Source organism: Oncorhynchus tshawytscha, linkage group LG08 (assembly GCF_018296145.1).
Source record: "Oncorhynchus tshawytscha isolate Ot180627B linkage group LG08, Otsh_v2.0, whole genome shotgun sequence".
NCBI lineage: Eukaryota > Metazoa > Chordata > Actinopteri > Salmoniformes > Salmonidae > Oncorhynchus > Oncorhynchus tshawytscha.
In genome coordinates, this window is record NC_056436.1 from 192,043 (window position 1) to 264,131 (window position 72,089).

Below are 72,089 nucleotides of genomic sequence, written 5' to 3' on the forward strand. Positions count from 1 at the left end.
CAACAGGAAAATGGCGGAAGTGGATGTTCTGTTTGAATCAGATTTCGTGTGGAGTGGACAAGAGAGTGAGAGGAATTGGATTACAGTGGAGAATGCAGAAGGGAATAAGAGAACTAAATTGGTGGTGGAAACTAGTAAATCCAAACTTAGTTCTTAGTCTTTATTTGGTTGGAATAAGGGTTTTGAATCGATGTTGTTACCAGAGAGATCTGTTTTGAATTCTCTATTAAAATTGTGGTTGTGTTGGGTGAGGTGGCGTCAGTAAGAATAATGAGAAGTGGGCTTCTCAGGTACGAGGAGTGCAGCTGAGCGGTTTTTGGGACTCAGGGACTTCTCTGCAGAGGCATTACAATGAATCCTCTCGATGAATGCTCCGTCCTCACAGGCACCTGTGTGGCGATGTGATTTGAATATGACTGAAGGAGTGGGATGGTTGTTTGATTGATTTTTGTATCATCTCGGATCCCCCCTTCCCGCAATGGAGTATATTATGTTATGTACCCGGTACAGTAGGTGGCGGCGATTCACCAATAGGTGTGGACTGCCATTAAACTTTAAAGAAGAAGAAGAAGAAGAACGACGAAGACGGAAGCCAATATAATCCGCAGTTCATCCACCTCGCCGCACTCACACACAGAGAAAGCAAGGACATGGGGCTAGTTCAGCTAGTGCCATATTAAAGTAGCTAGCAGCACAGTACGTTCGTTTTCCATTAGTTTGACCGACTAAAAGCCGTTATCAGAGCCAGGAGCATGGCGTTAATCTTGTTGACGAGGTCTCGCACTCCTCTGATGAAAACATCTCGCTCGTTAAAGAGCGATTTCCGCAACGGTGAGAAGGATTCTTCATGTCGACTGTCGATACGTGTTGAAGTCTTTTGTTGTAATTTATGTTTCGATTTGTATTAGCTTGTTTTAACATTGTAGCTAGACTGTCAATGCTGTTTAGCTGTGAATGTCATTGTTGGTTAATGAGGCTAACCGTAGTTAAACTAGATTAGCTGGTTCAGACAGTTAAATAACTAACGTTAGTCAAACCCTTGGCTTTGTAGAATGATACATGTTCATAGCGAAACGTGTTTTATGACCGTGTAGAGGTTAACTAGTTGTTTCACTGAGATAATGGTAAGCTAACTATACGGGCTAATTCTGTTAATAAGTTACTATAGTTAGCAACTAGCAGTAGCTCCGCCGGTAACGGTGTATACCGGTTCCAGAAACGTGTGTTGTGGCATGGTCCGGTCCCGGCCTTTGTTGCTCTATTACACCGGGCATGACAGCGCTGTGGACAGAGGCGCGGCAGCAACTTCTAGACTGATTCCAGCTCATCTATTAACTACAACGTTAACTAAGCGGTTCAACGTGGGCATTGAACGTGTTTCTGTTGCAGAGGTTGTGATTACATTGTCAGGTCATCTAAGGCCAAGACTAATGGCAGGGGTCTGGGGGGGGACGGTCCGTGAGGCCTAGAAGACGTAGCTACAACTAACGTTAGTTGTCACATCTCCCTATCATCAGGCTCCCGGGTTGGTGTTTATGCGACGGTCATTATTCGAATAAAGCTCTCTAGTCTGGCATCCACTAACTATACAAAGCATCAGGTTTCAGATCCTCGACAGCTTTCAGTCAATTTCCATTCCAATGTATTTTGTTATGCTGTTATATCTATAAACACGTCCTGTATGTATTTTTGGCGGTGTATCGTGGTCGGAAATGTGATCGCTTCAGGCACCACACCTTGCGAATGTAGTAATGGGAGGAGACGTCATTCGAGGGCAGGTTCGTTCATAGGGATGGTGCCGTTTCCCTGGCCTGCTATGGTGCCGTTTCGCTGTATATATCTCAGCACTGCCGAGACAGACCTGTTTTACATGGCAAGTTAAACCTGGTATAAACCACCAGAGCAAAACGCCTTTAGTCGGTCTGGATGTTGTGAAGAATGGAGACATGTTGTGAGGGAGTAGCAGGGACATGCCAGCAGTCTCAATTCTCTCAATTTCATCAACAATCAGTCCATTGATGCAGAGGACATTAGATCTGTTCATGACACATTTACTCACTGATTGGGTTGTTTATTGCATGAATTTGAACATTTTTATATAGGTGTAGGTGTTTATAGAGGTGTTTATAGAGGTCTAGGTGTTTATAGAGGTCGAGGTGTTTATAGAGGTCGAGGTGTTTATAGAGGTCGAGGTGTTTATAGAGGTCGAGGTGTTTATAGAGGTCGAGGTGTTTATAGAGGTCGAGGTGTTTATAGAGGTCGAGGTGTTTATAGAGGTCGAGGTGTTTATAGAGGTCGAGGTGTTTATAGAGGTCGAGGTGTTTATAGAGGTCGAGGTGTTTATAGAGGTCGAGGTGTTTATAGAGGTCGAGGTGTTTATAGAGGTCGAGGTGTTTATAGAGGTCGAGGTGTTTATAGAGGTCGAGGTGTTTATAGAGGTCGAGGTGTTTATAGAGGTGTTTATAGAGGTTTAGGTGTATATGTATATGTTTATAGAGGTGTTTATAGAGGTGTTTATAGAGGTGTTTATAGAGGTGTTTATAGAGGTGTTTATAGAGGTGTTTATAGAGGTGTTTATAGAGGTGTTTATAGAGGTTTAGGTGTTTATAGAGGTTTAGGTGTTTATAGAGGTTTAGGTGTTTATAGAGGTTTAGGTGTTTATGTATGTGTTTATAGAGGTTTAGGTGTTTATGTATGTGTTTATAGAGGTTTAGGTGTTTATAGAGGTTTAGGTGTTTATAGAGGTTTAGGTGTTTATAGAGGTTTAGGTGTTTATAGAGGTTTAGGTGTTTATAGAGGTTTAGGTGTTTATAGAGGTTTAGGTGTTTATAGAGGTTTAGGTGTTTATAGAGGTTTAGGTGTTTATAGAGGTTTAGGTGTTTATAGAGGTTTAGGTGTTTATAGAGGTTTAGGTGTTTATAGAGGTTTAGGTGTTTATAGAGGTTTAGGTGTTTATGTTTATAGTAGTGTTTATAGAGGTGTTTATAGAGGTTTAGGTGTTTATGTTTATAGTAGTGTTTATGTAGGTGTTTGTAGGTGTTTATGTATATGTTTATAGTAGTGTTTATGTAGGTGTTTGTAGAGGTGTTTATATTGTTGTTTATATAGGTGTAGGTGTTTATGTAGGTGTAGGTGTTTATGCAGGTGTAGGTGTTTATAGGTGTTTATGCAGGTGTAGGTGTTTATGCAGGTGTAGGTGTTTATATAGGTGTAGGTGTTTATAGGTGTTTATATAGGTTTAGGTGTTTATGTATATGTTTATGTATATGTTTATAGAGGTATTTATATTGTTGTTTTATGTAGGTGTAGAAGTTTATGTAGGTGTAGGTGTTTATATAGGTTTAGGTGTTTATATAGGTTTAGGTGTTTATGTATATGTTTATAGGTGTTTATGTAGGTGTATGTGTTTATGTATGTGTTTATGTAGGTGTAGGTGTTTATGTAGGTGTAGGTGTTTATGTAGGTGTAGGTATTAATTTAGGTGTAGGAGTTTATATTAGGTGTAGAAGTTTGTGTAGAAGTTTAAATAGGTGAAGGTGTTTAAATAGGTGAAGGTGTTTATGTAGGTGTTTATGTAGGTGACAGTGTTTATATAGATGTAGGTGTTTATATAGGTGACGGTGTTTATAGGTGTTTATGTAGGGGTTTATGTAGGTGACGGTGTTTATAGGTGTTTATATAGGTGTTTATGTAGGTGTAGTATCTATAAAAGTCAGTCCGACAGAGCTACAGTAATCTTTTAGCCTGCTGAATCCTTCACACCTGTGGCCCAATGATGGTACCGGACCTGAATTGATTGGCTGCTTTTTGTAATCTTTCAGTGCTAGAATCAGTTCTTTAAAATAATTTTTCAGAAGTTCTGAGCTAGCTCTCCTGATGTCGTTTGACCCCACGTGGACTACGACAGTTCCCGGCAACGGTCATAGAACGGTCGGAAGCAGCTTTGTAATGTCCTGTACTTGTGCTCCAGGATAGCACAGGGTTCTTACAATAGAGCTGCTGATGAAGACAACTTGTGCAATGGTTGAGGAGGTCTGGCTGTTCTTTTGCCTTGGGTGGTTTCGCAAACCCCTCGAGGACCGAAGGGCAGTGGGGCCCGATGGACCCAAGCTGGCTGTAGTATCCATCCTGGATGATGAATGGGTGGCATACTGTAAACTGACTCTCTGTCCTGTCATGTACTATTCTGTTGCAGCCTGCCTTATAGGTCAATATATCTGTTTCTCTCTGTGTTTTCAGGGAAGCTTCAAGATGGCTCCTGTTTCAGCTGTACATCTCTCAGACTCTCCAGTCAAAGGTAGTTTCTAACTGATACAAAGTAACAGTTAAATTAATCACCATGCTGGGGTTTTTCTGTTCATATTGTCAATGAGTGTGGTGTGGTTATTGTTTTTTGGGGGATTTTATTAGGATCCCCATTAGCTGTTGCAAAAGCAGCAGCTACTCAGCCTGGGGTCCATATAAAAGATGAAACATGAGAATACAGAACATTTAATAGACAAGAACAGCTCAAGGTCAGAACTAAATCAATAAAAAATACATGTTTTACAGAAGGCACACAGCCTACACATACATACACACAAACCATTTAGGTCAAACAGGGGAGAGGCGTTGTGCCGTGTCTGGGTTTTTAAAAAACAGGCTTGTTGTTCATTTTGAGCAATATGAGATGGAACAGAGTTCCATGCTATAATGGCTCTGTATAATGTGTATCAATAATTGGAAGGAGCAATTTCATAAATTCATCAAATGCAGTGTCTGGATGCTCCTCATTAATCACATCAGACCAACAAAGATTTTTAACATCCTCCACTTAAAAGTCAATCTTTTATAGGATCTGTTATACACTATTTTAGGCCCAGCTTTTGGAACTTTGTCTTTCTTGGATATAGCCACTATTGTGATCACTGCATCCAATGGGTACGGATAGAGCATTCGAACAAAGTTCTACATTGTTAGTAACAATTTGATCAATACATGTTGATGATCTTGTTCCTGTAGTGTTTGTAAACACCCTGGTAGGTTGATTAATAACCTGAATCACATTACAGGCACTCGTTACAGTGAGAAGCTTCCTCTTGAGTGGACAGCTTGATGAAAACCAGTCAATATTCAGGTCCCTGAGAAAGTAGACCTCTCTGTTTACATCACATACACTATCAAGCATTTCACACATATTATTTAGATACTGACTGTTAGCACTTGCTGACCTATAGCAACACCCCAAAAGAAAAGTCTTTAGATGAGGCTGGTGAACCTGCAACCACAACACTTCAGTAACCCTTGACAAATGATCTCTAAGCATTACAGGGGTATGGCTCTGAATATACACAATAACACCTCCCCTATAAACATTACAGGGGTATGGCTCTGAATATACACAATAACACCTCCCCTATAAACATTACAGGGATATGGCTCTGAATATATACAACAACACCTCCCCTATAAACATTACAGGGATATGGTTCTGAATATATACAACACCTCCCCTATAAACATTACAGGGATATGGTTCTGAATTTATACAGCAACACCTCCCCTATAAACATTACAGGGATATGGTTCTGAATTTATACAACAACACCTCCCCTATAAACATTACAGGGATATGACTCTGAATATATACAACAACACCTCCCCTATAAACATTACAGGGATATGGCTCTGAATATATACAATAACACCTCCCTATAAGCATTACAGGGATATGGTTCTGAATATTTACAACAACACCTCCCCTATAAACATTACATGGATATGACTGAATATATACAACACCTCCCCTATAAACATTACAGGGGTATGGCTCTGAATATATATATATACAACAACACCTCCCTATAAACATTACAGGGATATGGCTCTGAATATATACAACAACACCTCCCCTATAAACATTACAGGGATATGGCTCTGAATATATACAACAACACCTCCCCTATAAACATTACAGGGATATGGCTCTGAATATATACAACAACACCTCCCCTATAAACATTACAGGGATATGGCTCTGAATATATACAACAACACCTCCCCTATAAACATTACAGGGATATGGCTCTGAATATATACAACAACACCTCCCCTATAAACATTACAGGGATATGGCTCTGAATATACACAATAACACCTCCCCTATAAACATTACAGGGATATGGCTCTGAATATACACAACAACACCTCCCCTATAAACCTTACGGGGATATGGCTCTGAATATACACAACACCTCCCCTATAAACATTACGGGGATATGGCTCTGAATATATATATATACAACAACACCTCCCCTATAAACATTACGGGGATATGGCTCTGAATATATATATACAACACCTCCCCTATAAACATTACGGGGATATGGCTCTGAATATATATACAACAACACCTCCCCTATAAACATTACAGGGATATGGCTCTGAATATACACAATAACACCTCCCCTATAAACATTACAGGGATATGGCTCTGAATATACACAACAACACCTCCCCTATAAACCTTACGGGGATATGGCTCTGAATATACACAACAACACCTCCCCTATAAACATTACGGGGATATGGCTCTGAATATATATATACAACAACACCTCCCTATAAACATTACGGGGATATGGCTCTGAATATATATATACAACAACACCTCCCCTATAAACATTACGGGGATATGGCTCTGAATATATATACAACAACACCTCCCTATAAACATTACGGGATATGGCTCTGAATATATATATACAACAACACCTCCCTTATAAACACCACGGGGATATGGCTCTGAATATATACAACAACACCTCCCCTATAAACATTACAGGGGTATGGTTCTGAATATATACAACAACACCTCCCCTATAAGCATTACAGGGATATGGTTCTGAATATTTACAACAACACCTCCCCTATAAACATTACATGGATATGACTGAATATATACAACACCGACCCTATAAACATTACAGGGATATGGCTCTGAATATATACAACAACACCTCCCCTATAAACATTACAGGGATATGGCTCTGAATATATACAACAACACCTCCCCTATAAACATTACAGGGATATGGCTCTGAATATATACAACAACACCTCCCCTATAAACATTACAGGGATATGGCTCTGAATATACACAATAACACCTCCCCTATAAACATTACAGGGATATGGCTCTGAATATATATACAACAACACCTCCCCTATAAACATTACGGGGATATGGCTCTGAATATATATATATACAACAACACCTCCCCTATAAACATTACGGGGATATGGCTCTGAATATATATACAACAACACCTCCCCTATAAACATTACGGGATATGGCTCTGCATATATATACAACAACACCTCCCTATAAACATCACGGGATATGGCTCTGAATATATACAACACCTCCCCTATAAACATTACAGGGATATGGCTCTGAATATATACAACACCTCCCCTATAAACATCACGGGGATATGGCTCTGAATATATACAACACCTCCCCTATAAACATCACGGGATATGGCTCTGAATATATACAACAACACCTCCCCTATAAACATCACGGGATATGGCTCTGAATATATACAACAACAACACCTCCCCTATAAACATTACGGGGATATGGCTCTGAATATATACAACACCTCCCCCATAAGCATTACGGGGATATGGCTCTGAATATATATATATATATATATACAACACCTCCCCTGTAAACATTACGGGGATATGGCTCTGAATATATACAGTAACACCTCCCCCGTAAGCATTACGGGGATATGGCTCTGAATATATACAGTAACACCTCCCCCGTAAGCATTACGGGGATATGGCTCTGAATATATACAGTAACACCTCCCCCGTAAGCATTACGGGGATATGGCTCTGAATATATACAGTAACACCTCCCCCGTAAGCATTACGGGGATATGGCTCTGAATATATACAGTAACACCTCCCCCGTAAGCATTACGGGGATATGGCTCTGAATATATACAGTAACACCTCCCCCGTAAGCATTACGGGGATATGGCTCTGAATATATACAGTAACACCTCCCCCGTAAGCATTACGGGGATATGGCTCTGAATATATACAGTAACACCTCCCCCGTAAGCATTATGGGGATATGGCTCTGAATATATACAGTAACACCTCCCCCGTAAGCATTACGGGGATATGGCTCTGAAAATATACAACACCTCCCCTGTAAGCATTACGGGGATATGGCTCTGAATATATACAGCAACACCTCCCCGATAAACATTACGGGGATATGGCTCTGAAAATATACAACACCTCCCCCATAAGCATTACGGGATATGGCTCTGAAAATATACAACACCTCCCCTGTAAGCATTACGGGGATATGGCTCTGAATATATACAGCAACACCTCCCCCGTAAACATTACGGGGATATGGCTCTGAAAATATACAACACCTCCCCCATAAGCATTACGGGGATATGGCTCTGAATATATACAGCAACACCTCCCCCATAAACATTTCTGTCTCCTATATCCTTGTTTCTACTGCTGTATCATCAGAATGAATTATCTAAGAGTTTCACAAATGTCTAATATATGAATGTTATCTGATGTCAGCAAGTTATTGATTTCATGAACTTTATTTCTAAGGCTACATATATTAATATGGGCTATTTTTAGCCCTTTCCTGGGTAGCTGATCAGAGATAGACATAATACTGAAAAGAGCAAACAAAGCAAGATAAAAAAAAAATACACATTCAGCTGTTTGTGTGTGTGCGCGTTGGGGGGGTTGAAGCCATGAACCCATAGGCTTGGCTCTCTCATCCCTTCCAGTCTTCTGGGAGGGAAGGTGGACAATGAGCCTGTCATAGCAGATGTAAGCAATGTCCCCACTCGCTCTGGCAGCTTCCATTGCTGGCAGAAGTTCTTTCCTGGGCTCCCGAGTTGCGCAGCAGTCTGAGGCACTGCATCTCAGTGCTAGATGTGTCACTACAGACCCTGGTTCGATTCCAGGCTGTATCCCAACCTGCCGTAATTGGGAGTCCCATAGGGTGACTCACAATTGGCCCAGCGTCATTAGGGTTTGACTGGTGTTTTTGTTGTTGTTCATGTTATTGAGTGTGCTGTTCATATTTCATTTTTTTAGGGGGTAGATCGCCTTTAATATTGCAGATTGTGGCTTCCATCAATGTAATTGTCTGCGTATATATGTATTATTTAAAAATATATATATTTTCCCCTAACCCTACCACCCCTTCCCTAATTAGAGTAAACTATTGGACAACAACACTTATGCTTCTACTCCCAGCTTATACATACTATATACATTTTAAGGGCACAGTATTTTTTTTTTTACAATAGTTCTGTTGTTCATGTTGTTATTGAGTGTTTCTGTGTTTTCAGTAGACTGGATGGTGATAGGCTGGTGGTCCGAGGTGGGAGCTTGGCTCCGCCCTCCTTCCTAGGCCCCTCGCTTCATGCGGCATCAGACAGCTACAGGGTTCCAGGCCACTCCACAGACCACACCCCTTCTATGAGGCTGTACTCTGCTGTAGTGGAAGGCTCCTCCACCACCTCCTCTCTGTACCACCTGGGAGGTGGGTACCCACAGTGGACGGCATCCTGGCGAGGGAGGGGGAACGTGGTCGGGGTACGGTGGATCCACACCTCCAGATGTCTCCGTGACGACTCTAAAGTAGAGAAGTCTCTCCGCTCTCTGAAGGATAAGAACAAGAAGCTAGAGGAGGGCGGGCCGGTGTACAGTCCTACAGTAGACCATACCATAGTCAGGAGAACTATAGGACAACGTGTTCTAGACGAGGTTAAACACTACTACCACGGCTTCCGACTGCTGTGGATCGACACTACCATCGCTGGACGCATGCTGTGGCAGGTCCTCAATGGGCACCCCCTGTCCCGACGGGAGAGGAGACAGGTGAGGAGATCAGGGATCCTATGTAATCTTTCATTTATTTTATTAACCCTTTTCTGCTACATATACAGCGCCTTCGGAAAATATTCAGACCCTTTTGACTTTTTCCACATTTTGTTAGGTTACAGACTTAATCTAAAATGGATTAAATTGCATTTTTCCCTCCTCAATTTACCCCCAGGTTTTTAGAAATGTTTGCTAATTTATTAAAAATAAAAAACATATCACATTTACTTAAGTATTCAGACCCTTTACCCAGTACTTTGTTGAAGCACCTTTGGCAGCATTTACAGCCTCTCGTCTTGGGTATGATGCTACAAATTTGGCATTTGGGGACTTTCTCCCATTCTTCTCTGCAGATCCTCTGAAGTTATGTCAGGTTGGATGGGGAGTATCGCTGCTCAGCTATTTTCAGGTCTCTCCAAAGATGTTCGATCGGGTTCAAGTCCGTGGACATTCAGAGACTTGTCCCGAAGCCACTCCTGCGTTATCTTGGCTGTGTGCCTAGGGTCATTATCCTGTTGGAAGGTGAACCTTCGCCCCCAGTCTGAGGTCCTGAGAGCTCTAGAGTAGGTTTTCATCAAGGATCTCTCTGTACTTTACTCTGTTCATCTTTGCATTGATCCTGACTAGTCCTGACTAGTCTCCCTGTCCCTGCCACTGAAAAACATCCCCACAGCATGATGCTGCCACTACCATGCTACACCATAGGGATTGTACCAGGTTTCTCTGGTCTGGTTTCATCAGACCAAAAAATCTTGTTTCTCAGACCGGAGAATCATGTTTCTCAAGGTCGGAGTCTTTAGGTGCCTTTTGTCAAACTCCAAGTGGGCTGTTGTGCCTTTTACTGAGGAGTGGCTTCTGTCTGGCCCCTTTATCATAAAGGCCTGATTGGTGGAGTGCTGCAGAGATGGTTGTCCTTCTGGAAGGTTCTCCCATCTCCACAGAGGAACTGTAGCTCTGTCAGAGTGACAATTGGGTTCTTGGTCACCTCTCTGAAGAAGACCCTTCACCCCCAATTTCTCAGTTTGGTCGGGTGGCCAGCTCTAGGAAGAGTCTTGGTGGTTCTAAACTTCTTCCATTTAAGAATGATGGAGGCCACGGTGTTCTTGGGGACATTCAATGCAGCAGAAATGTTTTGGTATCCTTCCCCAGATCTGTGCCTCAACACAATCCTGTCTCTGAGCTCTACGGACATTTCCTTCGACCTCATGGCTTGGTTTTTGCTCTGGCATGCGCTGTCAACTGTGTGACCTTATGTAGCCAGGTCTGTGCCTTTCCAAATCATGTCTAATCAATTGTATTTGCAACAGGTGGACTCCAAGTTGTAGAAACAACTCAAGGATGATCAAAGGAAACAGGGTGCACCTGAGCTCAATTTGAGGCTTTTTAAAAAAACTTTTTTTTTTTTAGATCATAGGGTCTGAATACTTATGTAAATAAGGTATTTTTATTTTTTGTACATTTCGCAAAAATGTCAACCTGTTTTCGCCTTGTCGTTATGGGGTATTGTGTGTTGATTGCTGAGGATAATTTTTTATTTAATCCATTTTATATTAAGGCTGTAATGTAACAAAGTGAAAAATGTCAAGAGGTCTGAATACTTTCCATAGGCACTGTACATACATTGTACTTTTATATACAACAATCACAACAATAATACATTACCAAACAAGCTCTTTAATCCCACTCCTCAGCCCATCCCACCTATCACCATGGACCTCAGCTCTTTAATCCCACCCCTCAGCCCATCCCACCTATCACCATGGACCTCAGCTCTTTAATCCCACCCCTCAGCCCATCCCACCTATCACCATGGACCTCAGCTCTTTAATCCCACCCCTCAGCCCATCCCACCTATCACCATGGACCTCAGCTCTTTAATCCCATCCCACCTATCACCATGGACCTCAGCTCTTTAATCCCATCCCACCTATCACCATGGACCTCAGCTCTTTAATCCCATCCCACCTATCACCATGGACCTCAGCTCTTTAATCCCATCCCACCTATCACCATGGACCTCAGCTCTTTAATCCCATCCCACCTATCACCATGGACCTCAGCTCTTTAATCCCATCCCACCTATCACCATGGACCTCAGCTCTTTAATCCCACCCCCAGCCTCTCAGCCCATCCCACCAATCACCATAGACCTCAGCTCTTTAATCCCACCCCTCAGCCTCTCAGCCCATCCCACCTATCACCATAGACCTCAGCTCTTTAATCCCAGCCTCTCAGCCCATCCCACCTATCACCATAGACCTCAGCTCTTTAATCCCACCCCCTCAGCCTCTCAGCCCATCCCACCTACTATCCTACTATTTTACACCTGGGGTTGCTGTACATAAACCCATTGTATAAGAGATTCACCAAAATTAACCTCTTACTTTTTTTCAATTTCCGCCTGAAGACATACCAAAATCTAACTGCCTGTATCTCAGGCTCAGAACCAAGGATATGCATATTATTGATTTCATTTGAAAGAAAACACTGAAGTTTGTGTGAATTGAATGTATGAGAATATAACACAATAGATCTGGTTTAGATAATACAATGAAAAAACCATCCGTTTTTTTTATTGTTGTATCATCTTTAAAATTAACAAGACAAAACAAACATTCCGATAGGATGATGGGGATAATTTCAGTGAAAACCACAAGAGGGCAACAGTACTTGTGCAAAGTTTCAGAATGATAACTTCCAAAATGAGTGCGCTACATGACATTTATCATGAAGTCACCCAGGTGTCCCACACAAGTAGCCCAAATGTACCCTAGTGCCCAAATTGGTGAAGTTATACATTTAGAATGGAATAACTATATACAAAATACCAAAATGGTATTCTAACACACACCCCCAAAAAATGGAGAAAAAAACATGAAGAAAAAAACGTATACATTTACAAAAACACTTTCAATATTTGGAAGACCCTCAGTCCTCTACACAATATTGTGCTGCTGATGCCAGGTGCCATAGCAGTCTCTTCTCTGCTGTAAAGCAGAGGGTCACCAAGCATGTGGTGCAGGTGATGGGGGACTTCATTTTGCAAAGAACACAGCAACTCCTCCATGCTGTGCTCTTTTGGCCCTGAGGCACATCCATGCCTGCAGAAATACATTTGGGCAGATGAACACCACTTGTGGCAGGAGCTGGATGAACGAGCTTCAGTGGGGGATGGACACCTTGGCACTGAGGGCTCCCATTCGGAGTCAGTGTAACTGTGAAAGAAAATGTTCCGTTAGAATAGGTTCACATATGAGCCCTGTATCAACGGGTATAATAAACCAATATATATAAGAGAGTACAGGGAACATAAGGTTGAATATATTATTATAGACCTGCTAGATCTACTGTCTCATTTATATTATGACAGACCAGCTAGATCTACTGTCTATTTTATATTATGACATTTCAGCTAGATCTACTGTCTTTATTATATTACAACAGACCAGCTGTATCTACGGTCTCCGTTTCACTTTGGCCATCGTTGTGGGCCTGCCCTCCCCTCAACAGCCTCAAATAGGCTATCTGTATATCTAGACTTCGATTTAGCTTTCCCTGACTTAGTCGCCATACTGATTGATATATATAACAGCTGAAGATGTGCTTTACCAAAACAACGCTGTGCGTAACATGCGTTGCTCCTTCCGGTATGAAACTTCAATGGCGAATGACCCTCTTTACGCCGGAGTTTACTACATGGGTTGGTCTTCCAACACATAAACATTACATATTGCCGTTTACCTCAGCTCATTGGCTATCTACCCAGCTAGATTTCAAGACGATCAGTGGTCATTGGGTTAAAATACAGTCAATCAACGAAACAGAGGTCATATCATTGGTGCACAATGATGTCATTACTTGTTGTCTTCAAATCGGTTTCTTTCAGTCAATACGTCCCGCGAAATGACCCATCAGGTTTGGTTGTGTTACAAACAAACAAACCAGTTGATTGTAATGAAACCAAACATGACTGGAAAAGTCACGTTTCGTGTGTGTATTTACATCGAATGTGTCGTCAAATGGAATGAGACGTAATTCACGATACAAGCGGTTCACAAAATGTTTAGTGTTAGGCTATAAAAATGGATTTTAAAATACCATTCATTGTGTAACAATGAGCATTGGGATTGCAACCAGAGGAAGATCGTCAAAGGTAAACAATTTATTTTATTACAGTTTGTGATTTTGTTACGCCTGTGCTGGTTGAAATAGTTGTTTTTTATGGGGCTCTATCCTCAGATAATTGCATTGTATTCTTTTGCAGTAAATCCTTATTTAAATCTGACAACGCAGTTGGATTACCAAGATTCTAGGCTTTTGAAACATGTGAGACACTTGTATTTTCATGAATGTTTAATATGACTATTTATGTAGCGATCACCGTATGTTGTGGAATTTCATCCCGCTACCGGGTTCTGTGCGCAGAGAGGTTAAAGTAACTAACCAACCTCAACCTTAGTTCAGGGCTGTCAAACTGAATTCCTTGTAGGCCCGGTGTCTGCAAGTATTTTCTCCTCCCTTGTCATGGATTAATTAATGAAGGTCATTGATTAGTTAATATCCATCACCTGGTTGTCAGTCCTAATTGAATAGTTACAATCCCTTACCTGGTTTTCTAGGTCCTAATTGGACACTAATTGAAAGGACATAACAAAACCAGCAAAACATTGACGTATACACGGACACAGTGACGGAGTTCTTCAGGAAATGTATATGGGATGTTGTTCCCACTGTGACTATTAAAACCTACCCAAACCAGAATTCGCGCAAAACTAAAATAGTGAACCACCACATTTAACCTCGACTAGGTGACTGGGAGTATGGTTGAATACAAACTGTGTAGTTTATTCCCTCTAAGGCAAACAGACAAAACGTCAGTACAGAGACAAAGTGGAGTCGCAATTCAATGCTTCAGACACAAGACGTATGTGGCATGGTCTACAGACAATCGGACTACAAAGGGAAAACCAGCCACATCGCTGACCCCGACTTCTTGCTTCCGGACAAGCTAAACACCGTTGCCCACTTTGAGGATAACACCGTGCCACCGACGCGGCCCACTCCCAAGAACTGTGGGCTCTCGTTTTCCGTGGCCGGCGTGAGTAAGACATTTAAGCGTGTTAAGGCTGCCGGCCCAGACTGCATCCCTAGCCACGCCATCAGAGCATGCAGAGACCAGCTGGCTGGAGTGTTTACGGACCTATTCAATCTCTCCCTATCCCAGTCTGTTGTCCCCACAGGTCCTCCCCCGCCCTACCTTTGGCAAATCAGAACACGACTCCATTTTACCCCTCCCTTCCTATAGGCAGAATCAGGAAGCACCCATTTGAATGTCTTTTCAACATTAACCTGACCAATCAGAATCCATGCTTCAAGATTATTTTGATCACACGGACTGGGATATGTTCCGGGTAGCCTGGGAGAATAACATTGACGTATTCACGGACACGGTGACTGAGTATATCAGGAAGTGTATAGGGGATGTTGTTCCCACTGTGACTATTAAAACCTACCCAAACCAGAAACTGAAATCTGCGTTTTAACCATGGCAAGGTGACTGGGAATATGGTTGAATACAAACAGAGTAGGTATTCCCTCCGTAAGACATTCAAACAGGCAAAATGTCAGTACAGAGACAAAGTGGAGTCGCAATTCAACGGCTCAGACACCAGACATATGTCTATACAGGGTCTACAGACAATCATCGATTACAAAGGAAAAATCAGCCACGTTGCAGACACCGTCTTGCTCCCAGACAAGCTAAACACCTAAACCAGCTTTGAGGATAACATAGTGCCACCGACACGGCCAGCCCCCAAGGACTGTGGGCTCTTGTTCTCCGTGGCCCACGTGAGTAAAACATTTGAGCGTGTTAACCCTCGCAAGGCTGCCGGCACAGATGGCATCTCTAGCCGTGTCTTCAGAGCAGTAGGCTGGTGTGTTTACGGACATATTCAATCTCTACCTATCCCAGTCTGTTGTCCCCACTTGCTTCAAGATGTCCACCAATGTTCCTGTATCCAAAAAAGAAAATGTAATGGAACTAAATGACTGTTGCCCAGTAGCACTTACTTCTGTCATCATGAAGTGCTTTGAGAGGCTAGTTAAGGATCATATCACCTCCATCTTACCTGTCATCCTAGACCCCCTTTCAATTTACTTACCGCACAAATAGATCCACAGACGATGCAATTGGAATCACACTGCACTGCCCTATCCCATCTGGACAAGACGAATACCTACGTTTAGAATGCTGTTCATTGACTACAGCTCAGCCTTCAACACCATACTACCCTCCAAGCTCATCATTAAGCACAGAGCACTGGGTCTCAACCCCACCCTGTGCAACTGGGTCCTGGACTTCCTGACGGGCCGCCCCCAGGTGGTGAAGGTAGGAAACAACACCTCTTCGCTGATCCTCAACACTGGGGCCCCACAAGGGTGCGTGTTCAGCCCCCTCCTGTACTCCCTGTTCACCCATGACTGCGTGGCCATGTACACCTCCAACTGCATCATCAAATTGGCAGATGACACAACAGTAGTAGGCCTGATTACCAACAACGACGAGACTGCCTACAGGGAGGAGGTGAGGGCCCTGATGTAGTGGTACCAGGAAAAATAACCTCCTTAATGTCAACAAAACGAAGGAGCTGATCGTTAACTTCCAGAGACAGCAGAGGCGCATGCCCCTGTCCACATCGACGGGACCACAGTGGACAAGGTGGAAGCTTCAGGTTCCTCTGCGTACACATCACTGACAATCTGAATTTGTCCACCCACACAGACAGTGTGGTGAAGGCGCAACAGCATCTCTTCAACCTCAAGAGGCTGAAGAAATTCGGCTTGACCCTGAAGCCCCTCGCACACCTTTACAGAAGCACATTTGAGAGCATCCTGTCAGGCTGTTTCACCACCTGGTACGGCAACTGCACCGCCCGCAACCGCAGGGCTCTCCAGAGGGTGGTACGGTCTGCCCAATGCATCACCGGAAGCACACTGCCTGCCCTCCAGGACACCTACAGCACCTGATGTCACAGGAGGGCCAAAAAGTGTAAGGACATCAACCACCCGAGCCATGCCCTGTTCACCCTGCTATCATCCAGAAGGCGAGTTCAGTACAGATGCATCAAAGCTGGGACCGAGAAGCTGTTTTTCAGTCTCTATCAAGGCCATCAGACTGTTAAATAGCCATCACTAGCCGGCTACCACCCGGTTACTCAACCATGCACCTTAGAGGCTGCTGCCCTTTATACATAGACATGGAATCACTGGTCACTTTAATAATGGAACACTAGTCACTTTAATAATGTTTACATACTGCTTTACTCATCTCATATGTATATACTGTATTCTACTGTATTTTAGTCAATGCCACTCCAACATTGCTCATCCTAATATTTATATATTTCTTCATTCCATTCTTTTACTTTTAGATGTGTGTATTGTTGTGAATTGTTAGATACTACTGCACTGTTGGAGCAAGGAACACAAGCATTTAGTTCGATACTACTGCACTGTTGGAGCAAGGAACACAAGCATTTAGTTAGATACTACTGCACTGTTGGAGCTAGGAACACAAGCATTTTGCTACACTCACAATAACATCTGCTATATACAGTGGGGCAAAAAAGTATTTAGTCAGCCACCAATTGTGCAAGTTCTCCCACTTAAAAATATGAGAGGCCTGTAATTTTCATCAAAGGTACAAGTTCAAAGTTCAAACAGGTGCCATTAATACAGGTAACGAGTGGAGGACAGAGGAGCCTCTTAAAGAAGGTGGTACAGGTCTGTGAGAGCCAGAAATCTTGCTTGTTTGTAGGTGAACAAATACTTATTTTCCACCATAATTTGCAAATCAATTAATTAAAAATCCTACAATGTGATTTTCTGGATTTTTTTTCTCATTTTTTTCTCATTTTGTCTGTCATAGTTGAAGTGTACCTATGATGAAAATTACAGGCCTCATCTTTTTAAGTGGGAGAACTTGCACAATTGGTGGCTGACTAAATACTTTTTTGCCCCACTGTATGTGTATGTGACAATAACATTTAATTTGATGCAGTCAATCTCTGAAGCTTGTACCAGGAGAGATTGACATGCATGTCATTGACATTTGTGAACATTGAAGTGCAATACTTACACGTTGCTCTGGACCAGTTGACTTATGTCCTCCTTTGTGGCGATTAATATTGTCCTGATGTACTGGACTGTAAGTCTGGCTGTTCTGTTGACTGATATTGTGAGTGAACTCTGGTTCTGTTCAAATCAAGTTTATTTATATAGCCATACGTACATCAGTTGATATCTCAAAGTGCTGTACAGAAACCCAGCCTAAAACCCCAAACAGCAAGCAATGCAGGTGTAGAAGCACGGTGGCTAGGAAAAACTCCATAGAAAGGCCAAAACCTAGGAAGAAACCTAAAGAGGAACCAGGCTATGAGGGGTGGCTAGTCCCCTTCTGGCTGTGCCGGGTGGAGATTATAACAGAACATGGCCAAGATGTTCAAATGTTCATAAATGACCATCATGGTCAAATAATAATAATAATCACAGGCAGAACAGTTGAAACTGGAGCAGCAGCTCCTAGGCATGGTCCTAGGGCTCAGGTCCTTCAAGAGAGAATTAGAGCGAGCATACTTAAACACAGGACACCGGATAGGACAGGAGAAGTACTCCAGATATAACAAACTGACCCTAGCCCCCCGACACATAAACTACTGCAGCATAAATACTGGAGGCTGAGACGGGAGGGGTCAGGAGACACTGGCCCCATCCGATGACACCCCCGGACAGGGCCAAACAGGAAGGATATAACCCCACCCACTTTGCCAAAGCACAGCCCCCACACCACTAGAGGGATATCTTCAACCACCAACTTACCATCCTGAGACAAGGCTGAGTATAGCCCACAAAGATCTCTGCCACGTACAACCCAAGGGGGGGCGCCAACCCCCCCTTGACTGATATTGTCCTGATGTAGCCTAATGGCCTGTACTCTGGGCTGATATACTGGACTGTACTGTGGCTGTTCTGTTGACTGATATTGTCCTGATGTAGCCTAATGGCCTGTACTCTGGGCTGATATACTGGACTGTACGTACTGTGGCTGTTCTCTTGTCTGATATTGTGGCTGTTCTCTTGACTGATATTGTGGCTGTTCTCTTGACTGATATTGTGGCTGTTCTCTTGACTGATATTGTGGCTGTTCTCTTGACTGATATTGTGGCTGTTCTCTTGACTGATATTGTGGCTGTTCTCTTGACTGATGGACTGGACTGTTTGTTGTACTAATGTGTTACCCAGTGGGCTAGAGATGGCTGGCTCTGACAGCAGATGGGATGGTGTGTTCTACTAAACTAACATATGGAATTGTCTTCAGATGCTCCTATTGTGGATCATTAAGATATTTGATTTAGAATTGTAGGACCCCTTTAAAAAATATATAAACAAATGATTTGATCAAATATTGAATTAGGCCTTTTACTTTTATAGTCCATACAAAAGCATTGAATAAATGTTCATAAATGGCTAAAAAAGTAGTAAAAACATCTATAATGAGGAATAAGGTTTTGTCTGTCCAATATCTAGGATATATAAGAAAGCTCAGGAAGTATGTTTGTTTTTTGGACACATTTAACCCCCTATGTTGTGGTCACAAAACGACCTTCATACTTCCATTAATTTCTATGTGTTACCTTCAGACGGGTCCCTCTGCAAAATGTTCGTGAAGGAGTTTCAGATTTCCACCTAGTAGGTCAAACTGTTCGGACTCGACAGAGGTTTTGTGAGATTACCTATTTTTGGGGTGTCTCCTGGTATTACAAACAGCGCTGGATAGTGATTCATATTTTTCCAGAAAATCTATCAATTTTCAGTACTGTGAATAATTAATATTTATTGCTGGAGTCCCAATTGGAAGTGTCCGTTTTAAACCACGATATGTTCACTTTTCCAGGTCTCCCAAAATATGATTATCACTGCACCACATTGCCGGCTGTGGCACAATGTAAAGATTTCACAGCAAGTGAAACTGATATTTAGTAATGATAGAGGTCCTTTGATCACCAATTACATTGAGAAACAGGCCGTTCATAAATTCTGAGCGTTATCATGTTCCTCTATTTCTGCAGTTGGCCAAGGCTATTTCAACACAGAGCATGCTCAGTACGCGCACAGTGCACCCTGAGTAGGCTGTAGTGTTGTCCAATCACACAGACTTTGTAACGGCAGTCAAACAAAAGTCAGCTTGCTAGATAACCTCCAACCAATTACTGAATATCTCCTATTTGGCAAAATTTAGTTGATTACTATTCAGATCAGCTCATGAATAACGGGGAGATTAAGAGGAAATAGTTTAAATATCAAGGTATCTTATCCATATCTACTGTTTGTTGATCACTCATTCTCTACCGAAAGTCTCCTATGGGCAGCAATACGAGACAGCGCAGAGAAGACAGGGAGATGTTTCAGTGGGATTGAGATAATAGGAGAATAGCCTCTATATACAGGGCTGGGGAGAAGCATTTTTACCCCTTTCTAATTTTCTCTACTTTAGCCATTTTTTTTATACTGAATTATCAGATATTAAACCAAAACCCAATATTAGATAACGGGAACCTGAGTGAACAAATAACACAATTACTTACTTGATTTATTTAATTAACAAAGTTATGCAACACCCAATGCGTGAAAAATGTATTGCCCCCCTTAAACTCATAACTGGTTGTGCCTCCTTTAGCCGCAATGACTCCAACCAAATGCTTCCTGTAGTTATTGATCAGTCTCTCACGTCGCTGTGGAGGAATTGTGACCCACTCTTCCATGCAGAACTGCTTTAAGTCAGCAACATGTGGGTTTCCAACATGAACTGCTCATTTCAAGTCCTGTCACAACATCTCTATTGTGATTAGATCTGGATTTTGACTAGGCCATTCCAAAACTTCACATTTGTTTATTTTTAGCCATTTTCATGTAGACTTGATTATGTGTTTTGGATCATTGTCTTGCTGCATGACCCGGCTGTGCTTCAGCTCAGATGGCCTGACTCTCCTGCAGAATTCATGGTTCCTTCTATTAAGGCAAGTCGTCCAGGTCCTGAGGCAGCAAAGCCTCCTCAAACCATCCCACTACCACCACCATGCTTGACCGTTGGTATGAGGTTCTTACTCTGGAAGGCAGTGTTTGGTTTTCACCAGGCATAATGGGACCCATGTCATCCAAAAAGTGGTAATTTTGACTAATCTGTCCATAGAACATTCTTCCAAGAGTCTTGATGATAATCCAGGTGCTATTTGGCAAACTGGAGTCATATTTTTTTGCAGATGGATCCTGGTTACTGGTGTTCATCCCTAGCGCTGTAACTCTGCCACTTTCCTCTGCTGATGTGGCAGGCTGCTATTGGTGCACACATCTCTAGCTTAAACTGACAGATTTTTATGGGGATTTTTGTTATGGAGTATTGTGATGTTTTAACATTTTCCAGACCGCAGGAAGAGTAACGGGGTTCCATAACAAATACATACATAAACTGTTTTTAACTAAATAATGTCTATTTTCCTCCTCAGTTCCTAAGAACTTGTGCCGATGTCTTTCGACTCCTTCCCTTCCTGGTGTTCATCATTGTGCCATTCATGGAGTTCCTGCTTCCTGTGGCACTGAAGCTCTTCCCCAACATGCTGCCCTCAACCTTTGAGACGCAGTCCAAGAAGGTAGGACCTCCTCCTTAACCCTTATCTTAAAGGAACGTTCCGGATTTTAACAATTTATCTCAATCGTTGTTCAGGTCACGTTAAAGAACATGTAGGAAACGGCTTCCAAATGAGGTCCATGTTATTCTCCCTCAGCGACGGATTTGGGGGTGATCACGTGTTTTTAAAAAGCTACAACAAACTTTAGGTAGGAGTGAGGTCGATTTCCTGCTCTCAGCTTGTCCCACCTCATGGGGAATTTGAGAAAGTGGGCCTTCCTAGTTAAACAGCCATGAGACTGTAGTTCGGTGTCAGAGAATCATTGTGTGTAGAATGGCTGCTTCAAGCGATGACCCCCGCAGAGTTGGACGATTACAACTTTTAACAAGTGTTGAATGATCAGAATCCAATTTATCCACAATGTAAAGTCCATTTCCGGAACACTGACCTCACTGCCTTCAGGATGTATCCACACCACTGCCTTCAGAATGTATCCACACCACTGCCTTCAGAATGTATCCACCTCACTGCCTTCAGAATGTATCCACACCACTGCCTTCAGAATGTATCCACCTCACTGCCTTCAGAATGTATCCACACCACTGCCTTCAGAATGTATCCACACCACTGCCTTCAGAATGTATCCACACCACTGCCTTCAGAATGTATCCACCTCACTGCCTTCAGAATGTATCCACCTCACTGCCTTCAGAATGTATCCACACCACTGCCTTCAGAATGTATCCACACCACTGCCTTCAGAATGTATCCACACCCCTGCCTTCAGAATGTATCCACACCACTGCCTTCAGAATGTATCCACCTCACTGCCTTCAGAATGTATCCACACCACTGCCTTCAGAATGTATCCACACCACTGCCTTCAGAATGTATCCACACCACTGCCTTCAAAATGTATCCACACCCCTGCCTTCAGAATGTATCCACACCACTGCCTTCAGAATGTATCCACACCCCTGCCTTCAGAATGTATCCACACCACTGCCTTCAGAATGTATCCACACCACTGCCTTCAGAATGTATCCACACCACTGCCTTCAGAATGTATCCACACCACTGCCTTCAGAATGTATCCACACCACTGCCTTCAGAATGTATCCACACCACTGCCTTCAGAATGTATCCACACCACTGCCTTCAGAATGTATCCACACCACTGCCTTCAGAATGTATCCACACCACTGCCTTCAGAATGTATCCACACCACTGCCTTCAGAATGTATCCACACCCCTGCCTTCAGAATGTATCCACACCACTGCCTTCAGAATGTATCCACCTCACTGCCTTCAGAATGTATCCACCTCACTGCCTTCAGAATGTATCCACACCACTGCCTTCAGAATGTATCCACCTCACTGCCTTCAGAATGTATCCACACCACTGCCTTCAGAATGTATCCACCTCACTGCCTTCAGAATGTATCCACACCACTGCCTTCAGAATGTATCCACCTCACTGCCTTCAGAATGTATCCACCTCACTGCCTTCAGAATGTATCCACCTCACTGCCTTCAGAATGTATCCACCTCACTGCCTTCAGAATGTATCCACCTCACTGCCTTCAGAATGTATCCACACCCCTGCCTTCAGAATGTATCCACCTCACTGCCTTCAGAATGTATCCACACCACTGCCTTCAGAATGTATCCACACCCCTGCCTTCAGAATGTATCCACCTCACTGCCTTCAGAATGTATCCACACCACTGCCTTCAGAATGTATCCACACCCCTGCCTTCAGAATGTATCCACACCACTGCCTTCAGAATGTATCCACCTCACTGCCTTCAGAATGTATCCACCTCACTGCCTTCAGAATGTATCCACACCACTGCCTTCAGAATGTATCCACACCACTGCCTTCAGAATGTATCCACCTCACTGCCTTCAGAATGTATCCACCTCACTGCCTTCAGATTGTATCCACACCCCTGGACCTTTCTCCCACATTTGGTTGTTACAGCCTTTTTTAAATCGATTAAATGTAGATGTTGTGTCACTGGCCTACACACAATACGCCGTAATGCCAAAGTGGAATTATATTTTTTACTAATTAATTAAACATGAAAAGCTGAAATGTCTTGTGTCAAGTATTCAACCCCTTGGTTATGTCAAGCCTAAATAAGTTCAGGAGTAAAAATGTGCTTAACAAGTCACATAATAAGTTGCGTGGACTCAGTGTGCAATAATAGTGTTGAACATGATTTAATGACTACCTGATCTCTGTACCCCATGCATACAATTATCTGTAAGGTCCCTCAGTCTAGCAGGGAATTTCAAACAGATTCAAAGACCAGGGAGGTTTTCCAATGCCTCACAAAGAAGGGCAGCTATTGGTAGATGGGTAAACGTTTTAAAAGCAGACATTGAATATCCCTTTGAGCATGGTGAAGTTATTAATTACACTTCGGATGGTGTATCAATACACCCAGTCACTACAAAGATAGAGCTAAAGATATACCCGAGCCCAGGTGTGTCCCATTTCACTGACAACCCTCCCGGCTCCGCCCACCAACATCCTATTAAGGAAAAGAAGAGCAAAGAGAGAATTCGTCAAGACAAAGTGGGAGGGTCCTCACACCAGCCATAGCCTTCTTTAGGTTCCTCGCCACACCTCTGATCTCCCCTTTAATCTAGCCCTGCCGCTGACCTTAGCCCTCCCTTAGCCCTCGCTGACCTTATACCTCCCTGATCTAATGTGTGTGTGTGTGTGTTCCAGGAGGAGAGGCTGAAGACGGAGCTGCGTGTGAAGCTGGAGATGGCTAAATTCCTCCAGGACACTGTAGAGGAGATCGCACTGAGGAACAAGGTTGCCAAGGGAAACGTCACTGAGGAGTTCTCTACCTTCTTTCAGAAGGTACCATCCATCTATCGCTACAGTCAAAACGCCTCTGTCCCCCGTCTCCATAAAATCTGCCCCCTGTCTCTGTTTCTGCCCCCTGTCTCTGTTTCTGCCCCCTGTCTCTGTTTCTGCCCCCTGTCTCTGTCCCCCTGTCTCGGTCTCTGTCCCCCCTGTCTCGGTCTCTGCCCCCCTGTCTCGGTCTCTGCCCCCCCCGTCTCGGTCTCTGTCCCCCCCCCTGTCTCGGTCTCTGTCCCCCTCCCCCTGTCTCGGTCTCTGTCCCCCTCCCCCTGTCTCGGTCTCTGTCCCCCCCCCCTGTCTCGGTCTCTGTCCCCCTCCCCCTGTCTCGGTCTCTGTCCCCCTCCCCCTGTCTCGGTCTCTGTCCCCCTCCCCCTGTCTCGGTCTCTGTCCCCCTCCCCCTGTCTCGGTCTCTGTCCCCCTCCCCCTGTCTCGGTCTCTGTCCCCCTCCCCCTGTCTCGGTCTCTGTCCCCCTCCCCCTGTCTCGGTCTCTGTCCCCCTCCCCCCGTCCCTCTGTCCCCCTCCCCCTGTCTCGGTCTCTGTCCCCCTCCCCCTGTCTCGGTCTCTGTCCCCCTCCCCCTGTCTCGGTCTCTGTCCCCCTCCCCCGTCTCGGTCTCTGTTCCCCCTCCCCCCCCCGTCTCGGTCTCTGTTCCCCCTCCCCCGTCTCGGTCTCTGTTCCCCCTCCCCCCCGTCTCGGTCTCTGTTCCCCCTCCCCCCCCGTCTCGGTCTCTGTTCCCCCTCCCCCCGTCTCGGTCTCTGTTCCCCCTCCCCCGTCTCGGTCTCTGTTCCCCCCCCCTCGGTCTCTGTTCCCCCCCCCCGTCTCGGTTTCTGTCCCCCCCCGTCTCGGTTTCTGTCCCCCCCCGTCTCTGTCTCTGTCCCCCCCCGTCTCTGTCTCTGTCCCCCCTCTCTGTCTCTGCCCCCCCCGTCTCTGTCTTTGTGTCCCCCTCTCTGTCTCTGTGTCCCCCTCTGTCTCTGTGTCCCCCCTGTCTCTGTGTCCCCCCTGTCTCGGTCTCTGTCCCCCTCTGTCTCTCCCCCTGTGTCTCTGTTTCTGCCCCCTTGTTCCTCTGTCCCCAAATTTCTCCCTAACCTTCTCTGCCCCCTCCCCCTGTGTCTCGATCTCTTCCCCTTTAGATCCGTGACTCAGGGGAGCGTCCCAGTAATGAGCAGATCATCAGGTTCTCTAAGCTGTTTGAGGATGAGTTGACTCTGGACAATCTGACTCGTCCTCAGCTGGTTGCTCTGTGTCGTCTGTTGGAGCTACAGTCTATAGGAACCAACAACTTCCTTCGCTTTCAACTCATCATGAAGTTACGAGCCATCCGCGCAGACGACAAGGTCTGTAACCCCTGACCTCTAACCCCTGACCTTTAACCCCTAACCCTTTCAACTCATGAAGCTATGAGCCATCCGCTCTGACCTTTAACCCCTGAGCCTTCCAACGTATACTTTTTTATTGAACCTTTATTTAACTAGGCAAGTCAAAAAATAAGTGTGTCTGTGTGATCATGAAGCTACGAGCCATCCGTAATCCCTGACCTCTAGCTACGACCTTGGGCTCCCGAGTGGCGCAGCGGTCTAAGGCACTGCATCTAAGTGCTAGAAGCGTCACTACAGACCCTGGCTCGATTCCAGGCCATATCACAACTGGCTGTGATTGGGAGTCCCATAGGGCGACGCACAATTGGCCCAGAGTCGTCCTGGTTAGTTAGTTGGCTGGGGTAGGCCATCATTGTAAAATAAGAGTTTGTTCTTAACTGACTTGCCTAGTTAAATAAAGGTTAAATATAAATGAAAAGTAAAATATGAGCTATCTGTGGGGATGACAAGGTCAGACATTAGACACCCTGACCTTTTAACCCTAATCACTCACCTGAATGAAGAACATAAATAATCTGTCGTCCGTGTTGAATCAATACTACTGAATACTGTTCTGTCTGTCAGTACAGTTGATAGCTGAAGAGGGGGTGGACACTCTGAGTGTGAATGAGCTCCAGGCAGCCTGTCGAGTCAGAGGGATGAGAGCTCTGGGAGTCACAGAGGAGAGGCTGAGAGAACAGCTCCAGCAGGTAAAAACCACCCATATTATTATATATTAACATATCAGTGTCCTAATGGTGAAGAGACTGAGACAGCTAAACCTACTAAACACTTTAACCAGAAGACCTCTTCACTGTGATTAGATGTAACCTGGTAAACCACAAGACTTCTTCTTCACTGTGATTAGATGTAACCTGGTAAACCACAAGACTTCTTCTTCACTGTGATTAGATGTAACCTGGTAAACCACAAGACCTCTTCTTCACTGTGATTAGATGTAACCTGGGGTAGTGAGTTGGTGAGTAGTAAGCTGTGTGTGTTCCTCTTCTCCAGTGGTTGGAGCTGCACCTGAACCAGCACATCCCCACCTCACTCCTCCTCCTCTCCAGAGCCATGTTCCTCCCGGATACTCTCTCTCCTGCAGACCAGCTCAAGACCACCCTGCAGAATCTGCCTGACATAGTGGTATGTATGAGTATAGTTCCACCTGGAAATACTGGTACAAACTATTTTATAGGGTTGGTATACTACCGTGGAATCGAGGTGTAGCGCCCTCCATTTCACAGAGGCCCAGGGTTAGAGGCCCAGGGTCTCTGACGCGGTGTCGGGTTAGAGGTCAGGGTCTCTGACACGGTGTCGGGTTAGAGGTCAGGGTCTCTGACGCGGTGTCGGGTTAGAGGTCAGTTAGAGATTTATATGACTTGGTGGTGTCTCTCTCTCTCTCCAGGCTAAGGAGGCCCAGGTTAAGGTGGCTGAGATGGAGCTGTCCCAGGTGGACAACAAGACCAAGCTGGAAGCCACGCTGCAGGAGGAGGCAGCGATACGTCAGGATAACAAGGACCGAGAGATGGAGAGGCTGGCGGATGCAGCAGAGAGGACCGAATACTCCCTCACTAGTATGGACATGGCTGTACACTCAGAGACACTACGAGACACAGCGCCTGTCCTAGAGGGCATCAAGGTAACACACAGGCACCTGTCCTAGAGGGCATCAAGGTAACACGCAGACAAACACCTGTTCTAGAGGGCATCAAGGTAACACACAGGCACCTGTTCTAGAGGGCTTCAAGGTCTTCAGGTGATTTGAATAGATTTCAGCATAATCATATTTTATACTGAACAAAAATATTTTAAAAACATGTAAAGTGTTGGTCCCATGTTTCATGAGCTGAAATAAAAAGATCCCAGCCATTTTCCATACGCACAAAAAGCTGATTTCTTTCAAATGTTGTGCACAAATTTGTTTACATCCCAGTCTGTGAGCATTTCTACTTTGCCAAGATAATCTATCCACCTGACAGGTGTGGCATATCAAGAAGCTGATTAAACAGCATGATCATTACACAGGTGCACCTTGTGCTGGGGACAATAAAAGACCACTCTATAATGTGCTGTTTTGTCATACAACACAGTGCCACAGATGTCTCAAGTTTTGAGGCAGTGTGCAATTGGCATGCTGACTGCAGGATTGTCCACCAGAGCTGTTGCCAGATAATATAATATTCATTTCTCTACCATAAGCCACCTCCAACATCATTTTAGAGAATTTGGCAGTACGTCCAACCGGCCTCACAACCGCAGACTCCCTCTGCTGTTTCCTGAAGTCCACGATCATCTCCTTTGTTTTGTTGACGTTGAGTGTGAGGTTATTTTCCTGACACTACACTCCGAGGGCCCTCACCTCCCTGTAGGCTGTCTCGTTGTTGTTGGTAATCAAGCCTACCACTGTAGTGTCGTCTGCAAACTTGATGATTTGAGTTGTAGGCGTGCATGGCCACGCAGGTGAACAGGGAGTACAGGAGAGGGCTGAGAACGCACCCTTGTGGGGCCCCAGTGTTGAGGATTAGTGGGGTGGAGATGTTGTTACCCACCCTCACCACCTGGGGATTGGCCCGTCAGGAAGTCCAGGACCCAGTTGCACAGGGCTGGGTCGAGACCCAGGTCTCCATGTTGGCACGTCTGCCTCTGTTGGCACGTCTGCCTCTGCGTTGGCACGTCTGCCTCTGCGTTGGCACGTCTGCCTCTGCGTTGGCACGTCTGCCTCTGCGGTGATCGTTTTCCTGTCTGTCTGTCCAGGTTAGAGACAGTTGGCTCTCCTCCCATCCATTCTTGTCCTCCTCGCACCTCCACCCTCCCCTACACTAGTACACCTCCACCCTCCCCTACACTAGTACACTTCCACCCTCCCCTACGCTAGTACACCTCCACCCTCCCCTACGCTAGTACACCTCCACCCTCCCCTACGCTAGTACACCTCCACCCTCCCCTACGCTAGTACACCTCCACCCTCCCCTACGCTAGTACTAATGACACCAGGCAGGATGGGTCCCTGGACTCATGATGCTTATGACAAGTCCTGACTCTGCCACGAGGCAACCGAGATTCATCAGACCAGGTGATGTTTTTCCACTCCTCAGTTGTCCAGTGTTGGTGGTCGCGTACCCACTGGAGACACTTCTTGTTGTTAGCTGAGTGGAACCCGGTGTGGTCGTCTGATGCCCAACCATGACAAGGATCGACGAGTTGTGTGTTCAGAGATGCTGTTCTCCTTGGTCCTCTATCATCATCGTTTCCCCCACAGGACTGCCGTTGACTGTTTGTCACACCGTTCTATGTATACCCTAGACAAGGTTGTGTGTGAAAAGCCCAAGAGGCTGGCTGTTTGAGTCGCTTTGGTCAGTCATTTTGCCCATTCTAACTTTCATTGGAACAGTAACTGAATGCCTTCATGCCCGTCTGCCTGCTTTATATAGCAAGACACGGCCACGTGACTCACTGTCAGTAGGGGTGAACGGGGTGTGTTACCTAATAAACTGGTCACTGAGTGTCTGTTGTCCTGTTCCAAACTGTATAATAGTATATATTGTCCTGTACCCTGCTGTATAATCTAGTATATATTGTCCCCTACAGGGAGAGGAGATCACTAAGGAAGAGATAGACATGTTGAGTGATGCATGTACCCAGCTGAAGGAACAGAAGAAGTTACTCACTCTGGAAAAGGAGGAGCTAGAGGACCTGAAAGATGACGTGCAGGAGTACAGCGAGGTAAGGTGTGATCTCATCACTACTGACGGGGGGTCGGGTGTGATCTCATCACTACTGACGGGGTCGGGTGGGATCTCATCACTACTGACGGGGGTCGGGTGGGATCTCATCACTACTGACGGGGTCGGGTGGGATCTCATCACTACTGACGGGGGTCGGGTGGGATCTCATCACTACTGACGGGGGTCGGGTGGGATCTCATCACTACTGACGGGGTCGGGTGGGATCTCATCACTACTGACGGGGTCGGGTGGGATCTCGTCACTACTGACGGGGTCGGGTGGGATCTCGTCACTACTGACGGGGTCGGGTGGGATCTCGTCACTACTGACGGGGGTCGGGTGGGATCTCGTCACTACTGACGGGGGTCGGGTGGGATCTCGTCACTACTGACGGGGGGGTCGGGTGGGATCTCGTCACTACTGACGGGGGGTCGGGTGGGATCTCGTCACTACTGACGGGGGGTCGGGTGGGATCTCGTCACTACTGACGGGGTCGGGTGGGATCTCGTCACTACTGACGGGGGGTCGGGTGGGATCTCGTCACTACTGACGGGGGTCGGGTGGGATCTCGTCACTACTGACGGGGGGTCGGGTGGGATCTCGTCACTACTGACGGGGGGTCGGGTGGGATCTCGTCACTACTGACGGGGGGTCGGGTGGGATCTCGTCACTACTGACGGGGGGTCGGGTGGGATCTCGTCACTACTGACGGGGGGTCGGGTGGGATCTCGTCACTACTGACGGGGGGTCGGGTGGGATCTCGTCACTACTGACGGGGGGTCGGGTGGGATCTCGTCACTACTGACGGGGGGTCGGGTGGGATCTCGTCACTACTGACGGGGGTCGGGGGGGATCTCGTCACTACTGACGGGGGGTCGGGGGATCTCGTCACTACTGACGGGGGGGTCGGGTGGGATCTCGTCACTACTGACGGGGGGGTCGGGTGGGATCTCGTCACTACTGACAGGGGATGTGTGTGTTTTTGTCCAGGACCTAAAGGAGATAAAGAAGGAGTTATCTAAGACTGGCCAGGAGAAGGCCGTGCAGGAGAGTAAGGCCTCTCAGCGGCTTTCTAAGAGGGTCAACAGGATGATCAGTAGGATAGGCAAGATCATCACAGAGCTGGAGCAGGACAAGGTGGTCCTCGACGGACAGATGGACAGACCATCCACTCCTCCTATTGGGTAAGAAATCAGCAATGTCATCATAGAACCACTCTGTTCGATCAGACTGGAACAGGATATGGACGTCATGTGACCGGTGTTAATGTATAGTTAGGTAGCATTTGGAGTAATGGGTTAGGAGTCTTATTCACATGCTGAAATGTGTTCGCTCTTGCTAAAAACACATGCCTCCAAAGAAATATCACTTAATATGCCTTCAACAAAAACTAGGCTAGTTTGAAAATTGAAGAATGTTCATTTGACATTTGATGGAGAATGGATGATCATCATAGTGGTTGTTGACAGTTTGTCTGGGTGACAGGGTTGTTGACGGTGTGTCAGATTATTGCAATCCATGTTAACAGAACATGCAAGTCGAGGATGCAACAATGTGTAAAGCAATGAGTCTGATGCAACAGATCAGAACCTTTTAGTTTAAAATGTTGATAAACCATTTTTTCTTCTTAGTATAAACGCAGCAATACGCACATGGCAGTAGGATACGCGCCAACACTGTTGTCAAAAGCCAGCGATTTCATGTGAAGGGGATGAAAATATCAGTTAGAAAGAGGGGAGATCTAATATGCAACAACTAGCATGAGATGCTCATAGCTGGTTCTCTAGGTTTCTTCCTATGTTTTGGCCTTTCTAGGGAGTTTTTCCTAGCCACCGTGCTTCTACACCTGTATTGTTTGGGGTTTTAGGCGGGATTTCTGTACAGCACTTTGATATATCAGCTGATGTAAGAAGGGCTATGTAAATACATTTGATTTAATATGACTAGAATTACCATTAACTAGCACGGGATGCTAATATGACTAGGATTATCAACAACTAGCATGCGTTTCTAATATGACTAGGATTATCAACAACTAGCATGGGATGCTAATATGACTAGGATTATCATCCATTAGCATGGAGTGCTAATATGACTAGGATTATCAACAACTAGCATGGGATGCTAATATGACTAGGATTATCATCAACTAGCATGGGATGCTAATATGACTAGGATTATCATCCATTAGCATGGAGTGCTAATATGACTAGGATTATCATCAACTAGCATGGGTTGCTAATATGACTAGGATTATCATCAACTAGCATGAGATGCTAATATGACTGGGATTATCATCAACTAGCATGGGATGCTAATATGATGCCTTGTGTGCCCTGTGTCGTTTTCATTTTGTTTGTACAGCTTGCTTGGCCCATTGTGTCCAGTCACTCTGGTTCACACTGACCGACCGTGTGCAATGCCATAATCATCCAATCTTTATCCTTCTCTGTCGCGGATGCCATAGTTGCCCATAGTTTGAAGATGTAATCCGGAGACAGAAGTTTTATAAAACAGCCTTGTTCTCTTTTCCACCCCCTTCTGCATTTGTAATCAATCGGCAGAATTCTATTTATCTCCTTATCATACTCTGCTTCAACCAGGCATTTATGGTCAACTTCTTCCGCGACAACAACGCTATTGATCGTCGTTTCTTCCCAATCGCTGTCATCGGAAGATGGTTCAATGAAAATGCTTTTACCTAAGTCAGGGATTTCCTCATCGTCTGAATAATGTTCAGTTGGAGAGAGTCAGCGTGGCACGATCATCCTCCAGGAAGTAGTCCATCACAACCTTTTGTCCCTCTGATCTTTGTCGACAGCGTCTGATAAATTCAGGGCAGCATTGTTGAGAGCAGTAGCATCACTTTGCATTTCTCCACAGTTACATCCACGTTACATCTTTCAAAAAAGCTGCGGTAGCAAGTATCGACACTTACTGAGAACAGCTCATGTTATAGACAGAAGTATGTTACATGGCAGACCAATCCGAACTCATGTCTCGGTATGTCCATCCATTATCTCAGCTAATCATGGCTTGCGGGAAAGTTCCTGTCTAAACCAACCAGGCTCGTAACTTAACAATTGTATTCGTATTTACATATGACATACAAGTTTGTTATTAAGGCACTTGACAGTCACATGTCCCAGAAGGCATTTCTGCAACAAACAAACAAAAAGTTAATATGCCTCTCCTGTGAAGTAGTGACATTATACCTTACTGAAACGAGTCACAAATAAGTTACATAACGAATATACACACACCAATTTAATTCTGTTCAATTATGCACATTAACCTAGAGACTAATAAGCATGACAGGTCAAATGTATTTACATCAATGACGAGACTAAATAATAATGTTTTATTCCCTTACTTGACAATTGGCCAGTGCAGATTTTATCGGCTTTCCTAAAAAAAAAAAATATCGTCCAAAAGCCGGCTAATACCGGCTAAATGAAACCCTGCTTGGTGGCACAGTTTACTGTTCCATCTGAGCAGGGCGCTCTGCCCTCAGCAGTTGTGCCTGGTTCAATCCGATGGAACAGGTCCATTCATTCACTGTGGTGGGGCTTTATACTGGCCTCCATTCACTGGGGTGGGGCTTTATACTGGCCTCCATTCACTGGGGTGGGGCTTTATACTGGCCTCCATTCACTGGGGTGGGGCTTTATACTGGCCTCCATTCACTGGGGTGGGGCTTTATACTGGCCTCCATTCACTGGGGTGGGGCTTTATACTGGCCTCCATTCACTGGGGTGGGGCTTTATACTGGCCTCCATTCACTGGGGTGGGGCTTTATACTGGCCTCCATTCACTGGGGTGGGGCTTTATACTGGTCTCCATTCACTGGGGTGGGGCTTTATACTGACCTCCATTCACTGGGGTGGGGCTTTATACTAGATTATGTTAGAGAGCTCTTCATAATAGCAGCTCCTGTGACAGCATGGGCAGCGCCATTAAGGGCTGTCTCCATTTTAAAATGGTGTATTTCCTTTAAGGAGAAGCATGGGGTCTTTTAGTACGTCTCTGTTCTTTGACCTTTTAAAGTCATTCTTCATTTGGAATGGCAAACGTGCATCATCACTATGTTGTTATTGAATGGTGTCTGTTCTAATGTAGACTTCCTGAGAAGCCAGTCTGGGTTAGAGTTAAACCTAACCCTTATTCATCAGTATGGTATCTGTTCTAATGTAGACTTCCTGAGAAGCCAGTCTGGGTTAGAGTTAAACCTAACCCTTATTCATCAGTATGGTGTCTGTTCTAATGTAGACTTCCTGAGAAGCCAGTCTGGGTTAGAGTTAAACCTAACCCTTATTCATCAGTATGGTATCTGTTCTAATGTAGACTTCCTGAGAAGCCAGTCTGGGTTAGAGTTAAACCTAACCCTTATTTAAACAAGCAGACAGACTAACAATAGTTTTACCATTCTGACACTGAGGCCTTTCCAAAACAATCAAAACAAGAAATCTTGATAATTTTGTAGGATCAGATGCTAACACATTTAAATTGTTCTTACTATTCTGATTATTCATTGAGAAATATGGAGTTGCTAAAAGTTAAGCTAAATGTTGGTAAAAGCTGCGACCTCATTTATCTACGGCTTGTCAGACGTTAACAATGTGTTTTGAGTTTCAACCATTTAGTTCATCAAACTACACTGGAAAGGCTTCATTTGCAATGACACCCGCCCCTTTAAGAGCGACCTGCAAATCTGCTCCCCAAATAATCTGGATCTTTTTTTTTAGCTCTGGTAAAATGTTTTAGTTTTGAACAGTTTGGTCTACAGAGGAGTGGTTTTCTGTATTGTAAAGGTGCAACCATGGACACGAAGCCACTCTGTTTGTTTCTAGAGCAGAGGCTGTGGTATAGCTAAGCCCAGAGCCATATATTAAGAAATAAATGACTAAACCCTATCAGACTTAGTTGTGCTAACTGTTTTTATAGACAAAAGTCAAATGATACAAATGACTTTGCTGGTGATGCGCACCCTTCAGGTGATACATGTAACAACAGCCTGAGCACACTGGACTGGAACCAACTATACAGATGGAACCATGTGTAACCATTGAATGTGTTATCTGACCAACTCTAGTGCTCCCAAGTCAACTTTACATGTTTATAAGTGAGGGTTCAAAAAATTAGTCAAGATTAGGAAAAGTTTTGCAGCACACCTGACAGTTCCTCAAGCAGCACACCTCAAATTAAATTTTACTGGTCACATACACATGTTTAGCAGATGTTATTGTGGGTGTAGTGAAATGCTTGTGTTTCTAGCTCTAACATTGCAGTAAAATCTTAACAATTTTACAACAATACACACCAATCTAAAGTAAAGGAATGTGTGCTGCACCGGTTGAGAACCACTAGTATAGTCCATATGTCATTTAAACTGTTTCTATATAGTGACTATAGCGTAATACACCTCAACATGATTTATTAAGGGTACTGCTTTTTTTATTCACAATAATGATAACTCTCATTTCCTATATTAAAGATCACAATCATTTTCTAGATATGATTTTTCGCAAAAGATGCAATTCCTAGGAAAGGCTTTTTAATATTTTTTAATTTTAGCTTGTTCTTCATTGCACTTCACTGATAAAATATTCCCTAAAATGTCATTTGGTTTGATCTGATTGGTGTGCTCTGATCTGGTACTTTTCATCCTGCATGGCAACAGCGTTGGCTCCTCCTCCCCCACCATGTGACCTGTGTGAGCCAGTAACATGCCTCCTGTATGTAGCCTTCTGTTTACCTTTAGGGAGAACCTGATCAGTATCAACGAGCTCATCACTGTCATGAGGCAGATCCAGAACATTCCAGAGCACAAGCTGCAGAGCATCGCTGACGCTCTCGATGACAACAAGGACGGGAAGATCGACATTGATGATGTCATCAAGGTATGTGTTGGGACCTCTGGCTGTGTCTTCTCAGCCAATAAGCTGAATGAAAGACAGACAGGTGGTGACAATAAATGAACGCTAACCCAATGTGTGTCTCGTTGTGTGTGTTATTCTAGTTGGTGGAGTTGATTGACAAGGAGGACATTGACATCAACACCAGCCAGGTAGCAGAAATCATGGTGATGCTGCAGAAGGAGGAGAAGCTGCAAGAGAAGGAGAAGGCCCAGAAGGAGCAGGCTGCTAAGTTAAATAACTAGCCCACAGAAGAGGCTCTGCTTGGGGGAGGAAACCGCCTCCGAGATGACATAACTGGAGTTCATCTCTGGACCCCAGACCTCCGTATACCCTGACCAGTCGACCGGCACCATGAGCTACCACCCACCCACTCTAAACAGTTTCTTCCAATAGAATTAGAGGCTGACCTTTTGTTCAGAAATTTGTTTCAGAAAGGCGTTTGTGCCCTTATGAACATTATTTCAACTTATCCCAAAGTACCCAAAAATTATACTCAAACAACATAGTCTTAGAAACAAATGATGTTTCTGGGACCCAAGCTAGCTATCTAATGGTAGTACTGGGACCCAAGCTATCTCATGGTAGTACTTGGTTAGATATGCTTTATCTCAGCCATGTGTGAAACTCATTCCAAGGTGGGGCGGGTGTCTGGGTTTCCGCTCCACACTTGTACTATTTAATAAGGAACTCCCCTCACCTGGGTGTCGAGGTCTTAATTGAAAGGAAAAACCAAAAACCAAAAACCTGCAGACACTCAACCTTACGTGGAATGAGTTTGACACCCCTGATCTAGGCCTTCAACAGGTACGTAATAAGGCCGAGGCAACAATGATATGATATAACAAGGTCTCCTATCTCACAGCTACAGTTTACAAAACATTAAGGACACCATCCTGATATGGCATTCCACCCCCTTTAGCTCTCAGAACAGCCTCAATTTGGCACGGCATGGACTATACAAGGTGTCCAAAGCTTTCCACAGGGATGCTGGCCGTTGTTGACTCCAATGCTTCCCACAATTGTGTCAATTCGTCTGCATGTCCTTTGGGTGGTGGACCAATCTTGATACACGCGTGAAACTCAGCAGTGTTGCGGTTCTTGACACAAACCGGTGCTTCTGCCACCTACTGCCATACCCCGTTCAAAGACACCTACTACCATACCCCGTTCAAAGACACCTACTACCATACCCCGTTCAAAGACACCTACTACCATACCCCGTTCAAAGACGCCTACTACCATACCCCGTTCAAAGACGCCTACTACCATACCCCGTTCAAAGACGCCTACTACCATACCCCGTTCAAAGACGCCTACTACCATACCCCGTTCAAAGACGCCTACTACCACACCCCGTTCAAAGACGCCTACTACCACACCCCGTTCAAAGACGCCTACTACCACACCCCGTTCAAAGACGCCTACTACCACACCCCGTTCAAAGACGCCTACTACCATACCCCGTTCAAAGACGCCTACTACCATACCCCGTTCAAAGACGCCTACTACCATACCCCGTTCAAAGACGCCTACTACCACACCCCGTTCAAAGACGCCTACTACCACACCCCGTTCAAAGACGCCTACTACCACACCCCGTTCAAAGACGCCTACTACCACACCCCGTTCAAAGACGCCTACTACCACACCCCGTTCAAAGGCGCCTACTACCACACCCCGTTCAAAGGCGCCTACTACCACACCCCGTTCAAAGGCGCCTACTACCACACCCCGTTCAAAGGCGCCTACTACCACACGCCGTTCAAAGGCGCTTAAAGATTTTGTCTTGCCCATTCACCCTCTGAATGGCACACACATACATAAGGCTTAAAAGTCCTTCTTAAACCCCATCTCCTCCCCTTCATCTACACTGATTGAAGTGGATTTAACAAGTGACATCAATAAGGGATCATAGCTTTCACTTGGTCAGTCTGTCATGGAAAGAGCAGGTGTTCCTAATGTTTTGAACATTCAGTGTATATAGCCATACTTTACAACCTGTATAATGGCTCTGGTTTGAGATGAACCAGATTGCCTTCTATTCATTCAACCATCAAAGGAATGATTCGTTCTTCAAGATCACTCCTCGACTCCTCGACCACTCAGCCCAATTTGTTTTTGATTGAACTTTATTTCTGGTTTTTTTTAGCTCCTGATGTCAATACGTGTTAACTGAGTTGTTGCTATTTATTGTGTTGAATGTAACATAAAGATGTAGGTAATGCATTCTAGAGGCTTTAGGGTTCGTCACCAAAGGGACCCCATTACTACTTATAGGATCCCTAGGAGTTTATGACCTGTCAAAGTTCTACTGTAGACTATACCTGATGTTAGGAGAGACAGACCTGCCCGGTCTCTCTATTTGACCAGAACCTTATCATTTTCAAACCCATTCTAACTGACTAAAGAAGCAATCAAATGTAATGAAATCAATAATTGGTTGTGTTGAGCTGCATGGAGCACAGGGTGAGTCTGACCAATCAGCATCTTGGCCTTGAATAGAACCAGACATTACGGATACTGTCAAAGATGTATTGTTGTTTTTGATGAATATATAATGTTCTGCCCACTTTGACTTGAGTACTTGACTTTGTCTGTTACTAAATCCACGGAGGTGTGTATAGAGTTAGTTTGGTTGAGTTGTATTGGACATCAGAAGGTATGTCTGTCTGATACATGTTGATTTCAGAACCTTCCTTATTTCTGAGCTCTAGGCAGAGAAGTGTACGAGCCTGTTGCTGGTTCGGAGGGCTAGGGTGAGAAGGATATTGAGATATTACCTTTAATCCATTCCTGGAATACATTGGGGTTTGCTGTGACGCTGGAGGGTTGGCTGTCGTCTGATATATGATCAGCTCACACTAGGAATGGGCGGTATCCATATTTTCATATCAGACCGTCCTCTTATCCCGGGATTTACAGTATTACCGGTTTAGTACACGAGTGGGCACCAAAAAATCCCATTGGGCGTCTTATTAGTAGAATGCTAACAAAATTAGCACAAGTAATGGCATGGAGGCTGCTACCTAAATATGCTAACGAGCGCAGACAAAAATAAGTTAATTGCAAAGACAGGCAGTCCAGCGCATAAAATTCTACGTATATAGGTAGGCACTACTGAATGTCATTTTTGGTGAGTTTGTACATTTACAAGTGCATGTGAACGAGAGACATTGTGCAAATGAACAGTACTGACTCTGGAGCACCATGTCTACATGCTGTGTCTGTGTGGAGTCTGGAGTCGCTAGGGCAACGGGCCTGCCTGCTCTGCTTAGAAGGTGGGGGCGGAGCAGAGGAGAGGAGAAAAAATGAAAGGGAATCAAGAGAGGGCAGTGGCAGCTGTACAGAACTGATCCAAAGGGCTTTGACGACTTAATCATGGCAGAAAGCGAACACAATATGATGCCCCCCTTACCTTATTAATTTAGCCACTTAGATAGCTAGCAAGTTAATTCAGCATTTTTCAATCAGGAAAAATAGAAAATGCATTAGAAGTATCTTTCTGAGTTTTGTAAACACATTCCTAAAATGCTTCTTATTGTCATTTCTGCTCGGCATCAGACTAATTTTGTGCTTCAGTTGCACTTCTAAACTCATAATTCAGGACCAGGCCTACTATCAGCAGGCAGCGCTCTGACTGACACCTTCTATCAGCAGGCAGCGCTCTGACTGACACCTTCTATCAGCAGGCAGCGCTCTGACTGACACCTTCTATCAGCAGGCAGCGCTCTGACTGACACCTTCTATCAGCAGGCAGCGCTCTGACTGACACCTTCTATCAGCAGGCAGCGCTCTGACTGACACCTTCTATCAGCAGGCAGCGCTCTGACTGACACCTTCTATCAGCAGGCAGCGCTCTGACTGACACCTTCTATCAGCAGGCAGCGCTCTGACTGACACCTTCTATCAGCAGGCAGCGCTCTGACTGACACCTTCTATCAGCAGGCAGCGCTCTGACTGACACCTTCTATCAGCAGGCAGCGCTCTGACTGATACCTTCTATCAGCAGGCAGCGCTCTGACTGATACCTTCTATCAGCAGGCAGCGCTCTGACTGATATGGAGCTACTTTTCGTTCTACTTTTCTCGGTGTAGCCAGACTATTTTTCTCCTGTTGAATGCAAGTTTAACTTAAAGCAAAACATTAGGAAATGTAGCTGCCTACATTCTTCCTATGGTAGGCCTAAACATTAGAAATGTTGGCCATGCATCGTTTTTGCAAAAAATACTTTGCTTTTCATTGTAGGTTCATTTACTTTTGTGGCTGTCAGACAAATATCATTACACTTGTGTTGTCATCTGATGAAAATGAAGCTGTTTTCGGCCTGATGTGTTGCACTGATGTATTTTCTGTGAAGGAAAACTATAGTTGCACGGTCCTGATCACCATATTGAAGCAACAAAGACTTTGGATATAAAACGCGACCCCTGTCAATACACAGCTGGACTCACCTGCTCCCGCTTTCTCACGTTGTGCTGTTTACAAACAAACACGTGACTGGGTCAGCTGTTCTGGGGGACTATGGTAACTTCATAATGTGACTGGGTCAGCTGTTCTGGGGGACTATGGTAAGCTTCATAATGTAAAATAATGTGACTGGGTCAGCTGTTCTGGGGGACTATGGTAACTTCATAATGTGACTGGGTCAGCTGTTCTGGGGGACTATGGTAAGCTTCATAATGTAAAATGTGAGAGATGAAATGAAGAATGCAATCTGCTTTATCTCTTAATGTATTGCACAAGTTGACTACAGTTATTTACTTTAAAACAATCTACAAATATTAAAATATATTGGAATAACTTCAAAGAAATAGTTTCAGATATGATGTATACGGTATACCGCCAAAGCCTAGTTCAGGAGGAGTCTTCAACCACTAGTGAAGAGGAGTCTTCAACCACTTGAGGACAGAGGAAGGTGTAGAGGAGGAGTCAATTGCACACAAGGTCCAACCAAAATTTGACTTATGCTTTTAACCCAACTCCTCTGGAAGAGACACATTCTATATACAGGTATTGGAGAGGTGCAGGGGCTACACTGTGCGTCCAGGGAGCTGTTGTTGTGGGGGGTTAAGTGCCTTGCTCAAGGGCACAATGGCAGGTAATGGCATCTAGAATTTGATACCAGCAACCTTCCAGCTGACTTCCCGACAGATTCTTCTGGTCGGTCCGGGATTGAAACTGGCAACCCTCCGGCTGCTGACTGGCCTCTAACCGCAAGGGGGAAATTATTTCATGGAGTTTGTAATTGCACTCTAGTCTATTAGTCTAATAATCAAATCCATGTTTGTTGTCCATGTGGACTCAGGGCGTATCTGACTGTGTACCCTGGTTCTGCGATACTAGAGAAGACAATATTTGAAGCAATAAGTCATAGTTTTTATTGGAGAAAAATTAAGTGTACGATATGCTTTTTTTTGAGAGTGAGCGTACATTGTAATAGCTAATTTATCATCTGATGAAATGCTATTTTAGTGGATAGTGTTTCAGATTGGGATTGTTTTTAAAGTTGAAGTCATCTGCACATCTAGAGGCTGGTGGGCAGCATGTAAGGGTGAATAACTATCCAGCCTGACTGGCAGCATGTTAGGGTGAGTAACTATCCATCCCGACTGGCAGCATGTTAGGGTGAGTAACTATCTGGCAGCATGTTAGGGTGAGTAACTATCCTGACTGGCAGCATGTTAGGGTGAGTGACTATCCATCCCGACTGGCAGCATGTTAGGGTGAGTAACTATCTATCCTGACTTGCAGCATGTTAGGGTGAGTAACTATCCATCCTGACTGGCAGCATGTTAGGGTGAGTGACTATCCATCCCGACTGGCAGCATGCTAGGGTGAGTAACTATCTGGCAGCATGTTGGGGTGAGTAACTATCTGGCAGCATGTTGGGGTGAGTAACTATCTGGCAGCATGTTAGGGTGAGTAGCTATCCATCCTGACTGGCAGCATGTTAGGGTGAGTAACTTTCTATCCTGACTTGCAGCATGTTAGGGTGAGTGACTATCCATCCCGACTGGCAGCATGTTAGGGTGAGTAACTATCTGGCAGCATGTTGGGGTGAGTAACTATCTGGCAGCATGTTAGGGTGAGTAGCTATCCATCCTGACTGGCAGCATGTTAGGGTGAATAACTATATATCCTGACTTGCAGCATGTTAGGGTGAGTAACTATCCATCCTGACTTGCAGCATGTTAGGGTGAGTGACTATCCATCCCGACTGGCAGCATGTTGGGGTGAGTAACTATCTGGCAGCATGTTGGGGTGAGTAACTATCTGGCAGCATGTTGGGGTGAGTAACTATCTGGCAGCATGTTAGGGTGAGTAACTATCTGGCAGCATGTTAGGGTGAGTAACTATCTATCCTGACTGGCAGCATGTTAGGGTGAGTAACTATCTGGCAGCATGTTGGGGTGAGTAACTATCTGGCAGCATGTTGGGGTGAGTAACTATCTGGCAGCATGTTGGGGCGAGTAACTATCTGGCAGCATGTTGGGGTGAGTAACTATCTGGCAGCATGTTGGGGTGAGTAACTATCTGGCAGCATGTTGGGGTGAGTAACTATCTGGCAGCATGTTGGGGTGAGTAACTATCCATCCTGACTGGCAGCAGGTTAGCAGTAACCTATAGTAACCTATAAATTGTATAGCTTCAGTTTGGCAGTATGATGGAGGAGGACCGGGACAACAGATAGAACTGACTCCAATCTAAGTTCTAGAAAAGAATTCTGTAATAGTTCTATTGAAGTCTGTTCTACACTTCTATCTATACTGTAGAAGGCTAGTTACTAGAGCTCGGTTCGTATCATATATGATATTATGCACTGCTATTGTTTTGTGTTTTTAATGACCATCGCACCAAACTGATTAGAGGATTAAATTAGGTTTGAGAGGCAAGACGTTGCAGTATAATGACATTCACTACTTAAAATGTTAATGAAAATAAATCCAATGTTCTTAATAACCTGTGCTTATATTGAAGATATTGTATAATTCTGTTTATTTAATGTTTATTTAATCAAACTGAAAAGTTGAATAACATTTTGAACATGATTCAGATGACTTGGTAGCGATAGTTTACTTCAACATTAGTCCAAATCAGAGCTTTTTTGTCATAAATCAAATCTGTATGTAAATAATTAACTTTTACATAAAATGGCACAAGTGTTTGAATAAACTTTGGTTGATCCTGAATGATTTTTTTATTTTTTTTTCTCATGAAAGAGTCATGGAATGATCGTTCACAATGCTTATACAATAACCCTAACCACCCCTACCCCCAACCATAACCTTAACCCCCAACTCCAACCATAACCTTAACCACCCCAACCTTAACCCCAACCATAACCTTAACCACCCCAACCTTAACCCCTAACCCTCCTGCCTTACCAGCAGTTGTGGAAAAATAACTAAATTGTCTTACTTGAGGAAAGTAGAGAAGTACTTTTGGGTGTCAGGGAAAATGTCTGGAGTAAAAAGTACATTTTTCATTAGAAATGTAGAGAAGTAAATGTTGTAAAAAAAATATAAATAGTAAAGTACAGAACCCATTAGGAAAGGGGGTGGGCCTTTCCTAATGGGTTCTCTATCGCTCCTCTATTCTATCTTCTCGTACTGCTACTGATGCTAGTACTGCTACTGATGCTAGTACTGCTACTGATGCTAGTACTGCTACTGATGCTAGTACTGCTACTGATGCTAGTACTGCTACTGATGCTAGCAGTGCTACTGATGCTAGCACTGATGCTAGCAGTGCTACTGATGCTAGCAGTGCTACTGATGCTAGCAGTGCTACTGATGCTAGCAGTGCTACTGATGCTAGCAGTGCTACTAAATCAAATCAAATTTTATTTGTCACATACACATGGTTAGCAGATGTTAATGCGAGTGTAGCGAAATGCTTGTGCTTCTAGTTCTGACAATGCAGTTATAATCCAACAAGTAATCTAACAATTAAAAAAAAAAAACTACTGTCTTATACACAGTGTAAGGGGATAAAGAATATGTACATAAAGATATATGAATGAGTGATGGTACAGAGCAGCTTAGGCAAGATACAGTAGATGGTATCGAGTACAGTATATACATATGAGTACAGTATATACATATACATATACTACTGATGCTAGTACTGCTACTGATGCTAGTAGTGCTACTGATGCTAGTAGTGCTACTGATGCTAGTAGTGCTACTGATGCTAGTAGTGCTACTGATGCTAGTAGTGCTACTGATGCTAGTACTAGTGCTACTGATGCTAGTACTAGTGCTAGTACTGCTACTGTTGCTAGTATTGCTACTGATGCTGGTACTGCTACTGATGCTAGTACTGCTACTGATGCTAGTACTGCTACTGATGCTAATACTGATGCTAGTACTGATGTTAGTACTGCTACTGATGCTAGTACTGATGCTAGTACTGCTACTGATGCTAGTGTTACGATAAGGCAAATAGGAGTGGCAATATCGTCCGCTATTATCCTCATTCATTTTCAGACCAGATTGTCAGACCCCGGTGCCTTGTCATTGTTGATAGACAACAATAATTTTCTCACCTCTTCCACACTGACTTTACGGATTTGAAAATTAGAATTCTTGTCTGTCATAATTTGTCAGTTAAACTTGGATGTGTAGTGTCAGCGTTTGTTGCTGGCATGTCATCCCTAAATTTGCTTATCTTGCCAATGAAACATTAAAGTAGTTATCAATATCAGTGGGCTTTGTGATGAAGGAGCCATCTGATTCAATGTTAACCATGCTGCATAATCTACATAATGTTATACAGCAGCAACCAATATCAGAGTATAGATTATACAGCATGGTTAACATTATGTAGAATAATATACAGCATGGTTAACATTATGTAGATTATACAGCATGGTTAACATTATGTAGATTAATATACAGCATGGTTAACATTATGTAGATTAATATACAGCATGGTTAACATTGTAGATTATACAGCATGGTTAACATTATGTAGATTATACAGCATGGTTAACATTGTAGATTATACAGCATGGTTAACATTGTAGATTATACAGCACGGTTAACATTGTAGATTATACAGCATGGTTAACATTATGTAGATTAATATACAGCACGGTTAACATTATGTAGATTAATAAACAGCATGGTTAACATTATGTAGATTATACAGCATGGTTAACATTATGTAGATTATACAGCATGGTTAACATTGTAGATTAATATACAGCATGGTTAACATTATGTAGATTAATATACAGCATGGTTAACATTGTAGATTATACAGCATGGTTAACATTGTAGATTATACAGCATGGTTAACATTGTAGATTATACAGCATGGTTAACATTATGTAGATTAATATACAGCACGGTTAACATTATGTAGATTAATATACAGCATGGTTAACATTATGTAGATTATACAGCATGGTTAACATTATGTAGATTATACAGCATGGTTAACATTATGTAGATTATACAGCACGGTTAACATTATGTAGATTAATATACAGCACGGTTAACATTATGTAGATTAATATACAGCATGGTTAACATTATGTAGATTATACAGCATGGTTAACATTATGTAGATTATACAGCATGGTTAACATTATGTAGATTAATATACAGCACGGTTAACATTATGTAGATTAATATACAGCATGGTTAACATTATGTAGATTATACAGCATGGTTAACATTATGTAGATTATACAGCATGGTTAACATTATGTAGATTATACAGCATGGTTAACATTATGTAGATTAATATACAGCACGGTTAACATTATGTAGATTAATATACAGCATGGTTAACATTATGTAGATTATACAGCATGGTTAACATTATGTAGATTAATATACAGCATGGTTAACATTATGTAGATTAATATACAGCATGGTTAACATTATGTAGATTAATATACAGCATGGTTAACATTGTAGATTATACAGCACGGTTAACATAGTAGATTATACAGCATGGTTAACATTATGTAGATTATACAGCATGGTTAACATTATGTAGATTATACAGCATGGTTAACATTATGTAGATTAATATACAGCATGGTTAACATTATGTAGATTAATATACAGCACGGTTAACATTGTAGATTAATATACAGCACGGTTAACATTGTAGATTATACAGCACGGTTAACATTGTAGATTATACAGCACGGTTAACATTGTAGATTATACAGCATGGTTAACATTATGTAGATTAATATACAGCATGGTTAACATTATGTAGATTATACAGCATGGTTAACATTATGTAGATTATACAGCATGGTTAACATTATGTAGATTAATATACAGCATGGTTAACATTATGTAGATTAATATACAGCACGGTTAACATTATGTAGATTAATATACAGCACGGTTAACATTATGTAGATTAATATACAGCACGGTTAACATTATGTAGATTATACAGCATGGTTAACATTATGTAGATTAATATACAGCATGGTTAACATTATGTAGAATAATATAATGAAATGTCTTGATGCTTACTGTTGGCTTTACAATGCAATAAAACAACTAACACAACCTTATCCTGTGTGTTTAATTCCTCCCCATAAAACTCCCTTTCTGGGGCTTGATTCAATCCGTAACGCTGAAGATCCGCGTTAATTGCACGATTGAAATGTAAACATAATTTCCGTTTGAGCTGAAATATGCAGCATTTACCATGAATGCAGTTTCCGCAAATGCAGGAACATTACCTTTTTAAAGAGCAACTGAAAACGGACTGTGGCATTTATATAAATCAGAAACATTTATTCTGGTGTCTAAATGGATTTCAAAGTAGAAATAGGATCACAAAGTCAGACTCGTCTAAAACGTAGTTTGGAACCTCAGTGCTTTGTAACGTCCCTCTGTTTAGATTATGTTTATAGTAACTGAGGTCTGGGGTTCGAATACTTTAGTTTACCTTCAGTCAGAAGGATGCTGGTAATACATGGTTCACATGGCATCCCACTGTCTGGCTACTGTAAAACATGGAACTGGAATCCTCAATTCTTCACTCATGCTGCCAAACATACCCTCGTAAAACTGACCATCCTACCGATCCTCGACTTCGGCGATGTCATTTATAACATAGCCTCCAACATTCTACTCAACAAATTGGATGCAGTCTATCACAGTGCCATCCGTTTTGTCACCAAAGCCCCATACACTACCCACCACTGCAACCTGTACGCTCTCGTTGGCTGGCCCTCGCTTCATACTCATCGCCAAACCCACTGGCTCCAGGTCATCTACAAGTCTCTGCTAGGTAAAGCCCCTTATCTCATCTCACTGGTCACTATAGCAGCACCCACCCGTAGCACGCGCTCTAGCAGGTATGTCTCACTGGTCACCCCCAAAGCCTATTCCTCCTTTGGTCGTCTTTCCTTCCAAGTTCTCTGCTGCCAATGACTGGAACGAACTGCAAAAACCACTGAAGCTGGAGACTCATATCTCCCTCACTAGCTTTAAGTTCAGCTGTCAGAGCAGCTCACATACAGCACATAGCCCATCTGTAAATAGCCCATCCAACTACAGTGCCTTGCGAAAGTATTCGGCCCCCTTGAACTTTGCGACCTTTTGCCACATTTCAGGCTTCAAACAAAAAGATATAAAACTGTATTTTTTGTGAAGAATCAACAACAAGTGGGACACCATCATGGACCTGATGATTCAAAAGATGACTGATAACATTACTAAAGTGATCGATGCTAAGATAAGAACTGTCTTGGAAGCAATAGCAGGCCATTCAGCTGAAATACAGAGGGTTGTGAAACGTGTTGGTGAGGCGGAAGGAAGAATTGCTGCAGTGGAAACTTCAACTACATCTATGGACGCTAAGATAAAAGCACTTGAGAAACAGGTGCGCAAAATGGCGGAGCACATTGACGACTTGGATAATCGAGGATGCAGATGCAATATTCGTGTTGTGGGACTCCTGGAAAATTCTGAAGGGACACGTTCAGTCAAATTCTTTGAGGAATGGATCCCTGGCTACCTACAAATGGACACTAAGGCTGGTCGTGTGAAGCTGGACAGAGCCCATCGCTCTCAAGCACCAATACCCGGTCCCAATCAGCGCCCACGGCCGGTGGTTATAAAGTTCCACAACTTCACCGACAAGCAACGCGTCATGGATGCGGCTAGAAACATCGGCTCTGATGGTAGTCAACATAAAGGTCCAAAGGTCTCATTCTTCAATGATTATTCCACAGCAGTTGTACGAAGACGCAAAGCGTTTGATGAGGCGAAGGCTCGACTCAGGAGAATGAAGATGGACTACGCACTGTTGTACCCGGCCACATTGAAGATTATGGTCAACGGATCACCTCTACACACCTGAAGAGGCTGCTGCGTTTATTGACTCTCTCGGGTAAATAACTTTAAGCTGCACCTCCACAGCATTGAATAACTTTGTTTATTTTTGGTTGAATCTGATCATGAAACAGTGGTGTGAGTCCTCACGTACTCCGGCTCAGTAATATTTGTATCTTTATTATTTTTCTTGCTAAAGTAATAGTCGCTATAGCTCAGGCTGAGATATGTGTGAATCCATATTGGTGCCCAGGCTTGGTTTTAGGTGGAAGAGCCTCAATCTTCTTCTATTGATTTTCTTTTCCATACATATAAAGGATGAGGCTATTGAGCGGCAATGCGGACTTAAGTGTCTACATTGGAGAGTTGAAATCCCCTGCATGTTAGCTAGTGGGAAAAACCCCTTTTGGATCTTTACATGTTTAGTATAGTTCGAGTTCAGGGTTCATATCATTTGTTTATGCTCAGTGAGCGAGGAGAGTTCAACACATGGAAAAGGGTACCACCCCACTTTTACAGATGGATCCAGTCTGGATATTGAATGGTCAAGATACAATGGCAGGTAACAGACTGCGTGTATGTACATGAAACATTAGAGGGAGCCATTACCCCATTAAAAGGAAGAAGGTACTGTCTTTTTTGAAAAAAGAAAATATTGATATTGCCCTGTTGCAAGAAACTCATTTGGATGATAAGGAGCACCTGAAATTACAACAAGGGGGGTTTGGTCAAGTGTTTTTCTCATCATTTACATCTAGAAGTAGAGGTGTAGTAATTTTGGTGAAAAATAACTTACCACTTAAGGTCTTGAATTGTGTGAAAGATAAATTTGGTCGCTTTGTTATAATTAATGGTACTTTACAAGGGCAGAACATTTCCATGTTTTATCTGCTAGGATAGGAAGCATAGTCATATCTGATCATGCTGAGGTGATCCTGGACATAAAACTCAACGGGGCATTCAATCGGTCAAGACATTGGAGGTTGAACACAACCATTCTTAAAGACCATACATTCACATCATATTTTATTACAGAGTTTAAAGCATTTTTCTCTATTAACTCTCAATCAACAGATAACCCCTAGCTCCTTTGGGAGACCTGTAAAGCGTATGCCAGGGGTCTGATTATGTCATACACAGCTACTAAGAGACGGAAAAAGCGGGAAAAGCAAAAAATGTTAGAGGGTGAATTAGGAACTAAAGAGAAGGACTACATTAAAACGTCCACTCCTGCCCTATTAAAGGAAATACCAGTCATTAGATCAACGTTAGACTCTCTCCTAACACAGGACGCTGAAAAGAAAATGAGATTTGTCAGGCAAAAGCTATATGAACATGGCGATAAGCCAAGAAAGTACTTGGCATACCTAGCTAAAAAGAGGGCTGACTCTCAGTCAATTGCTACTATTATTGATCTGATGGTAATCATTTATATGAAAATAAATTTATAAGTGACTCATTTAAGAAATTCTATACAAACCTTTATGCCTCAGAACTGCCAAAGGATGCACCCAAATTAATGGAGAACTTATTTTGTAAGATTGAGCTCCCTACTATCTCCAAAGAGCAGAGGTCCCTCCTTAATGCCCCTATTACCAAGGAAGAGATAATGTTCGCAATTAAGAATCTGCAAAATGGTAAGGCCCCAGGACCAGACGGGTTTTGTAGTGAGTTCTATAAAGAGTTCCATGGCCTGATCCTTGAGCCATTGCGTGATATGTTTAACCACTCATTTTCAAATGACCAACTCCCTCAAACGCTGAGAGAAGCCAACATTTCACTTATTCTCAAAAAGGGAAAATGTCCAGAGTCTTGTTCCTCGTACAGACCAATTTCCCTTCTGAATGTGGATAGAAAATAGCTTTCTAAAATTCTAGCCACAAGATTAGAGGACTCACTGCCACTAATTGTGAAAGGAGACCAAACTGGCTTCATTAGGGGCTGTAATTCATGCAACAATGTCAGGCGGCTTCTTAATGTAATTCAAGCCTACCAACAAAGTGCTGTGGATGGTCTTGTGCTCTCCCTAGATGCTGAGAAAGCATTTGATCGTGTGGAGTGGTCTTACCTATTATTTGCTCTAAATAAATTTGGTCTGGGGGACAACTTTATAAAATGGGTGAAAGTTTTATATGATGATCCTCAGGCTGCTGTCCTTACTAATGGGCTAAGGTCAATTAGCTTCTCTATACACAGAGGTACCAGACAGGGCTGTCCTTTATCCCCCCTCCTCTTTGCACTCATTATGGAACCACTGGCCGAGTCCATCAGGGTAGCGCCTGCTATACAGGGGCTGCTCATTGGTGATGTTCACCATAAAATAAGCTTGTATGCTGATGATGTCCTGATATTCATCTCTAGTCCAGAGACTTCAATTACATCTCTTATTAATATTATTGAATTATTCAGCGAATTCTCAGGCTACAAGATAACCTTACTAAGTCAGAGGCTATGCCACTTGGTAGCCTACACTCTGTACCTAATACTTCTCCCCCCTTCCCTTTTAAATGGTCTCCCTCAGGTTTCATGTATCTGGGTATATTTGTAACTCCTAAATTCCAGCTAATCTACAAAGCCAATTTTGTTCCCTTGTTTGATACAATAAGACAGGATCTGGAGCGCTGGAACTCTCTCCCGATTTCTTGGTTGGGTAGAATATCTCTCTTGAAAATGAACATTTTACCTAGACTACTTTACCCAATCCAAATGATCCCAGTATTTCTCTCCAATAAGGTAATAAAGGATGTAAATGGATGGCTAAGTTCCTTTATATGGAGTAAACGCAAGCCAAGACTTAAAATAGCAATATTGCAGCTGCCAAGTTCTATGGGCGGCTTAGACCTGCCCAATATCAGGTTCTATCAATGGTGTGCCCACCTGTGTTATATTTCTGACTGGATCACAAATGATGACTCCTCTATTTGGTTAGACATTGAGACTTCTCTTTCAAAATACCCCTTACAGGATCTTTTATTTTTCAGAAGTTTCAAGTCTGTAGAAGATCACTGCAATAATCCCGTTACACTTAACACACTCAAAGTATGGAGGTCAGTTCAACGCTTCCTGGGTAGGTCCAAACTAACCTCTGCTCTTACCCCAATTCTTAACAACCCAGATTTCAGTCCAGGATTGCTGGATGCTGGCTTTAACTTATGGCTTAATAAGGGCATACGCAGGCTAAATGACTTATTTGCTGATAAGATTTTGTTGTCATTTGAGCAGATGGTCGAGAAATATCGACTCCCAAAGCAGGACTTTTCCCACTTCCTACAAGTAAGACATATTCTGAAGAGCACCACCTTAATTGGTAACCCTGATGTGTCTGTCATTGAAAGAATGCTTTTTTCCCACAAAGGAAAATGTCTGTAAGTCTGTTTTATGATACTTTAAGGTCCTTTTCTGCTGTCAACACACAGAGGGTGAAACAAGTGTGGGAGAAAAAATTGTCTGTTACTATTGACGAAGAGATGTGGGAGGACATTTGGAGATATGCAAAAACAATATCTATATGTAACCGTACTAGAGCAATCCAATTAAGAATAATACACCGATTGCATATATCCCCAAATCGCAGACATGCTTTTAGCCCCACTTCCTCTTCCCCTCAGTGTCTTAAATGCAAAACTGATACAGGCACCCTAACACATTGTTTATGGTCATGTACCAAAATACAAAGATACTGGTCTGGTGTTCTGCAAGAAATTGAAAAGATCCTAGGGATTGATCTAGAATTGGACCCAGTTTCTTTACTGTTAGGTCTCCCTAGTAGGCATGTTACTTCTGTGGGTAAAAGGAGGCTTTGCAACATCCTTACCTTCGCAGCGAGGAAAAACATCCTTTTATAGTGGATTAGTGATAAGGTTCCTTCTATTGAAGATTGGCATAAGATACTATTTGAATGGGTGCCTCTGGAATATCTGACATGTACATTGCATTCTAAAACAGACCAGTTCTACAAAGTATGGGAACCTTATCTAAATTACCTAGAACCTGAGGTATCAGCTATTATGCTGCAAGGATTCTCTTAGAATGGCGGGGATCTATGTATTTCAGAACTACACTGTACGTTCCATGTGTGGAACCTAACCTCTTGGTTTAAACTGAGCTTTTTTGTTTAATTTCTGTTTGTAAGTTTGTTTAAAATGTATGTATTGAGAGACGCAATGATGGTGATGGGGTGAGAGAAGCACCGAGCGGGAAGAGGAAAATGGTGTACGTATGTATGTGTGTGTGTGCGTGCGCGTATGTATGCTTGTGTATATGCATGGGTATATGTATGTGTGTGTATGTATGTGTATGTATGTGTATATATATGCGTGTAGATATGTGTAAGTGGGTGCTGTTTTTCTTGTTTTTGTTCTGTGTGCTTTGTCTCTGTTGTTGTATCTCTTAATATGGGTGAAAATTGTGAAATTCCAATAAAAATACTGTTACAAAAAAAACAACAATAACGTGGCTATATACAGGCTACATACAAGGAGTACCGGTTCCGAGTCAGTGTAGCGGGGTACGAGGTAGTTGGGGTGATTTCCAACAGCCTGGAAGGGATCAGAGAACCAAACCTATGGGTTTGTAGCTTCAATCCTGCAGCACACACACACACCAACTGATTAATGGACTGCTGAATGTATATTTTCTCACTTTGTTTGCTCTTTTCCATATTCTGATCTCTGATAAGCTACCCAGGAAAGGGCTGAAAATAGCCCATAAATAGCCCACATGCACCTGTTAAGAAACAGATGGTTAGAACTGTTAAGGCTCAATGGATTGATGAGGAATTGAAAAACAGTTGTTGCTCAATATGCGATAATGTGACTAGAAAGATGTTGTAAACAACAGACAATTCCGGGGCAGAAAGCGTAAATTCTTGTTAATCTAACTGCAGTGTCCAATTTACAGTAGCTATTAGAGCAAAATATCATGCTAATGTTTGAAAATAGTGCACAAAAACAAAACACTTTTTTTCACGGCAACTGGTTTGAAACATTCCCCTCTGAAGGTAAATAATGTACTTACATTCAGTAATCTTGCTCTGATTTGTCATCCTGAGGGTCCCAGAGATAGAATGTAGCATTGTTTTGTTAAATAAAATCTATTTTTATATTCAAATGTAGGAACTGGGTTCTACAGTTTGACCCCACTGCTGTCTCTGGCTCACTTTTCCAATGAAGTAAAGTTAGGCAGGAAAAGCAAACAATGAACAGTGAGACATCGTATTCATGCAACAAAAAAAAGAATAATGAAAGAAAAGCATTGCCAGTGTGAATGTTGTAAAGTTAGTGTGGGAGAGGTGGGAAAATGATTGTTATCGATCAATAATGACAAACCTAATGGCATTGACAACTTAGATGGAAAGCTACTGAGGATGGTAGCTGACTCTATAGCCACTCCTATCTGTCATATATTTAGAGGGAAGTCTTTGTCCTCAGTCCTGGAGGGAAGCCAAAGAAATCCGCTACCCAAGAGTGGTAAAGCATTTTTTACTGGTTCTAACAGCAGACCTATCAGCTTGCTGCCATTGAGTTTGACCAAATACAATGCTATTTCTCTGTAAACAAATTAACAACAGACTTTCAGCATGCTTATAGAGAAGGGCACTCAACATGTACTGCACTGACACAAATGACTGATGATTGGCTGAAAGAAATTGATAAGAAGAAGATTGTGGGAGCTGTACTGTTAGATTTCAGTGCAGCCTTTTTATATTATTGACCATAACCTGTTGTTGAAAAAACGTATGTGTTATGGGTTTTCAACCTCTGCCATATTGTGAATTCAGAGCTATCTTTCTAATTGAACTCAAAGGGTTTTCTTTAATTGAAGCTTCTCTAATGTCAAACATGTAAAGTGTGGTGTACCGCAGGGCAGCTCTCTAGGCCCTCTACTCTTTTCTATTTTTACCAAAGCATGTGTGTCCATGTATGCTGATGATTCAACCATATACGCATCAGCAACCATAGCTGATGAAGTCACTGGAACTCTTAAAGAGCGGAAATCCCGTTACCGGGATCAAATTCGACAACATCCGGTGAAATCGGAGCTCGCCAAATTCAAAATACAAAATCGTAATATTAAACATTCATGAAAATACAAGTGTCTTACATTGTTTAAAAGCTTAACTTCTTATTAATCCAGCCGCTTTGTTAGATTTCAAAAAGGCTTTACGGTGAAAGCATACCATGCAATTATCTGAGGACAGCGCCCCACATACAAAAGCATTACAAACATTTTCCAACCAAGCAGAGGCTTCACAAAAGTCAGAAATAATGATAAAATCAATCTCTTACCTTTGAAGATCTTCCTCTTTTTGCCATCACAAGGGTCCCAGCTACATAACAAATGATTGTTTTGTTCGATAAAGTCCTTTATATCCCCAAAAAGTCAGTTTATTTGGTGAGCTTGAATCAGTAATCCACCAGTTTCCCTTGTTCAAAATGCATACAAATTAATCCCGAAGGTTACCGAAAAACTTCGTCCAAACTGGTCAAACAACATTTCATTTCTAATCAATCCTCAGGTACCCTAATATGTAAATAAACGATACAATTTAAGACGGAGAATAGTATGTTCATTAACGAAGTGCGCGCCCTCACCGACGGGCGCCACAACACTACAGCCAAACTGGGAGCCACTTAGAAATACTACAACTTCTAGCTCATTTTTCAAAAAACAAGCCTGAAACTCTTTCTAAAGACTGTTGACATCTACTGGAAGCCCTAGGAACTGCAATCTGGGAGGTATTCATTTGATATTCCCATAGACAGCCATTATAATGAGTGGTGAGCTCAAAAAAAGAAATTCCCAGATGAATTCTCTTCGGGTACAGGGCTCTCTTAGGGTAAATAGGGTAAATAAAATACACACAGCTCTGACACACCATACATGTGGTGTGTCAGCTTACCCCACCATACATGCCACCAGGGGTCTTTTCACAGTCTGCAAATACAGAACAAATTCAAAAAAGAATACATTATTATATAGAGACTTTATTGCATGGAACTCCCATCTCATATTGCTTAAATGAACAGCAAACCTGGTTTCAAAAACAGACAAAGTAACGCTGCATGGCACAACGCCTCTCTCTTATTTGACCTAGATAGTTTGTGTGTTTGTAGTACTACATGTGCATAAAAACAATGGGTTATGTCGTTTTGTCTATTAATGTTCTATATTATGTCATGTTTCATATTCTGTGTGGACCCCAGGAAAAGTAGCTGCTGCTCTCACTAATAAAATGCCAAATTCAGGAGAGCAGAGTGCATTGACTGTCTTTCACCACTAGATGGCACAGTTTAGTGACTGGCTTTAGCCATTTGAAAGCAGAGTGCAATGACTGTCTTGAGACACTAGATGGAAGTATGAGACAGCAGCATAGTGCTCCCAGCCTTCAGCACAAATTGAGTTCTCACCTCTCATTGGCTGAATGATGGTAATATTATTGCAGATGGTGAATACATTGTATTAAAGTGTTATTTCTATAGGTATGAACATAACCATCTGACAGTAATTATATATCCTCTGTGTGTGCTGTCTGGTGTGATCATATTTAAAACAGTTCTATATCTGGTGTGATCTAATTCTTAATCATCATCATCGTCATCATCGTCTTCAGATCAAATGAACCTAGCTGCTGTTTCACTCTGTTCTGTTCCTTGAGCTGTGTTGCTCTGCTGTTAAAATGAGTAAATGTTGACTCTCCCTCCTCGCCTCGCCCTTCTCTTTGTTCACTAATCTAGCAGCTTATCCACTCATTAAAATCCCTTCCATCAATATGCTTACTGAACTGAACCAACAGGGACAAACTCCATAGAAATATTGACGGTGAGAAACAACTCATCCAGAAGCAGTGTATGGGTTGTTTTTCAGCATGGCTGATCTGTCACACTGTTTATCACAGGTCTTTAGGAATTTACAATACTGGAGATTTTAAAGCTCTTTGTTACAATTATGTGCAAGGTTTATAGGTGTTGTTAAAAGAGTGGGGGCAAGAGTGTTCTGTTGGTCACATGGTGATGGTTAGTCGAGAGAGAATGCTGTGGTGGTGGTCTGGGCTGGTCAGGGTAACCTGGTGTTTGATAGGTGGTTGTCTGGGCTGGTCAGGGTAACCTGGTGTTTGATAGGTGGTTGTCTGGGCTGGTCAGGGTAACCTGGTGTTTGATAGGTGGTTGTATGGGCTGGTCAGGGTAACCTGGTGTTTGATAGGTGGTTGTCTGGGCTGGTCAGGGTAACCTGGTGTTTGATAGGTGGTTGTCTGGGCTGGTCAGGGTAACCTGGCGTTTGATAGGTGGTTGTCTGGGCTGGTCAGGGTAACCTGGTGTTTGATAGGTGGTTGTCTGGGCTGGTCAGGGTAACCTGGTGTTTGATAGGTGGTTGTCTGGGCTGGTCAGGGTAACCTGGTGTTTGATAGGTGGTTGTCTGGGCTGGTCAGGGTAACCTGGTGTTTGATAGGTGGTTGTCTGGGCTGGTCAGGGTAACCTGGTGTTTGATAGGTGGTTGTCTGGGCTGGTCAGGGTAACCTGGTGTTTGATAGGTGGTTGTCTGGGCTGGTCAGGGTAACCTGGTGTTTGATAGGTGGTTGTCTGGGCTGGTCAGGGTAACCTGGTGTTTGATAGGTGGTTGTGGTGGTGGTCTGGGCTGGTCAGGGTAACCTGGTGTTTAATAGGGCTCCAGATTAAAGCTAAGATCCCTTTGGAATACCTGCAATAGGTGTTAATGAAGGAGTTGTTAACCATAGGACATACACAGACATGGATTCTTGTTTGACTAACCTGCAATAGGTGTAGGTATTGGCCTGTCTCCCCCTGTCTGGTACAGGTACTCCCCCTTCTCACCCAAGCTTTAGCTCGCCTCCAGGACACATGCACTGTTGGGGCGAGTGAGGCTAAACTTATATTGGCCCCAACTCGTAATACATTGAAAAAAAATATTGTGCATTTTGCTATTTGCCTCATGACTACTGCATGCTTTGTTGACTATGAACTTTCTTGTTTACCCAACCGTGGGACAGTGTTTGTTCCCACACTCGGGACTCTGACTCTCTATTGGTTACACAGACTCTTGGCCTCCCATCCTATTCTAACCACCTCTAACTGGCTTTGTATTCATGTTAGCTGATGAAATTGCTGTACACCATGATCTTGTTGCCATCTAACGCACATTCAAATGTCATAAACTAACACTGCAGAGCTCTCACTGTCCTCTGACATGCCTTGAGTGTAATACTGCTGATGATATCTGGAAATGTGCACGTACACCCTGGCCCATCTACTCTTGCTAGCCTCAATATCTGGAAACGTGCATGTCCACCTTAGCTTTGTTTTTTTGAAACGTTTGTTTTAAAGTGTATTGGAAGTTCTTGGTAGCTAGCTAGCTTCTTAGTTTGGACACTGTGATACAGATGGCATCAGTTGCTGGGACTGCTTGTCTCTTTCCAGTGATCATGCCGACCAAGGACGGGTCTGAGGAGCTATTTGGCGTTGCAACTAGCCTAGCTGCTAGCTATCTGCATATCATGCTAGTGGGGTTTTCTTGAACGCAGCCCGCAATGCGGTTAGCCATTGTGGCTGGGTCCGCAGATTGTCCCGGGTTTGCGGCTGTCTAGAGCCCTGTTATTTGTTGTTTTCAATCTTCCCTGTGACCTGCCCTGTCTGGCACTGCGAGGAGTAACAGCATCACTGCGATTATGCTGTGGTACTTAGAGGTAATTTGTGGTTTAGTACAGTACCCTGCGTCACCACTTCATTGCTCCAGACCACCACAAGAGGGAGTTAGAGCACTGATTATGCTTTTGTCTCTGACAATGAATAGATGACATAAACCTAAATAGAAACTGATAATTGTGCACAACTTCAGTATTACTTACTAAAACTGTTGTTACACTAAGGTTTTTATTATTTTATTTTGTTAGGATTATTTTGGTCTTACTGTAGTACTGTAGCCCACTCCCGACCAGTCACATTATACAGTGCCTGAGTGGCGCAACAGTCTTAAGACACTTCATAGCAGTGAAAGCTGTGTTGCTACAGATGCTGGTTCAATACCTGTGCCGGCCTCGACTGAGATGACTGTAGGTTTTTGGTTTCTCTCCCTCTAAAAACAGAAATAAATCATTCTAAATAACAAACTGGCTTTATTTACAAATTAGTAACAATGTCTCACCCCATGTTCAAGAATGGCCTTTTTCTTGCTAATTTTAAGTTGTTTGAAAACGAAAATCATCTCCGCTGTTGCGGATGAACAGTTTGTTTGTTTAACTCTGTCTGTAAACATGCTGGATGATTCAGAATCCATTGAAGAACGATTCATTGACGAGAGATACATGTACTTACAAACTCAAAGAAACATGTCGCTGGTTTCGGAGGATTCAAGCATTGTTAAGGACAACCAACCCAATCAACAAAACAAAACCAGGTTGGCCAATAGGTATCAACGATGGAACCAAACCATCCCCTAGTAAGAGGGCGAGTGGGGAGAGGTTTACTGATATGGATGTTGACTTGTTAAAATCCATCAATGAAAGGCTTGCCAAACTTGATATCTTGGATATATTACGAGAGGACATCAATGCATTATGTGCTAGTCTAGAACTCAGCCAACGTCAGATTGATGATCTAAGGAAAGAGAACACGGCGCTGAAAGGTACTGTAGACTCTATTCATAGCAAGGTGGAGGGAGTGCAAAGGAAGAACAAACAACTTAAAGAATCATTGCTTGATGTACAGTGTCGATCAATGCAGAACAATCTAACATTCTCAGGGATACCCGAGAATGACAACACCAGAGGCTGTGAGGACACAGTCCGAGACTTTATGTCAACTCAACTAAAACTGGCCACTGATGTTGTGCGTAATGCCATTTTCTCCAGAGTCCATAGAATGGGCAAGGCCTCTGGAAATAGGCCACGGGCTATTATTGCAGGTTTTGATACATTTAAGCAAAAGGAAATGACAAAGAAGATGGGGAGAGAACTCAGAAACACTGATTTTGGAATGAATGATCACTTCCCCACCGAGATCAATGAAAGGAGAAAAAAAACTATATCCCATCATGAAGGAAAATCGTTGCCTGAATCAGCGAGTCTCCATGGTGATGGATAAACTTTATATCAACGGCAATTGTACCAGGACTCTAGAGTAACACCCTGGTTATTTTAATTTAATGTTTAAAACTGAGTTTGTGTGTTGTAGTATATCATGACAACTTCAACTATAACGAATACATGCTATATTGATCTCCACTTGATAAGGAAAGGGCTGCATATAGCTCAGGTTAATGTATGTAGTCTTCCTAACAAAATACATGAAGTTTTTAACTTGGTCAACATAAATCATATTCATATTTTGACTCTGACCGAAACGCATTTCGATGCATCTGTAAATGATGGGCAAATTAACATTCAAGGATATAGTCTACTGAGAAGAGACCGGAAAAGGAATGGTGGGGGTGTAGCACTGTATATTCAGAATCATATACCCTTTAAGAGGAGGGATGACCTTAATGTAGGTCAAATAGAGGCACTATGGGCTCAAGTACATCTGCCTCACCAGGCACCCATATTGGTAGGATGTGTGTATAGACCTCCTAGCTCTAAGGTGTCCTATCTGGATGACTTATGTACTGGGTTTGTCCAGGCCACAGATAGCAACAGAGACGTATTTATCTTGGGTGATTTTAATATAAATTGGAAGGATCACAATAATTTGAATAGAACAAAATTGATGAGATATGCCGAGAACTGTGGTTTGAAACAAATGGTTAATGATACTACTAGATCTTCAATTAAGTTGGGTCATCGTTCAGACACATGCACTGACCTGATCTTCTGTAATATACCATTGCAATGCTTAAAAGCCAGATCAATGCCAGTGGGCTGGACAGACCATAATATTGTGACCATAACGATGAACACCAAGGTTCCAAAGAAACCTCCTAGGATTGTGGTCAAAATACATTTTAAAACATTTAATCATGAGTTATTTCTAAATGATTTGGCTGCTGTACCCTGGGAGCTGATTTATCTAGAGGATGATTTAAATCACACTACAGAATGTTTTATTGATTTGCTCACTGAGGTAATGGACTATCATGCCCCTATAAGAAAGAGAACAGTTGGTGCCCGTCCATCTCCATGGATTGATGATGAACTGGGAGAAGTTTTTTCTCAAAGAAATATGGCAAAAGTCTTAGCAGCCAAGTCAAAATTAGAAATTGATGAACAGAATTATAGAACATTACGTAATTATGCAGTTAAATTGAATCGAAAGAAAAAAAAGTTATTTTACAACAATGCTTTTACTGATTGTAAAAATGATCCTAAAAAGGTATGGAACACAGTTAAGGGCTTACTTGGTACATCTATCTCATCATGCCCATCTAGTGTGGAGGTTGACGGGAGAATAATAACAAAACCAGTTGATGTTGCCAATCATTTTGCAGATTGTTTTACACAGAAAATTTAATTACTGAGCAACAATGTAAACATACATTCTTCCAAACAAGCTATGGTCCAATGGATTGATGATCATATTATGAGCAATAAGATCTGCTCTTTTAGTCTACAAACGGTGTCAGTGGAGGAGGTGTTAAACCTATTGAAGTCATTACCTGATGGTAAATCTACAGGTTATGGTCTTATGGACAATTTTTTGCTTCGCTGTACTGCTCCCCAGATTGCAGTTCCACTGAGATACATATTTAATTGGTCACTGGAAAAGGGGATGTTTGCGAATGTATGGAAGCATGCGAAACTGTGTCCCATTCCGAAAGACAGCAAAGAACCCATTACTCCTGCCAATAGTCGACCAATTAGTCTACTCCCTTCACTCAGTAAGATATTGGAGGGTATTGTGAGTAGACAAATGTGGGAGTACATGGAAAATAATGATCTGATTACTGCCAATCAGCATGCTTATCGCAAAAACCATTCCACTACCACTGCATTGGTTGACATGACTGACCAGTGGCTCAATGCTATAGATAATGGCAAATTTGTGGGTGTACTATTTTTAGATGTCAGTGCAGCATTTTATTTAGTGGATCATGAAATAATTTTGACAAAATTAATGCATTATGGTTTTAAGGAGGTAGCATTGAATTGGGTACAGTCATATCTAACTGACAGGAAACAGTCCACCTATATCAAAGGTTCGTTTTCTTCCCCTAATGTGTTAAACTGTGGAATACCGCAGGGCAGCTGCCTTGGGCCACTTCTTTATTTAATATATACCAACGACCTTTCCTATGCCTTGGTTGAAACTCAATCTACTATATTTGCAGATGATACTACAATTTATGCAGCAAGACAATCGGTTCAACAGGTACAGCAGGCTTTACAAGGAGATTTGGAGAATATCAGGAAGTGGCTTTGCCAAAACAAACTTGTTTTAAACACCAAGAAAACCAAAGTTATGTTGGTCTGTTCAACTAGGAAAAGGCCAAAACAGCATGGGATACAATTAAGTATGGGAGAAGTACAAATTGAAGAAGTGGCAGAAACCAAACCATTGGGAGTGCAGCGAGACAACTGCTTATCATGGTCGTCTCAAATAACTAATCTATGTAAAAAAAAAAATATTAAAACAGCATGCATAATCAGAAGGATAGCTAAATATTTACCATGAAAAATTCTTCAGCAAATAACACAAGCATTAATTGAGAGTCAGGTGAACTACTGTTCGGTGATCTGGGGAAATGCATCATCAAGTGAAGTTAGGAGACTGCAGAATGCACAGAACAAAGCAGCAAGGATTGTTTTAAGGTGGAGATGTGGTTCTTCTGTTGCAGGTAATTACAAGGTAATTACAATTACAAGGTAATTGAAAAAAACATGCTTATTTTATTTTAGAATATACATAATTTAAAACGGCCAAGTTCTATTCACAATGGTATTCAGTTGGTAAGAGACAGACATTCAGTAAATACTAGGAACAGATTGTCCACCATCTATCCGTTATCCAGACAGAAAAGAGAAATAGGCAAAAGAACATTTCGATTAAAAAAAATATATATATATTTTATTTATTTCACCTTTATTTAACCAGGTAGGCTAGTTGAGAACAAGTTCTCATTTGCAACTGCGACCTGGCCAAGATAAAGCATAGCAGTGTGAACAGACAACACAGAGTTACACATGGAGTAAACAATTAACAAGTCAATAACACAGTAGAAAAAAAAGGGGAGTCTATCTACATTGTGTGCAAAAGGCATGAGGAGGTAGGCGAATAATTACAATTTTGCAGATTAACACTGGAGTGATAAATGATCAGATGGTCATGTACAGGTAGAGATATTGGTGTGCAAAAGAGCAGAAAAGGAAATAAATAAAAACAGTATGGGGATGAGGTAGGTAAAAATGGGTTGGCTATTTACCGATAGACTATGTACAGCTGCAGCGATCGGTTAGCTGCTCAGATAGCAGATGTTTGAAGTTGGTGAGGGAGATAAAAGTCTCCAACTTCAGCGATTTTTGCAATTCGTTCCAGTCACAGGCAGCAGAGAACTGGAATGAAAAGCGGCCAAATGAGGTGTTGGCTTTAGGGATGATCAGTGAGATACACCTGCTGGAGCGCGTGCTACGGATGGGTGTTGCCATCGTGACCAGTGAACTGAGATAAGGCGGAGCTTTACCTAGCATGGACTTGTAGATGACCTGGAGCCAGTGGGTCTGGCGACGAATATGTAGCGAGGGCCAGCCGACTAGAGCATACAAGTCGCAGTGGTGGGTGGTATAAGGTGCTTTAGTGACAAAACGGATGGCACTGTGATAAACTGCATCCAGTTTGCTGAGTAGAGTGTTGGAAGCAATTTTGTAGATGACATCGCCGAAGTCGAGGATCGGTAGGATGGTCAGTTTTACTTGGGTAAGTTTGGCGGCGTGAGTGAAGGAGGCTTTGTTGCGGAATAGAAAGCCGACTCTTGATTTGATTTTCGATTGGAGATGTTTGATATGAGTCTGGAAGGAGAGTTTACAGTCTAGCTAGACACCTAGGTACTTATAGATGTCCACATATTCAAGGTCGGAACCATCCAGGGTGGTGATGCTGGTCAGGCGTGCGGGTGCAGGCAGCGAACGGTTGAAAAGCATGCATTTGGTTTTACTAGCGTTTAAGAGCAGTTGGAGGCCACTGAAGGAGTGCTGTATGGCATTGAAGCTCGTTTGGAGGTTAGATAGCACAGTGTCCAAGGACGGGCCGGAAGTATATAGAATGGTGTCGTCTGCGTAGAGGTGGATCAGGGAATCGCCCGCAGCAAGAGCAACATCATTGATATATACAGAGAAAAGAGTCGGCCCGAGGATTGAACCCTGTGGCACCCCCATAGAGACTGCCAGAGCACCGGACAGCATGCCCTCTGATTTGACACACTGAACTCTGTCTGCAAAGTAATTGGTGAACCAGGCAAGGCAGTCATCCGAAAACCGAGGCTACTGAGTCTGCCGATAAGAATATGGTGATTGACAGAGTCGAAAGCCTTGGCAAGGTCGATGAAGACGGCTGCACAGTACTGTCTTTTATCGATGGTGGTTATGATATCGTTTAGTACCTTGAGCGTGGCTGAGGTGCACCCGTGACCGGCTCGGAAACCAGATTGCACAGCGGAGAAGGTACGGTGGGATTCGAGATGGTCAGTGACCTGTTTGTTGACTTGGCTTTCGAAGACCTTAGATAGGCAGGGCAGGATGGATATAGGTCTGTAACAGTTTGGGTCCAGGGTGTCCCCCCCTTTGAAGAGGGGGATGACTGCGGCAGCTTTCCAATCCTTGGGGATCTCAGACGATATGAAAGAGAGGTTGAACAGGCTGGTAATAGGGGTTGCGACAATGGCGGCGGATAGTTTCAGAAATAGAGGGTCCAGATTGTCAAGCCCAGCTGATTTGTACGGGTCCAGGTTTTGCAGCTCTTTCAGAACATCTGCTATCTGGATTTGGGTAAAGGAGAACCTGGAGAGGCTTGGGCGAGTAGCTGCTGGGGGGGCGGAGGTGTTGGCCGAGGTTGGAGTAGCCAGGCGGAAGGCATGGCCAGCTGTTGAGAAATGCTTGTTGAAGTTTTCGATAATCATGGATTTATCGGTGGTGACCGTGTTACCTAGCCTCAGTGCAGTGGGCAGCTGGGAGGAGGTGCTCTTGTTCTCCATGGACTTCACAGTGTCCCAGAACTTTTCGGAGTTGGAGCTACAGGATGCAAACTTCTGCCTGAAGAAGCTGGCCTTAGCTTTCCTGACTGACTGCGTGTATTGGTTCCTGACTTCCCTGAACAGTTGCATATCGCGGGGACTATTCAATGCTATTGCAGTCCGCCACAGGATATTTTTGTGCTGGTCGAGGGCAGTCAGGTCTGGAGTGAACCAAGGGCTATATCTGTTCTTAGTGCTGCATTTTTTGAACAGAGCATGCTTATCTAAAATGGTGAGGAAGTTACTTTTAAAGAATGACCAGGCATCCTTAACTGACGGGATGAGGTCAATGTCCTTCCAGGATACCCGGGCCAGGTCGATTAGAAAGGCCTGCTCACAGAAGTGTTTTAGGGAGCGTTTGACAGTGATGAGGGGTGGTCGTTTGACTGCGGCTCCGTAGCGGATACAGGCAATGAGGCAGTGATCGCTGAGATCCTGGTTGAAGACAGCAGAGGTGTATTTGGAGGGCCAGTTGGTCAGGATGACGTCTATGAGGGTGCCCTTGTTTACAGATTTAGGGTTGTACCTAGTGGGTTCCTTGATGATTTGTGTGAGATTGAGGGCATCTAGCTTAGATTGTAGGACTGCCGGGGTGTTAAGCATATCCCAGTTTAGGTCACCTAACAGAACAAACTCTGAAGCTAGATGGGGGCGATCAATTCACAAATGGTGTCCAGGGCACAGCTGGGAGCTGAGGGGGTCGGTAGCAGGCGGCAACAGTGAGAGACTTATTTCTGGAGAGAGTCATTTTCAAAATTAGTAGTTCGAACTGTTTGGGTATGGACCCGGAAAGTATGACATTACTTTGCAGGCTATCTCTGCAGTAAACTGCAACTCCTCCCCCTTTGGCAGTTCTATCTTGACGGAAAATGTTATAGTTGGGTATGGAAATCTCCGAATTTTTGGTGGCCTTCCTGAGCCAGGATTCAGACACGGCAAGGACATCAGGGTTAGCAGAGTGTGCTAAAGCAGTGAGTAAAACAAACTTAGAGAGAAGGCTTCTGATGTTGACGTGCATGAAACCAAGGCTTTTTCGATCACAGAAGTCAACAAATGAGGGTGCCTGGGGACATGCAGGGCCTGGGTTTAACTCCACATCACACGCGGAACAGAGGAGGAGTAGAATGAGGGTGCGGCTAAAGGCTATCAAAACTGGTCGCCTAGAGCGTTGGGGACAGAGAATAAAAGGTGCAGATTTCTGGGCATGGTAGAATATATTCAGGGTATAATGCGCAGACAGGGGTATGGTGGGGTGCGGGTACAGCGGAGGTAAGCCCAGGCACTGGGTGATGATGAGAGAGGTTGTATCACTGGACATGCTGGTTGTAATGGGTGAGGTCACCGCATGTGTGGGAGGTGGGACAAAGGAGGTATCGGGTATGAAGAGTGGAACTAGGGGCTCCATTGTAAACTAAAACAATTATAACTAACCTGAACAACAGTATACAAGGCATATTGACATTTGAGAGAGACATACAGCGAGGCATACAGTAATCACAGGTGTTGAATTGGGAGAGCTAGCTAAAACAGTAGCTAAAACAGTAGGTGAGACAACAACAGCTAATCAGCTAGCACAACAACAGCAGGTAAAATGGCGTTGACTAGGCAGGGGGGGTCGGATTAACTACACACAGAGCCTGAGTGCGGCTGGGGCCGACAGATAAAACATAAACAAGCAGAATGGAGTACCGTGATTAATGGACAGTCCAGCATGCATCAGCTATGTAGCCAAGTGATCAGTGTCCAGGGGGCAGAGGTGGATGGGGCAGGGAAGCTGGACTGGCGAGTATTATCCAGGTTAAAAAACTGGTAAAAGGTAAAAGCCGCTAGCAGTGGCTAACAATGACTAAATAGCTTGTAGCTAGTTAGCTGGTTAGCTTCTGGAGGTTCTTGAGTGTGTTCTAAAAATTAAAAATAATAGCGATTCCGTATCACATTGGGTGAGGCAGGTTACCGGAAGGTATAAACAAATTAAAAATCGAAAAGAGATTTAGAGCAATAAAGAAATGGAATAAATTAACTGAGCAAACTAGAAACCTTTCAATATATACATTTAAACATTATTTTAAAACAATTTAAATATAGTCTATAGAAATGTTGTGGGACTATAGTAGATGAAGAATCAATATTTTTTAGATTGAGTATTTATTGGGTCATTATGCTAGTATTATGTATGTTTGTAATAGTGTGTTATATGTGAAAGTGTGTTTGTATTATAAATTGTATTTTAATGTTTAAGGACTCTTGGAAGATTAGTCCAAATGGGGACTAAAATAGATCCTAATCAAATCAAATCTCCAAAATATTGTTATTTTTTTAAAGAAAGAGATTATTATTATTATTAATTTAGAAATTTAAAAACGTCCCTTGGATATTCTCACAGATATATTATTAACCCTGTTATAAGTAGGACAATATATATTGGGCATATTGGTCATGGCTCCCGAGTGGCGCACAATTTCCTTACAGTTCTCCAGCTGTATTCACTGAAAGCGCACGAGAGCAGGGGGCACGGGATGGGCCGCAGAGCCGTGCACAGAAGACAGACTTACATGCTACCCAAACCGAACTCATCGCGTACATACATACATGTTGTCGTGTCTTTGGTTATGCCGGATTAAGTGATATGACATGCTATTCTATAAAATAATTTCTCCATAATTAATATTACCTGATTGAGCTAATTATGTAAATGTAATTAACTGGAGAGTCAGGGCACCACGAAAGAGTGTTTATAGAGCTGTTATCTTCTGAATAAACTCTTAAAGACCTAGTAATATTTTACATCAATAGCAGTCAATATTAATCGTCATCTTAATTCAGTCTCATCTGAAAGTTGTAAATTCTTGGTTATCTGCACGAACCCTGGCTAACAATTTGAATCAACAGTACAAAATGTAATTATTTATTTACTAAATACCTAACTAATCACACAGAATTACACATACACATAATTAAATCATAACATGATTACAAATGATGCCATAAAGGAAAACGTCCCGGGCGGGACAGATATGACGGCTTGTTACACAAAAGAAAAGGGCTGGGTTTGAGTGAAAGAGCGGGAAGACTGAGGAACAAAGGGCAAAGCTGTGCTATCGTAAATACAGTATCTTATGCATTCTAAATTACCGGCCATTTGGAAAAGGAAAATGCAATAAACATTTACTCTGAGCTGCACTTCGGTAGGTTGGTGGTAGATGGAAGGCCGTGTTGCCCAACTGAGTCCTTTGTCCTTGAAGAATGTCTATGCTGGTAAATTGAATACGTTGTGGTAATGTCGTTGTGTGATAGACGGGATACTCTGTCTGTTCCTTCCTAACCCTCGTTTGCATCTGCTGTTGCTAACTCAACGGCTAGGAGGTATCACTTCTGTAGTGAATAAGAGTTCAAAGTTCATACCATTTGCAACCAAAGCTCACGCTGATGTTGGCTTCATTCTGTAGTTATTATCTGAACTATTCTGACGTTGGACCGTCGTCCTCGGAACAGGAGGTTATATTGTCGCCAAGGCTTTATATAGTAAGGGAGAGGAGGGCGTGTTTGAACAGTTTTATAGCTCATGTCCCTTCACAGGGGCGGGCCACTGATTGAGCAGAGCCCTATCTTATGAAAACCCAAATCTCACATTTTAGAAGCTAAAATCACATTTCATCCCATCACGAAACATTTCATATTCAAACATTTAAATTGAACAACAATTCCATGTGAATCTGATAACTCTGATGTGTAGACTTTCCACTGTAGAGTTTATGTCATCTTATCATTGATGAGAATATCTCAGATGACAACCGAACTGACATCATATTCATTAAGTACCACCGCAAATGTTCAGTTGGTCGGATTACCAGAATATAGTTAATTTCCCCCCACCTTCTGATGTTCCCAGAATCTCTATCTTAACCAAGAGTTTTGCAAATATAACATCAGTAGGGTAGAGAGAGGAAAAAGGGGGTAAGAGGTATTTACGACTGTCATAAACCTACCCCCAGGCCAACGTCATGACAATGTTATTCAACCCTTAAACCCACACTGCTTGCCCATGCCAACAAACGTCTGCGTTGCCAAGCGCTGCAATAGAAGTCAGTTCTATTTGTGATGCTGAACGCGATGCATGTCCAGCCTCTCCCATCTCCTCATTGGTTTATAGAAGCAGATACCCATGTGCCATCTCCTCATTTGTTATACCCACGTGAGTGATTGAAAGACTGAGTTCGTCGGTCGTCGTGGTGATGGCAAAGTGGGTAGGGTTATATCCTGCCTGTTTGGCCCTGTCCGGGGGAATCATCGGACAGAGCCACAGTGTCTCCTGACCCCTCCTGTCTCAGCCTCCAGTATTTATGCTGCAGTAGTTTGTGTCGGGGGGCTAGGGTCAGTCTGTTATATCTGGAGTATTTCCCCTGTCTTATCCTGTGTCCTGAGTGAATTTAAGTATGCTCTCTATAATTCTCTCTCCTCTCTCTCTCTCCTCACTCTCTCTCTCGGAGGACCTGAGCCCTATGACCATGCCTCGGGACTACCTGGCCTGATGACTCCTTGCTGTCCCCTGGCCGTGCTGCTGCTCCAGTTTCAACTGTTCTGCCAGCGACTATGGAACCCTGACCTGTTCACCGGACGTGCTACCTGTCCCAGACCTGCTGTTTTCAACTCTCCAGAGACAGCAGGAGCGGTAGAGATACTTGGATGCTTGGCTATGAAAAGCTAACTGACATTTACTCCTGGGGTGCTGACCTGTTGCACCCTCGACAACCACTGTGATTATTATTATTTGACCCTGCTGGTCGTCTATGAACATTTGAACATCTTGGCCATGTCCTGTTATAATCTCCACCCGGCACAGCCAGAAGGGGACTGGCCACCCCTCATAGCCTGGTTCCTCTCTAGGTTTCTTCCTAGGTTTTGGCCATTCTAGGGAGTTTTTCCTAGCCACCGTGCTTCTACACCTGCATTGCTTGATGTTTGGGGTTTTAGGCTGGGTTTCTGTACAGCACTTTGTGACATCAGCTGATGTAAGAAGGGCTTCATAAATCAATTTGATTGATAATACTATGAATGTTTAGATGCCAATCTCAATATAAAGTCCAAAGAAGAAAAAGCCTGGGAAGGAGGAGAGATGACTTGAAGTGATTCGGTTGACCATTTTATGTGTGGATTAATTGTCGGAGTAGAGGAACTTGTGCATTTCAGGTAAAATAACAGCTCAACGTTTATATCCCAGGACAAATTATCTAGCAAAAGCAAGCTAGCTAAATAGGACAAATTAGCTAGCAACTGAAAGCTAGCTAGGTAAATTGGCATAAATGTTTAATGCTTTTTGACCTGTCCCCAAATTAATATAATTGGTTCAGTTTGTTTTAATATTTCAACCTGCGTGTTGTGATCGCGTTTGGTGTGGGGGAAAAAAATCTATTTATGCTCAACGGTGCATGCGTGCATCCAGTTTGGGTACAGCCCATGGGGAACGGAGGAGGATGGAGGGGGGGTGGAACCCCACCCCACCACACCACACTGGGTAGCACAGAGCAACACTTTAAGGAGCATTGCACTAATAATGGAAGTTAGAAGCAATAGGATTTGAAGCATTAGCCTACAACTATTTCATCACCGTTTCACACTGCTCTGAAACAAGCATGGGGACTGTTCTTGAAAAATCAAAGAGATTTTTATTTTGACTGAATCTCCGTTTGAGGATTGGTTAGACTAGAATTATGGTGTAAAAATGTTATTCTATTAGTGTAACCTTTATTTAACTAGGCAAGTCAGTTGCTGTATCAAACAAACTCTTATTTACAAGGACAGCCAACTCCCTCCTCCCCATCAGGGAATTGAACCCAGGTCTCACGCGTGCCTGTGCACAAAATGCTAATTCTTTAGCTAAATAGTCCAGGGTTTTTCATTTTTCTTGGAATAGAAACACCATAAAATAGTTAGCAAATCAATTAAGCAAAATGTCTTAATATCAGTTCCATATACTATGTTCTTACAAAAAATGTTTTAAATTCTCAAGTACAGCCACTATTGAAGGCTCTCAAATTCTTCTCAAAGATGCCCTCTGGTGGTGAAACTAGCACTAACTAGCATTAATGGTACCAGTGGTTCACACTTAAATAACCTGCCATCGAATTCTGCTGCACCACGCAAGCTGTGCTGCAGTAATCTGCAACTTTTAAAGGACAAACCACTGTAGCTACCATGACAATGACCAAAGCAGGCCGGAGTACCATTGAGGACAGTGTTCTCTCGAGGGATAATCAAGGTGGACAACATGGTTGTGGACGGAATTGGAGAATCTCCACATGAGACCTGGACGGAGTCTGAGGACAAAGTGAGGGAAATGATCTCTGAGAAATTGAAGATGGACCACAGGAAGATTGAGGTGGAGTGCGCCCACAGGCCTGGAAAACCCACCTCCAGCTCAGGTGATAGGCCCAGGTCGATAGTGGTCAGGATCCTGAGGTTCAAGGACAATGTAGCTGTTCTTGAAAGAGCCAAGAAATTGAAAGGAACGTATTTCTTCCTCAACAAGAAGGAGGACTATCCTGAAGCTGTGTGCCAGAAGAGGAAAGAACTGATCCCAGCCATGAAAGCTGCCAGAGCCCGTGGGGACATTGCTTACATCTGCTATGACAGGCTCATTGTCCACCCTCCCTCCCAGAAGACTGGAAGGGATGAGAGAGCCAAGCCTATGGGTTCATAGCTTCAACCCCACAGCACGCACGCACACGCACACACACCAACTGATTAATGGACTGCTGAATGCAAGTCCATCTCTGATAAGCTACCCAGGAAAGGGCTGAAAATAGCCCATATTAATATATGTAGCCTTAGAAATAAAGTTCATGAAATTGGATAATATTCATGTTAGCCATTTCTGAGACTCACTTAGATAATTCATTTGATGATACAGCAGTAGCAATGCAAGGATATAACATCTATAGAAGAGACAGAAATACTCATGGGGGAGGAGTTGATGTATATGTTCAGAGCCATATCCTTGTAATGCTTAGAGAAGATCTTATGTCAAGTGTTATTGAAGTGATGTGGTTGCAGCTTCACCTGATTCATCTAAAGCCTTTTCCTTTGGGCTGTTGCTATAGGTCAGCAAGTGTAGTCAGTATCTAAATAATATGTGTGAAATGCTTGATAGTGTATGTGATGTAAACAGAGAGGTCTACTTTCTTGGGGACCTGAATATTGACTGGTTTTCATCAAGCTGTCCGCTCAAGAGGAAGCTTCTCACTGTAACCAGTGCCTGTAATCTGGTTCAGGCTAATAATCAACCTACCAGGGTGTTTACGAACACTACAGGAACAAGCACATCAACATGTATTGATCAAATTAATGCTCTATCCATACCCATTGGATGCAGTGATCACAATATAGTGGCAATATCCAGGAAAGCCAAAGTTCCAACAGCTGGGCCTAAAAGAGTGTATAAGAGATCATCCAATTTTTTTTTGCTGTGACTCTTATGTGGATGATGTAAAAAAAAGAAAATGTTGGTCTGATGTGATTAATGAGGAGAGACACAGTTCCAGATCCGTGCATCCTCCAAAACACAACCCAGCCAAGCCGCATTACTTCTTGACACAATGCCCGCTTAACCCGGAAGCCAGCCACACCTATGGCCCACTACAGGAGTTGCTAGTGCGCGATGGGACAAGAACATCCCTGCCGGCCAAACCATCTCTTTACCCAGACGATGCTGGGCCAATTGTGCGCCTCCCCATGGGTCTCCGGTCGCAGCTGGCTGCCTGGACATTAACCAGGATCTCTAGTGGAACAGCTACCATTGCGATGCAGGGCCTTAGACAACTGCGCCACTTGGGAGGCCCTGGCTGACTTACTGCAAAATGAGAAATTGTGACTAAACTCAACGAAAAGAAGAAGAAACTATTATGAAGCCAAGTTCAATGAAGAATGATGGAAAAAAACTTGGGAGTTCTTTAAATGAAATTATTGGCAGAAAGACATTCAACTCAATATTTCATCAAATCAGATGACTTATTCATCACAAAACCATTTGATGTTGGCAATTATTTTAATGATTATTTAATTGGCAATGTGGGCAAATTTATGCAGGAAATGCCAACAACAAACAG

General features: G+C 43.2%; 1 protein-coding gene across 3 annotated transcripts; it reads left to right on the top strand.

The window, feature by feature from the left end:
- Positions 1 to 568: 568 nt before the first annotated feature.
- letm1 (leucine zipper-EF-hand containing transmembrane protein 1) lies at positions 569 to 36,714 on the top strand. 3 transcript variants are annotated; one of them, XM_024409486.2, is made up of 13 exons: positions 569 to 831; positions 4,240 to 4,297; positions 9,399 to 9,927; positions 21,495 to 21,638; positions 24,358 to 24,495; positions 25,627 to 25,830; positions 26,442 to 26,561; positions 26,866 to 26,997; positions 27,260 to 27,493; positions 29,443 to 29,577; positions 30,570 to 30,763; positions 35,323 to 35,479; positions 35,599 to 36,714. In XM_024409486.2, the coding sequence occupies exons 1-13, from the start codon at positions 753 to 755 to the stop codon at positions 35,737 to 35,739; spliced, it is 2,265 nt and encodes a 754-aa protein (XP_024265254.1). In that variant the 5' UTR covers positions 569 to 752; the 3' UTR covers positions 35,740 to 36,714. The 3 variants fall into 3 exon arrangements, with proteins under 3 accessions (XP_024265254.1, XP_024265249.1, XP_024265260.1); XM_024409481.2 differs by having other exon boundaries at positions 570 to 831; positions 9,396 to 9,927; XM_024409492.2 differs by having other exon boundaries at positions 571 to 831; positions 9,396 to 9,927; positions 35,341 to 35,479.
- The last annotated feature ends 35,375 nt before the right edge of the window (positions 36,715 to 72,089 follow it).

Excerpts from the sequence above, each read along its gene's own strand:
- letm1 (XM_024409481.2), top strand. The coding sequence starts at position 753 with ATGGCGTTAATCTTGTTGACGAGGTCTCGCACTCCTCTGATGAAAACA. Across the intron at positions 21,639-24,357 it reads TTGAGACGCAGTCCAAGAAG|GAGGAGAGGCTGAAGACGGA; the intron begins GTAGGACCTCCT and ends TGTGTGTTCCAG. Across the intron at positions 29,578-30,569 it reads ACGTGCAGGAGTACAGCGAG|GACCTAAAGGAGATAAAGAA; the intron begins GTAAGGTGTGAT and ends GTTTTTGTCCAG.